The sequence below is a fragment of the Anopheles merus genome, chromosome X (assembly GCF_017562075.2).
Source record: "Anopheles merus strain MAF chromosome X, AmerM5.1, whole genome shotgun sequence".
Taxonomy (NCBI): domain Eukaryota; kingdom Metazoa; phylum Arthropoda; class Insecta; order Diptera; family Culicidae; genus Anopheles; species Anopheles merus.
Genome location: NC_054081.1, coordinates 19,771,108 through 19,843,196, shown reverse-complemented (window position 1 = coordinate 19,843,196; position 72,089 = coordinate 19,771,108). Strand labels below are relative to the sequence as shown.

Sequence of the window (72,089 nt, the reverse complement as noted above, 5' to 3'; positions counted from 1 at the left end):
CAACAAATACGCAAACTGGCGAATGAACGCGGCCACAGACACCATACTGCTGCCGAAAAACCAAGAGCTCCTCCTCCGAATCTCTCCTCACAAGTGCATTTTCCCTCCGCAGGCATGCCGTCTTCTGCTCCGTCCAGTTCCGCATTGCCTCAAAAAAACCACACCATGCAAGTGCCGCCGGGTTTCCAGTACAACCTGGCTCAACGCTTGATTGACGCACAGAAAGTGGCTTCTGAACCGATACCCACTGAAAACGAAAACTTACACGACACAACTACACTCTTGCAAATTTTTAAAGAAATGAGTTCAAAGCTCCGTGCCTGCAAAACAAAGGCCGATCAAATCGCCGTTCTAGGTGAACTTATCATCACCTATGGATAAGCTAAGAATTATAATATGGAACGCCCAATCGGTAAAAGCCAAAGCTATACCACTGAATGACTTTCTACACCAACAGAACATCGACATTGCACTTCTGGTGGAAACGTTCCTTAAACCAGATCTGAACCTTTTCATCGGAAACTTTATCATACATAGACTCGATCGGCCGGGGGAAACAAGAGGAGGTGGAGTAGCGATTGCAATCAGGAAATCGATTCAACATAGTTTACTCCCACATTTCAATACCAGCGTCATCGAGGCAATAGGTATTAAAATTGAAGGGCTAACTGGAAAATTGAATCTAATATCGGCCTACTGTCCTAAACAATGTTCGCCTTCCAGCGGTACGACCTCTTTGTTCAAAAAAGATCTCCTAACATTGCTTAATACCAATACCCGTACGATAATTGGAGCTGATCTGAACGCTCGAAACACACTTTGGGGTAATGTCAAAAACAACACAAATGGAGCAATACTTTCAGAATTATCACTAAAAAAAAGAAATATGTTGAGACGGCAACATCAGCGAACCGGAAATATCATTTTTAAACAGCAAGCGTCATTTCTAAGTAGATTAATTTCCTTCAAAGTTGATGAGATTCGCAACCGTAACTTTGGAAACCATTTAGAAAAGCTTAAACCATATTCTAATGCTTTCTGGAAAATAGCCAAAGTTTGTGCAAAAAAACCAAGACCGATTCCACCGCTTACCGTCAATGGTCAAACGCTGATAGAGGCTACAGGAAAAACCGACACACTTGCTAAACAATTCGTTAGTGCTCATGAAATTGGAAATAACATTAACAGTCACCGTGAAGTTTCTGTTGTTTCTACTGTTCGTAGTCTTGATGAACCAACGATAACTATCCCATCAGATACCAGAATAACGGTTAACGAGGTTAAAGCTACGCTGAGAACATTGTCAAATATGAAGGCACCAGGCTTTGATTCCATCTTCAACCTACTCCTCAAAAAGCTAAACACACGTGCTTTAGAACTATTGGCAAATTTATTCTCGAGGTGCATGGAGCTTGGCTATTTCCCAGAATGTTGGAAATGTGCCAAAGTCATTCCTATTCTAAAACCGGGGAAAGACCCGACAAAACCAGCGAGCTACAGACCCATCAGTTTGCTAGCGCTGATCGAGAAGCGTTTGAAGAATGGATTCTTGCCATGGAAAGTTCGATGAGGCGAACCCCACAAAAAGAAAATGGCTTGGCTAGAGGTCAAAACACTTCAACCCGAGGGCAACGAGTGACGTACTGTGATCGCTACGGAACGACGTCACTAGCGCAAGGGCCGTGTGACAAGCGCACCCCCTACGGTGTGATGCCCTATGATGAACGCACCATGTATCATGAACGCGCGACGTATGATGACCGTGCCACTTACAATGAACGCGTTACCGCTAACGAGCGCGCGGCATATGATGACCGTGCCACTTATAATGAACGCGTTACCACTAACGAGCGCGCGTTGTATGATGAACGTAAGGGTTATGGTACAGTATCGGACAGAATGATAGGACCCTAGTGTTTTCAACGCAGCATGCACCCGTTTGGACAGGTTTATGTGTGTGTGTGTGTGTGTGTGTGTGTGTGTGTGTGTGTGTGTGTGTGTTTGTGTGTTTGTGTGTGTTTGTGTGTGTGTGTGTGTGTGTGTGTGTGTGTGTGTGTGTGTGTGTGTGTGTGTGTGTGTGTGTGTGTGTGTGTGTGTGTGTGTGTGTGTGTGTGTGTGTGTGTGTGTGTGTGTGTGTGTGTGTGTGTGTGTGTGTGTGTGTGCGAGTGCGCGGGTTTTTGTCTGAAGAAACGTAGCTGGACTTGGTTTCATATTGCGTTGAAAACATTCTGATTATGTGTGTTATCATGTGAAACAGCGTGCGTTCACACTTGGATAAAAGCTAAAGTTTGCATCGATAGCAGCGAATGTTCTTCGGACGAGAACGCAGGTGTGCTGTTTCATGAATGTGATTGCGACAGCGGTGCGAAATGGAAACGCGCACAATAGCAATGAACTCGGCATTCCCTCACAGGTGTTTCGCCAGTGCACGCCATTGAAAGGCCTGCGTGCATCTCTGCGTTGAACGTTGTGTGCGCATGGGAAAATTTGTGTGTGCATTGAGCAAGCGCGCAGGTGTTCTTTTGAATGGGCGTTTTGTTTCATGAGCGCGGCAGTATTCTGTTCGGTTTTGAATGGGTAGATGCTTACTCGCTTACTCATAGATAGTTTTTATCCATACGCTTTTTTGCTGCTCGACAACGATGTGATGCATCGCGTATAAAAGCAGAACGCAAGCAGTGCACGGCATCAGTCGTGTCCAAGTTTTTAACCAGTGTGTTCTTGACGGTCTAAGCAAACAATTTTTATTACAATGGGTCGCGGTAAACATTGTACCGATTATCAGCGCCATATCATTAAGCGAATGGCGGCTGCTGGCATTAAGCGCAGAACGATCGAGTTCGTGATGGAACGATCGCGCACCTTTGTGGCAAACGCGCTTCGGACAACCGAAACGCGCAAGTCACCCGGACGTCCTCGGAAGACCACGGCGGAGGAAGACCGTAAGATCGTGAACATATCGAAGAAACATCCGTTTAGCTCGGCACCAGAGATCCGAGGCAGACTGAAATTGGCGGTGACGCCGAGAACAGTTCAGCGAAGATTGGTCAGTGCCGGGCTACTCGCGCGAGTGCCACGCAAAGTGCCCAATTTAACCTGCGCATAAAAACGCACGGGTGTTATTTGCAATTGAGCACATGTTCTTCGATGAGGAGGATTGGCGCAGGGTTTTGTGGTCAGACGAGTCGAAATTCAATCGACAGGGGTCGGACGGACGCAGGTTGGTTCGGCGCCCTGTTAATTGTGCTCTTGATCCAAAGTACTGCTTCAAAACTTTCAAGCATGGCGGTGGTAGTCTCATGGTATGGGGATGCTTCTCCTACTATGGGATGGGTCCGTTGGTTCGAATCCACGGTTATTTAAATCGGTTCGGGTATCGAGACATTCTTGATACTCATTTGCTATCACATGCTAGGAAAAACCTTCCTCGGTCTTGGATGTTTATGCAAGACAACGATTCTAAGCATACTTCCGGGACTGTCCAAACTTGGCTTGCTGACAACAATGTCAAAACAATGAAGTGGCCTGCCCTTAGCTCGGATCTCAATCCCATTGAGAACCTCTGGGCAATATTCAAGAAGAGGCTGGGTAAAAAATACCGGAAGATCTGGATCAACTCTTCGATCACATGCAAGAGGTGTGGAGCAAGATTCCACCTGAAACGATCCAGAATCGGATGATGTCGATGCGTCAACGCATGATAAATGTCATCGTGGGCGACGGCAATAAGATCAAGAACTGAGCTTATTGCTTTTTTGAATAGGGATCACTGCTCGCGAGGGCGGTGGTCCTGCTAATTACAACAAAAACCTAACCCAAAACACAAAAAAACTACTAACAAATCTATCCGAAACGACATACTTGTGAAACAAACACACACACACCAATACACATTCAAACATACACACACACATACACACACACACACACACACACACACACACACACACACACACACACACACACACACACACACACACACACAAACACAAACACTCACAAACCACACATAAACCTGTCTCAACGGGTGCATGCTGCGTTGAAAACACTAGGGTCCTATCATTCTGTCCGATACTGTACCAGCGATATTTTTGAACGAAGAGGAACAGTTGCGTACGAGCTGTCGAACAGATCGGACGTGTTTTTCGGTTGCTGCGCGCGTACGACAAACACCTACAATAGCAACTTCGAGATAGTATGTGTGTGTGCCATATGGCCTGGCGCAATGAAGAGAAGAGACAGAGGTAAAGAGAATGAGCAAAACCGATCGCGATCGAACAGCGAGAGTTCGAGAGATTCAAAACGCTCCAAAATAAATGTGGTAAACAGTGTGGAAGAAAGAGAGGCTCTTACCACTACTAGTATGGATACTGGTGAATTCTTCGAAGTTCATCGCAAAGGACAAAAGCGCGTCCAAAACGCTCAACCCATCGTCAACGATGGTGCCTCAACATCTGCTTCCCCGAAGCAAACTACACAAACCAATACAAGATTACCACCTATTGTGGTTAAATCTCTGTCTCTTGCCTCCCTACGCCCGGAGCTGCAAGCTAGAAAACTATACGCAGAATTTCAACTTAGTGGTATAGGAACCAAGATTTTCGCAAAAAATCTTGCTGATCATTTTACAATAATCAACATGCTCGAAAGCAAAAAAGCTGAGTTCTTCACGCATGATTTGAAAGAGAATCGACCCTTCAAAGCTGTCATTCGGGGTCTCCCACTGATGGAAATAGATGATATCATAGATGAACTTAAAATCAGCTATAAGCTAGAGGTAACGGAAGTTCATCGCATCAAGAGAAGAGATGAAACAAACCAAAATTACCATCAACAGCTCTATCTTGCCCACTTCAAACGAGGCTCGTGTTCAATGAACAAGCTCCAAGCTGTACGAACGATCCAATCGGTAATCATCAAGTGGGAATCCTACCGAGGCGGCCACAAAGGTCCCACCCAATGTCTGCGATGCCAAGGTTTCGGACATGGCACCCGTAACTGCCGCATCCTTCCACGTTGTGCGATATGCGCGGAACCCCATCTTACTGACACTTGTAACGTAAACAATCCTCAAAGTACAGTTGCAAAATGTGCCAACTGCGGAGCCAACCATCGAGCGCGCGATGTGGAATGCCCCCAGCGTGCCAAATATCAACAAATACGCAAACTGGCGAATGAACGCGGCCACAGACACCATACTGCTGCCGAAAAACCAAGAGCTCCTCCTCCGAATCTCTCCTCACAAGAGCATTTTCCCTCCGCAGGCATGCCGTCTTCTGCTCCGTCCAGTTCCGCATTGCCTCAAAAAAACCACACCATGCAAGTGCCGCCGGGTTTCCAGTACAACCTGGCTCAACGCTTGATTGACGCACAGAAAGTGGCTTCTGAACCGATACCCACTGAAAACGAAAACTTACACGACACAACTACACTCTTGCAAATTTTTAAAGAAATGAGTTCAAAGCTCCGTGCCTGCAAAACAAAGGCCGATCAAATCGCCGTTCTAGGTGAACTTATCATCACCTATGGATAAGCTAAGAATTATAATATGGAACGCCCAATCGGTAAAAGCCAAAGCTATACCACTGAATGACTTTCTACACCAACAGAACATCGACATTGCACTTCTGGTGGAAACGTTCCTTAAACCAGATCTGAACCTTTTCATCGGAAACTTTATCATACATAGACTCGATCGGCCGGGGGAAACAAGAGGAGCTGGAGTAGCGATTGCAATCAGGAAATCGATTCAACATAGTTTACTCCCACATTTCAATACCAGCGTCATCGAGGCAATAGGTATTAAAATTGAAGGGCTAACTGGAAAATTGAATCTAATATCGGCCTACTGTCCTAAACAATGTTCGCCTTCCAGCGGTACGACCTCTTTGTTCAAAAAAGATCTCCTAACATTGCTTAATACCAATACCCGTACGATAATTGGAGCTGATCTGAACGCTCGAAACACACTTTGGGGTAATGTCAAAAACAACACAAATGGAGCAATACTTTCAGAATTATCACTACTCGGGAGTTTTACATTTGAATACCCAGACAGCTACACCCATATCCCACACCGAGGAAACCCGAGTATAATTGATTTTTTCATAACTAATACCACTATCAGCAAACCGATAACAATTGATGACTTAAATTCGGATCACTTTCCGGTACTGACCGAAATCGATAGCAGCGCAGTTATTCATCCACCAACAAAGCGTTTCAACTATCATCAAGCTGACTGGGCTCGATTCGGTCAAGTTATTGACCTACACATCGCTAGCACGGAAGTACAAACAACCTCCGACATCGATGAGGCTATCGAAACTCTAGAAAGGGCCATAAAGACTGCTGAAAAAGAGTGTATACCTGAGGTTATAATCAGGAACAAGATAATCCAACTCGATACAGAGACTAAGCAACTCATCGGTAAGAGAAATATGTTGAGACGGCAACATCAGCGAACCGGAAATATCATTTTTAAACAGCAAGCGTCATTTCTAAGTAGATTAATTTCCTTCAAAGTTGATGAGATTCGCAACCGTAACTTTGGAAACCATTTAGAAAAGCTTAAACCATATTCTAATGCTTTCTGGAAAATAGCCAAAGTTTGTGCAAAAAAACCAAGACCGATTCCACCGCTTACCGTCAATGGTCAAACGCTGATAGAGGCTACAGGAAAAACCGACACACTTGCTAAACAATTCGTTAGTGCTCATGAAATTGGAAATAACATTAACAGTCACCGTGAAGTTTCTGTTGTTTCTACTGTTCGTAGTCTTGATGAACCAACGATAACTATCCCATCAGATACCAGAATAACGGTTAACGAGGTTAAAGCTACGCTGAGAACATTGTCAAATATGAAGGCACCAGGCTTTGATTCCATCTTCAACCTACTCCTCAAAAAGCTAAACACACGTGCTTTAGAACTATTGGCAAATTTATTCTCGAGGTGCATGGAGCTTGGCTATTTCCCAGAATGTTGGAAATGCGCCAAAGTCATTCCTATTCTAAAACCGGGGAAATACCCGACAAAACCAGCGAGCTACAGACCCATCAGTTTGCTAGCGGCTTTAGGCAAACTTTTTGAGAAACTCATTCATTGGCGATTGAGAGAGATAATTGATGAACTGCGTATCCTTCCTCCCGAACAGTTCGGTTTTCGACCGGGTCACTCGACTATACACCAACTAGTTAGATTGCGCAAAACTATCGAGCACAACAAACAACATGCAAGGTCCACAGCTGTCATTATGCTAGACTTTGAAAAAGCTTTTGACAACGTGTGGCATGATGGGCTGCTCTCAAAAATGATCAACAAGGGAATTCCAACCTACATCATTAAAGTAATTCGGAGTTATCTTTGCCAGAGATCCTTTCGAGTCTCGTTAGGAAAGCAGTTCTCTGGAAACACCATCATTCCGGCTGGAGTTTCACAAGGAAGTATTCTGGCCCCCACACTCTTCATGATATACCTATCAGACATACCATCTCTTCCTCATTATTGTGAACTATTTCTCTTCGCCGACGACACGGCCATAGCAGTTAAGGGAAGAATTGTAAACGAACTCAAAAACAGGGCCCAGAAATGTGTTGATATTATAACCAAATACATCCAGGAGTGGAAACTGAAACTTAATGAAGACAAAACACAAGCAATAATATTTCCCTATAGAATGAAAACAGCACTTCTTAGACCGACAGGTAACAATATTAAAATAGGCAACACTACCATCGAATGGTCTAACACAATTAAATATCTAGGAATAATATTCGATCAAAAACTACTCTTTGGAGATCATATAAACAACCTTATAACTAAATGTATAATATTTACAAAAAAATTATACCCACTCATTAATAGAAGATCTAAGCTTTCCCAGATTAACAAACTAGCGATCTATAAAAACATAATATTACCTGCCATAACATACGCAATTACTATTTGGAATGATTGCGCAAATTCCCATCGTAAGCGTCTACAAGCAAGTCTCAACAAATTTTAAGGATGGTACTCAACGAACCCTACGGCATTCGATCAATTGAATTATATAACAAAGGAAATACGCTAAGCCTAGATGAAATAGCTTATCACAATACGATACATATTCGAACCACTAGCCAAGCATCGCATTTTGATATGATTAGAAACTTCTTTGATTAACATGAATTCCCCTACATGAAAAATAGACTTGAATTAGATATTAGTTTTAAGATTTAGATTTAGAGTAGATTAGATAAAATTAGATTCATATAAAATGATACCATTACAAACACTCTCATATACAAAACTATACAACTGCCTAGGCATCAACTTAAACTGCGCTGAAAAACTAACACGTTGTATCTCGCATAAACCCTCACGAAATGCAAATGAAAAATGTGAAATAAAATTACAATGAACAGAACGAAGAGGAACGGGTGTACCCCGCGAATCAGGACCATCCTTGTACACTACACACACTGAACCGCACACATCATACGCAAACTACACACAGCACGCACCACAAAACACTTTTTTGAACCACCCACAAATAACTGCACGGCAGGGTTTCCCGCGGGATTTACCTACGTTCGCAGGATCAGTTGAAGAGTGGCCACGTTTTATCTCCACCTACACCCGTACCACCACTGCCTCCAATTATTCGGACGACGAAAATTTAGTGATGTTACAACACTGCCTGAAAGGTGCAGCACTAGACGCTGTCGGGCACCTGTTGCTGTTCCCGGGCGGGTTGAGTGAAGTAATCAGCACGTTGAAAGCCAGGTATGGAAGATCAGACTTGATTGTGGATCGAGCGGTAGAGAGTGTTAAACGGTTACCCGCCCCTAGAATGGAGAAATTGGACACGATTGTAGAATTCGGGTTCGCAGTGAAGCGTTTGATCGCGACGGTCCAAGTATCGGGACTGGTAGGCTACATGTACGACGTGGTGTTGCTTAAGGAGCTCACGAGGAAGCTGCCTCCAGTACTGTGTATTGAGTGGGCTCGATTGAGAAACGATCACACGAAGTGAACATCTTCTTGTTTGGACGATGGATTGGAGAATTGGCGGACGATCTCTGTGGGGTCATTGATATGCCCGACACTGATGTGGGCAAAGGCATTCATCAGGCTCGACCCAACCAACAGCAACCTCCACGTACGACAGCTGGGCCGAGCTATCGATCCGGAATGGGACGTCCAAGCCACGCGTACTGCAACACTAACATTGTGCAGGTAGACTCTTTGGTTGACCTTTCATCGTCGTTGTGTATCCTGTGCGGAGGTACATGTGATTCGCTGGCCAGTTGTAACATGTTCCATGAGGACGTCGGTAGCATCAAGGAGGGCGTTCGTGAATGAACGCAAATTATGCCGCAAGTGCCTCGACCATCACTACGGCAGATGCCCCGTCACGGCCTCATGTGGTGTTAATGGGTGCGATCTTCTACATCACGCGTTACTGCATCAATTCGAAGGCTCACTCGCAGGACCCGGGACGATGGCGCATGAAATGAGAGGTACACACGTTAACACACATTCAAGTACTAACGAAAGCGTTCTTTTAAAATACCTTCCAGTAGTCCTGCATGGTCCGAAAGCTAATGTCGAAACATATGCATTTTTTGACGACGGCTCCACATCCACCTTCATGGATCACGACCTGCTCGAAGAACTAGGTTTGAAAGGTACGCCACGTCCGTTGTGCATTCAGTGGACAGGAAATGTCACGCGGGAGGAGCACGATTCGGTACAGGTAGCCGTGCACATATCGGGGAAGCAGAAGAAAACAGCGCCCTACGAGCTGTCAACTGTACGCACAGTTCACAAACTGGCACTTCCTAGGCAGACCATGGACGCATCCCAACTCGCAGCCGATTTTGCACATCTGAGGGGCTTACCGCTGGAGTCTTATGTCGATGTAGCACCACGCATCTTGATCGGCGTTGATAATTGCATCCTGGGACAACCGCTGAAAAGTTTAGAAGGAAGAAATGACGAGCCAGTTGCGTCTAAGACCCGTTTGGGATGGGTCCTGGGAGGGCCGTGCTCGGTAGCGACCGCCACGCCAAAAACATCCCTACCGTTGTTCCATATATGTTCATGCGACGACTCTGATGAAACACTCAATGCTGCAGTAAAAGAACACTTCGCTTTGGAATCTATCGGCATCGATAAGACTGTGGACGTAAGGCAGTCCAAGGACAACGAACGTGCCCTTTTGCTATTGGAGCGCGAGACAAAATTCGATGGCCGGCGTTATGAAACTGGTCTCCTGTGGCGCTACACCGACATCAAGCTGCCATGCAACAAAGCTGCCGCGTTAAAAAGGTATGAGTGCCTGCAACAAAAAATGAAAAAAGATCCCATTTTAGCAGAAGCAGTTCGTGAAAAGATGGAGGACTACAAGAGGAAAGGCTATATAAGACGCTTAACCGAAGACGAATTGGACAAAAGATACGACAACGATTGGTACCTGCCCATCTTCCCTGCAACCAACCCGAATAAGCCTGGAAGGATACGGATGGTTTTCGACGCAGCAGCAAAGGTACGTGGAGTCTCACTAAACTCATTCCTTCTAGCTGGGCCAGACATGTTAGCCGGTCTGCTTGCTGTCCTGTGCAAGTTTAGAGAGTATCGTGTGGGGATAGTAGGAGATATCCGCGAAATGTTTCATCGCGTGGGCGTAAAAAAGGAAGACCATAGAAGCCATATGATATTTTGGGAAGGCGACGATAACGAGGCTAACCCAGTTGTTTACGTCGTTACCGTAATGACGTTCGGAGCATCTTGTTCGCCGAGCTCTGCACAATATGTGAAGAACCTAAACGCCTCGAACCGGTCTGAGAAGGAGTATCCCCGCGCAGTCGAGTGCATCAAGGGCGAACACTACGTTGACGACATGCTGGCCAGCGTAGAAACTGAAGAGGAGGCTAGCGATTTGGCAAAAACAGTCCGCTACATCCACGCCAGCGGAGGCTTTGAAATCCGTAACTGGGTTTCGAATTCGTCGATGGTTGTGGCATCGTTGCAAGAAACGTCGTGTACTGAGAACAACGTCAACATGGAATGCGGCTCCACAACAGAGAAGGTGTTAGGTATGTGGTGGGATACTGTATCCGATTCATTTACCTTTCGGCTATCTCCGAAGTATGATCGAGACCTATTAACGGAAGAAAAAAACGGCAACAAAACGAGAAATCCTTCGAACACAAATGAGCCTATTCGATCCGATGGGCCTGCTAGGTCAGTTTATCACGTATTTGAAGGTTCTCCTTCAAGAAATCTGGCGTAGCGCATACACCTGGGATCAGCAACTCGACGGGCGAATAGCCGAAAAATGGGCAACATGGTTACGAGTTCTTCCGGAAGTCGAAAAGGTATCAGTGCCAAGGTGCTATCGAAAACTATGCACAACACAGGCAAATGTACAGCTGCACGTATTTTGCGACGCGAGCGAAAGCGGGACGGCGGCGGTGGCGTATTTCCGTTCTGAAGAGGAGGGGACAGTAGAATGTATTATCGTGGGTTCTAAGACGCGTGTAGCATCACTAAAGTTCTTATCCATTCCTAGACTCGAGCTACAAGCAGCGGTTACAGGTGTTAGATTAGCTGATACCATACGTCAAAGCCATAGAATGGCAAGAAGTCGGACGACCTTCTGGACGGATTCACGAAATGTGCTTAGTTGGCTACACTCCGATCATCGACGGTATAGCCAGTTCGTGGCGTTTCGTGTAGGGGAACTCCTCAAAACCACAAATGTCAACCAGTGGAGGTGGACCCCGACCAAGCTCAATGTTGCAGACGACGGCACCAAGTGGACTAAGGTACCAGACTTATCGCGAACTAGTCGATGGTTCTCTGGCCCTGAGTTCCTTAAACATCCCGAGTCTGATTGGCCAGGAAAGGAAACACCGATGAGCGACACTACTGAAGAAATACGGAAGAGTATATGCGTCCACAAAGCTATCCAGCAGTTCATTCGGTTCGACCGCTTCTCTAAGTGGAAGAGAGTATTGCGGGCGACAGCATTTGTCGTACGGTTCACCAAGAAAACACGATCAACAACGGACAGCACGTTCAAAGGACCACTTACTCAGGAGGAGCTGGCGGAAGCAGAGGTGATCTTGTTGAAAACCATACAACGAGAGGCCTACTCAAGCGAGATCGAAAGTCTACAAAAACCGGCCCCGAGGGCGCATCCATGGAAAAAAGGGATAGATAAAGGTAGCTCACTTTATAAAGTATCACCGGTAGTCGACAGCCGCGGAATATTAAGGGTCGGAGGACGGCTATCTGAATGCATTGATATCAGCGAAGAAATACGTAACCCAATTATTATTCCCGGAAATCATCGGGGAACGTACTTGCTGATGCAGAATACCACGAAAGGTACATGCATGGCAATCACAGCACGGTGATTAACGAGATACGGTCGCGGTACTACATTCCGAAGTTATTAGGAGAATATCGCCGAGTAAGGAGAGCATGTCAGCACTGCAAAGTAAAAAACGCACGACCGGAACCGCCTTTGATGGGAAACGTGCCTTCTCAACGTGTAGCAGTAGGACAACCTTCTTTCTCATTCACAGGTGTTGATTATTTCGGACCATTCCTAGTCGCTGTGGGAAGGCGCGTTGAAAAGAGATGGGGCGCAATATTCACCTGCCTCACAACCAGAGCCATACACCTGGAGATGGCCCACTCTCTCAACACTGCGTCATGCATCATGGCTATCCGAAGGTTCATTGTGAGGCGCGGAACGCCTTTGGAGATAATCAGCGACCGGGGGACAAATTTCGTCGGAGCATCTCGAAAGCTGGGTGCGGCTTTGAAATCGGTCAACCAGGAGGAGCTAATGACAGCGTTTTGTGGACCGTACATGAAGTGGACTTTCAATCCGCCGGGAGCCCCACATTTTGGTGGGTGCTGGGAGCGGCTAGTTCGGTCTGTAAAATCGGTGCTGGAAAAATTCGACCTGCCACGACGACCAACGGACGAGGTATTAGCGTCAACCTTTACGGAAATTGAAACTATTATTAATTCCAGACCCCTCACGTACGTGCCGCTGGACAACGAGATGGCTGGACCGATCACTCCTAATCATCTACTGCTAGGGAGTTCGAACGGAAGCAAGCCCTCTAACGCCTTACATGAGGGACCAGCAGCGGTGAAGTCAGGATGGAAGGCGGTTCAACTTAATCCGGACATATTCTGGAAAAAATGGGTTGCGGAATACTTACCAACGCTTACACGAAGAACGAAGTGGTTCCAACCGGTCCGGCCCATCCAGGAAGGAGATATTGTTATTGTGGTTGACAACACGCTTCCGCGCAACTCGTGGCCCAAAGGACGCGTCAAGTCCGTCGTGTGCGCCAAGGACGGTCAGGTCAGACAGGCGACCGTGGAAACAAGCAGCGGAATTTATGTGAGACCTGTGCATAAAATAGCAGTATTAGATATAGAACGAAAGTAATTACTTACCTCGCAAGCAGACCGCATTACGCAACCACGTTATCAGAACGGAAGGTAAACAAGGCTGACAGTTAGGATATCGTGAGACGACAGCATAATTGATCTAGATCAATATAACAACGTCTCACTCGGGGGACAATGTTGGAACATTTATAAGGTTCCACGGCACTGTCAGCGTTATGAGGGACAAAAACATATAAATAGGTGAAAGGTGTCAACTTTCGGCTCTTTCTCTAACACGATTTCGACCAGTGTAGAATAAAACTAATTTTTTGGCACTCGTCCACCAGCCTAAAAAATTTGGTTATTAATTTCATGTTAGAATTTCTAACACCCATAACATCTCATAAACTTATTCTACACAATTGTACATATCAATCGAGACCCTTAAGAATCATTGAATCGAATGTATGCTCAGTCGTATTATGGTTCGATTAAATTCTGAATATTAGCATAATTTTGTGCACACTCGATTGCACATTCTGTATGGAAAAATAGATTTTCGTCAACTGTCTACAAACGAAAAAGGAATTAAAATAACTTGATACACACACTAGGAAACTTCGCAACAACTTGAGTTGCAACAGTTCCGTTCGGTGCCGTCCGAAGCCTATAGAGCCGTTTAGAGCCATTCGGAACCGTTGGAGTCATCGGTTGTCCCACCGAATTTGACAATCTCCATGCCCCCGACTGCCGAGTAAAGAATTCATTCGGCTCCGATTTTTTTCCGACCTTAGAATGTTACATCATTAATGTTTGATTGGAGCCACTTCTGTTTTTTGTCATAATCATGCCACCATAAATGTTAATAAAAGTGATTATAGCCAAGTTGGAATTATTTGAACCCCACATTCTGCAAGACGAATTAATGTATTCTCCAACCTCCCCAAAAATCGAAACCAAAATTATATGATTACGATTAAGCCTAAAGGATTTAGATCAAGGATAAGAACAATCGAAATGCCGAAGTCTTGCAATACAAAGCTTATTAATTTATAAGCTCACACAGTCTTCAATTCCTCAATTCGCGAATCATCTCCCTTCAAGTGTAATAAAAAAATATTTGCTGATCTGTCTGGGATCACACACCACGAATCTTCGTCAGATAAAATATAGATTAGATTATCCGGCGCTACAACCGCTTTGCGGTCTTGGCCTGCCTCAGGAGTGTCCGAAACCGCTCACGGTTTCGCGCCTTCGGCTGGCAGTCCGTTATCCCGGCCTTAATGGCGGACGCCTCCACGCCATCTTGCCACCTTAATTTGGGCCTACCACGCCTCCTCTGTCCTTGTGGACGGCCTAAAAAGACTTTACGGGTTGGGTCGTCCGTTTCCATGCGTATAACATGGCCTGCCCACCGGAGCCTGGCGAGCTTGATACGCTGGACGACAGTGAGGTCGCCGTACATCTCGTATAGCTCGTCATTATAGCGGCTCCTCCATTGTCCTTCCACACATACGGGCCAGGTATCCTTCTGAGCATCTTCCTCTCGAACGCAGCTAAGAGGGTTTCGTCAGATTTGGACAGTGTCCATGTCTCAGAGGCGTATGTGAGTACCGGAACTACCTATACTATATAGTCCCAGCTTTGTCCGTCGCGACAGGTTCTTTGAGGGGAACTGCTTTTTCAGGCTGTAGAATGACCGGTTGGCAGCCAGCATCCTTGGTGTAAGCTACTATGTCCAATTTAATAACTCAATTTTCGCCTTTGATTAGCAACTGTCCAATTCGGTACAGATTCTTTTGCTAGGCTTATAGAAGACGAGAAGACTGTTGTACTCATCGCCACACAAGAGAAATCCTTTAGCAAATAATTATTCGCAAAGTTTTAAGATGAAAACAAGGTTGCGAAGAATAGTGAGATACTGTTTACGTTTTTTATATCGATGGCTAAAACGAGAACAACCAGCAAAGGAAAACGACGATGAAGGGTCAAGGTGGTTGACTACGTCTGAGCTTCAATTAGAAGAGAAAGCCATTTGTAGTGTGGCGCCGCGCAATACATTTGCAGCCGAACTCAGCACATTGGCAAAGACGAATTGGGTCTTAGAAACATCACTGCTTAAATATTTATACCCATTCATCGGCACAGAAGGACTTATTAGAGTAGGCGGGCGACTGTGCAATGCAACATTAAGCAAGAGAGTTTCCGATAGTCATTCCAAGAAATCATCCTCCCGCTGATCTATTGCCTTATCACTATCATCATCAAATGTTGCATGCAGGACCGCAGGCTATACTGAACGAGATTCGTCAAACCTTTTGGATCCGGCGACGGACATATCTTCAGTGCACCACTTGTTCCAGATGCAACCCGAAGACAGTAGAGCAACCCCGCACAACAACATCGAGCAGTTTTTGAGCTCGCTTTTTAGCTCGCTTACCCTCGAAACCGATCGAGAAAGCGAGCCGAAATGTCCGAAGAACCGATCTAAGCTCTTGATCGATTGAAGCGTTTACGGTCGTTCGAGAGAGCGCGCTGTATGTGTATGGCTCTTTTTGACAAAAAAGGTCTGGTACGCGACCGTGATGGCGCAAAAATGATAATGGCCGAAAAATGTTTCACACCCACGTTTTATTTCTCCCCTCTTTTCCCTTTCACCTCACTTTATCATTATTGGTTTTTGCTCTCTAGCTACATTGAGCGAGTGGCTGACAAGTTTTCGATCGCTTTGCGCAGCGGGACCCGTTGCACCGCTCCCAGCGACTCGTGTGTCGGCATCAAAACCATGCGCTATCACCGGGGTTGACTACTGTGGGTCCACGAGAATGAATCGTATAAGCAAGTAAATCTTATACCGCTATTTTTATCTGTTTTAGCATCCGAGTCATCCACATCGAACTTGTATCGGACCTTGCAACAGAAGCATTTATCGGAGCTCTTCGGAGATTTATTGCGAGACGAGACAAAGTCGTTGAGAATCACTCCAACAACGGAACGAATTTTAAGGGAGCCGCCAACCAGCCAAAAATTGTACTATTGAAAACTAAAAAACATGCAAGTAGCGTTCATCATTGGTATCTAGAGAGACAGATAGCTTGGAAATTTATTCCACCTCGCGCCCCTAATTCTAGAGGATTATTGTTAGCTGCGGTTAAATGTACAAAATTTAATTGTATGAGAGTAGCAAGTGAAGCGACTCTTTTTGTTTCTTGTCACTTCCAATGACAGAATACCGCCGACGACACGGGCTTTGCGTGCTGTCCAAAGACGAACCTGGAACCCGCAGACGGTCAGCATAGTTACCTCATAGCGTGTGGTTCAACGCACACCTGAAGCCAGGCCGACTACCAATGACCGACGATGAACTAGCAGAGTGGCAACTATACACTGTCAGCATAGTTACCTCGTAGCGTGGGGTTCAACGCACACCTGAAACCAGGCCGACCACCAATGACCGAACTGGAAGAACGGCATCGACAGTGGAACGATCGGTCACGCGATGCTTCCCCGCCGAATGATCCGCCCGTGCTTCGAACCTCCACCAACCAAATCTGCTGACGACGATGTACACCACATGGCATAATTGAAATTGCCGTGAAATTGCCCCCCGAGCTGATTGACGCGGTATTGTCCAATGTCGATCTGCACTGGAGCTGCATCGGCTGCACTAACATTCTTAAAAATCCGCGCTGCCGTTCGGTAAAAGAAATAGGCGCCCAGGTCGGTATCCAAGCCTTCCTCACCTCAGCTGTAGCTGCTACCGGCAAGCTCGTTGAGCCTATTGTCGCCGAAGTTCGCAGTGGTTTTACCCTCCTTCAAACTGCGTTACTCCGGAATCCTGATCCTCGACCGGCTACTGGTAAAAAGCGGAGGCATGTTATCGAGGATTCGGCATCAAACAGGATGTAAACAGAATTGTAAACAATCGCGGTAACATCTTTTGTGCCGCGTCATCGCCAAACGCATACACTAATACCACGATTGCCGTCCAGCCGCCACCTACACTACCGCATGAACTAGTGGGAACCGATCCATTATCATCACCGCTACAAGATGCACCTCGTGAGCCATTCACAGATACGATCAATAACTTCTGTAAAGCGTCGTTTAGCCACCGAGGACGTTATAGCATATATTGCCTGCTGAGAAGAGGAGTTAGTGTGGACAGCATGAATTGGCTTTCATTCAAAGTGAGAGTCCCGGTCATCCTTCAGGACGCAGCACTCACACCATCCACCTGGCCCGTCGGTATCGGTGTACGTGAGTTTTTTTCCATCCCGTCAACATGACTACCAAACCTCATCTCCTAACCTCAGCCACCCAAAACCGCTTTACAACACGTACACCAGCAACTAGTACTGATTACCGCTACACCACACGCACACCAACAACGACTCACCGTTTAGCCGCACGCACGTCTATTCCACCTAGTCCTGAACCAACATTATCACAACAGTATCACCCCCCGGTGAATGATAACTTGGACGCACAAAACTCAACACTTGTTTCTGGACCGCCCCAAAACCAACGCGCTTCATCTCCGCACCTGAACCAGTCTACAATCGATCTTTTTTTTTCAACTAGACGAAGTTCTAGAGCGGCCGGTCTGGTGGTACAGTCGTCAACTCGTACGACGTAACAACATGCCCGTCATGTGTTCAAGTCCCGAAGAGACCGTTCCCCCATACGTAGGACTGACTATCCTGCTATGGTAACAATAAGTCACTGAAAGCCAAGTGTAGAGAATAGAATAAGAAATAATAAAAATATAGAAGATCGATGTATAGGCAAGTGTCTAAATGATAAGCAACCTAGGACGAGAGACGGAGCCAGAGAAAGGAAGCACAAAGTGCAGAGAAACGAGAGCGAGAGAGAAACGAATTGGAGCGATGACCACGAGAGACGAACGAAAATCGGAGAGAGCTTTGGGGACGACGGAGAGAGAGAACGACACAGCGATCAGTTTTTGGACGAATGTTGACGAGAGCGGTCATAAAGCACCAAGCATCTGAAACACGAGACAGCAGTAAAAAAAAGAGATAATAAAAAAAAGGAAAATGAAAAAAACGAATGTTGAAATTGGCGAAGACAGTTGCGGATATCACGACAATGGCGCAAACCACGCTCCCAGATCGTAAGTATAAAACGTTTTGTGGATTGAGAGCAGTGCATTGCGGGAATGGGCTGAAAGTGTTGATAAATGAAGTGAAGTACGTCATGTCGGTTGCAAAAGACATTCAGTAAATGTGCTTTATTGTGTATAAACGAGCGATACATGTTGAGGATGAACAGAAGCGATATTGAACACGGATCGGTGTTTCTAACCGAAGACAGAGGATTTGTAAAGAAAAATAGTAAATGTGCTTTATTGTGTATAAACGAGCGATACATGTTGAGGATGAACAGAAGCGATATTGAACACGGATCGGTGTTTCTAACCGAAGACAGAGGATTTGTAAAGAAAAATATGTACCGACAAGTGTGCATAGATTGTGTGGAGAACGGGCCTATTCACGCGGAAACAATGCCTTCCACAGTTGTATGACCGTTTCCCGGGAACTTGCATTCTTGTTCGAGCACGATACCAGAGGTGTGCGAGTGTGTGTTCATGTGTGTTTGTACGTGTATGACATCCACATATCACGCGAATTCTTAGAATTTTTGCCCGGTGGTATTGCGTTCTTATTGTTAACATAACACAAAAGATCGTTAGGGCGCCACGACTTTAAGTGTATGCGTACGTATTCTGGAGCAGGTGTGTCAAACACTTTTCATCAGTGTGTTACATTTATGTTTTAAATTTTTAACCCGCGAGCCGAAAAGAATAGTTCTTAAATTAAAAAAAAGAGTCAGTGTACTATTGTAAAAAAAAAGAAAGATAAATATCAATAATTATAATTATTTTCTTAGACTAAGCAAATCCACTGTTTAATAAAATCTAAGAATTTTCTACCGAACAGGAGGTTTGACATACCTGATCTAGAAGACACACATGCTCAAACAGGAGTGTATGTCCGCCAGAATTGTGTGTGTGCGCAGGCTTGTGCACAACGTCTAGAGAACCCGCGTTTTCACTCAGGATCAAAATGGCGTTTTCCTTTTTTTTTTACAAAGAAGCGAAATATTCCATAGGCTATGACTTCAAATGTATGCGTGGATTGCTTCGAAAGTCGGTGTTCACGCTAAAGTACGGTTGTAGCATATCTGCTATACAGAACATATTGTAATACACACTATCAGCCATAGACACATAGCAACACACTTTGAAAAGCCAAATCACACCATTGCACCACATCCATTATAAAACACTCAGCAAATCAGATCATACCATACACACCCGGAAGAGCTCAGGCCACACCGTTCATATAAAAACAATTGTGACACACTTAACAGAACCAACCGAAACGTACAACATAAACAGGAACAGTTTATGCATTATAACCCCAAGCAGGAACAGTATAAGCATTAACCCAAAACAGGAACTTAGTGACAAGAACCATCATTCTTGTCAACAAAAGACAAACGTAACTAGCTTAGTGAAAACAATAACTTTCCAACATACAACCCGGAACCAAATGTGAGAAACCCTTAACTTCATTTGAGTATAAATAAAACCAACTCCGATCATGGCAAGTCAGATTCGTTCGGACTGTCAAGATAGGACATTACGCTGCCCAAAAATCTTCGCCTTCCAACTTATTTCAAGAGTTTAGTTATGTCCCCCTTCCCAAGGTAAGGCTTCTAAACTCCAACGTTTCCAGTAAGGGAAACCTCCTAAAGGTTTCTATGATCGCCTGGACGATCAGTGTCGAAAAGTCCGCTCGAACGAAGTTTTAACCCACCTCGGCTCATGTCAGTAAAAACTGACCTACCGCGACGGTACTCGAAGTACAGTTGTACGATCATCGCATTACATGGCGACCGTAACTTTATCCAAGAACTCATTACATGGCGACCGTGACCTTAATCTGCAATCGACAGGCAGAATTGTAAGCAAATTATTTCAAGTAAAATGTGATACGTACAACGGTAACGTAAAGCTTAAGTGTCGTGTGACGAACCAAAAGTATTGTGACCATAACTGGCATTCGGCGGAAAGTGAAAAAAAAAGTGTCAAATGTGCAATTTTTTTAACGGAACATTCATCAACGCAGCTGGCGCAAGAAACCCATATGTAAACAAAAGCAATAACGATGAAAGAACAGCTACAAGCAAGTTTCGTACAGTGCAGAATGAAAAATAAAAACATTTAGTGCAGTGTAAGTGCGAAATGAATGTTTAATTGATGAACAAACATTAACCGTATACAGTGTTGTGAGAACCTACCCAAATGTGTAAAAACGTATTAACGCTTATGCGATTGGTTTACCTAGTAGAGTAACCTTGAAATGAGAAACTATAGAAAAAAAGCTAACTTTTAACAACAACCCAAGTTCAGCACAGTACAGTAAAGCAATCGATATGATTCTTGGAGCAAGTGATATGGGATAAAAAAGTGCAGTGCAAAACAAGCTGTGGTCAGCGTGATTGTATGGAACAACCGTTCCCAACGTGGAAGACCAAAAGACAAGGCGAGCCCACTGCCCAATATGGATTGGCACGCAAGAATGGACAAGTGTCCCAACTCCGACAGAACATCAAGCGTCGACTGATGACATCGCAGAACTTCACATCTAACATCGAGTATGTACCTAGCACCGATTTAACACCTTGCACCGGTAAAAATGCAGCGTAGCATCATCATCAGCAGCAGCAACATTAAATACATGTTATGTATTTAAAAAGGTACCGTAAATTCAAAATTTACTAATGAGGCTGCATAAATTTGCAAAAGCAGCAGAAAAAACAGTTTAAGAATATATTTTCCTTGCATGACAGATGTAAATAAGATATCAAATAAATACACATCAAACATAAGACGCAAAAATGACAAAATCAAATTTTAACGTAAATACGAATATAAGCCAAGCATTAGAGCTTGCGATGCATAAGATATGCCTAATAGCAAAGAAACACAAAAGAATCAAACTAACAATATCAATGATAACATATTTAAATGTCATTACTTGCTGACAATTCAAGAAGTATCAAACAAATCTATTTTCAATACTGATTTTATCTTACATAAGAATAACTACTAGATCACTAGATTGACAAGAAGGTTTAATAACTCAATTTAATTTACCTAGAATTAGAATTCCCACAAAAAATTGCAAACGATATGGCAATCAAACAAGGGATAGAAACTCTAAAACAAAAAATTTCAAATGAAGAAACCAAAATGATCTTGAAGATTGGTACTTTCTCAACGATAACAGATGCAACTCAAAAGGTATTGGAAAATGAATGCGAGGAAATAAATAAAATAGTTATCAATTTAACATACATGGCTATAGTCTAAACCATGAATACCCGCAACGAAACAACCAGCTTAATTACCAAAATTTTCCAAATTTGAATCAATCATTAACTACTCAAACAACACCCAACAACTATAGTTATAGAAAGAATAACAACTTCAGTTTCTACAAACGCCACCATCAGTTAAACAATTGTAGTAGTCAGAGTCAAGTTAACCAAGGATATAATAATCGCGAATACAATTATAACAATAATATTCAGAGCAGATCCAATAATATGCAATGTTATTACATCAGAACAGAACAGAACAGAAATTATGAACAGTTCAATAATAATAATCAATTACATAAGAATCATATTTAGCACCAAAATGATGAAGATTATAGAAATACTAGTCAAATAAATGACCAAGTTAAAAAGTATTATAGAAATAATAACAGCAAAGCAAACTATAATGACAGAAAATATAAAGATAAATTAAAAAGAAGACATACATTAAATAATGAAACAAATAATGATATGGGAAGGTCAAGAGACGACTCAAAAAGAATAATGACAGAGAACGATAAATTCACAAAAGAATATGAAAATGATACTAACAATGATTATAAACATAAAAACATGCAACATATACAAATGATTACAATAAGTAATGACAATGAGAAAAATAAGGTTGAAAAACAAGTAACAGATAGTTTAATACTGCTAGACAACATGGAAATGAGTGATGAAATTAATTGCAACGACAATCATGCAACTGAGCCAAAACATTTAAAGAAAATAAAACGTAACATCAAATCAAAGAAAAAGTATATAAATGAATTAAACAATGAATTATATTGCCACGATAATAAGGCTAGAAAAATGAATTATTCCATATTATGTGAAGAAAATGTAAAAGAACCAAGAAATAATGTTACTTACGACAAGATTCTAAAAGAGCTCAAAGAAAAATTTCATAATGTTATCTCCATGCAAAAAGTCATAAGATCTATAAAAGCAGAAAACTCTAGAAACGAACCCAACAAAGGAATCATAGGAAAATCAAAATATTTTAGGAGAATATTAAATATTCACAATTCTTTATCTCTAGATAATAGATCTATTTACATAAAATATTACCCACCTTAAGAGATAAGTAATGATTTAATTAGTAAACCAAAAAAAAAAACATAACAAATACTCAGTTTAATTAAATGAAAAGAATAACTTCAAACAATTTCATTATTTTCGTTATTCTCCTAAAGGGAGGAGGTGTAGCATATCTGCTATACAGAACATATTGTAATACACACTAACAGCCATAGACACATAGCAACACACTTTGAAAAGCCAAATCACACCATTGCACCACATCCATTATAAAACACTCAGCAAATCAGATCATACCATACACACCCGGAAGAGCTCAGGCCACACAGTTCATATAAAAACAATTGTGACACACTTAACAGAACCAACCGAAACGTACAACATAAACAGGAACAGTTTATGCATTATAACCCAAAGCAGGAACAGTATAAGCATTAAACCCAAACAGGAACTTAGTGACAAGAACCATCATTCTTGTCAACAAAAGACAAACGTAACTAGCTTAGTGAAAACAATAACTTTCCAACATACAACCCGGAACCAAATGTGAGAAACCCTTAACTTCATTTGAGTATAAATAAAACCAACTCCGATCATGGCAAGTCAGATTCGTTCGGACTGTCAAGATAGGACATTACGCTGCCCAAAAATCTACGCCTTCCAACTTATTTCAAGAGTTTAGTTATGTCCCCCTTCCCAAGGTAAGGCTTCTAAACTCCAACGTTTCCAGTAAGGGAAACCTCCTAAAGGTTTCTATGATCGCCTGGACGATCAAGTGTCGAAAAGTCCGCTCGAACGAAGTTTTAACCCACCTCGGCTCATGTCAGTAAAAACTGACCTACCGCGACGGTACTCGAAGTACAGTTGTACGATCATCGCATTACATGGCGACCGTAACTTTATCCAAGAACTCATTACACGGTGCTTAGCATGAAGCGTGATCTTCCAGATATGTTTTACGGTTCGGTACGAATGTGAAATTTTTTATCAATTTTAGTCAAACTAATTCAAATTGTAGTTGATAAATTGAGGCAGTTCTCTGGAATTATAGAACGTTGATATATATATATATATATATATATATATATATATATATATATATATATATATATATATATATATATATATATATAAAATACGCCTCTGGGATGGCTATGTGTAAAGGAGAAAAATCTCTAGGAGGGCTACTCAGAAAATGAATACCTCTGGGAGGGCTGCAAATATATAATAATAAAACAAAAGAATAAGGTACGCCTCTGGGAGGGCTACTTGTAGCATGAGGACACCTCCGGGAGGGCTACTCGAAAATGTACGCCTCTGGGAGGACTACAAAAAAAAAAATAATAATAATAACGAACACCTCTGAGAGGGCCGAGTGTAAAAAGAGGACGCCTCTGGGAGGGCTACTCGATAAATGTACGCCTCTGGGAGGGCTGCAAAAAAATGAAGAAATCAAATATATATGTAATAATGATACTAATAAAACAAAAGAATAAGGTACGCCTCTGTGAGGGCTACTTGTAACACGAGGACGCCTCCGGGAGGGCTACTCGAAAATGTACGCCTCTGGGAGGACTACAAAAAAAAAAAAAATAATAATAACGAACGCCTCTGAACGGGGCCGAGTGTAAAAAGAGGACGCCTCTGGGAGGGCTACTCGAAAAATGTACGCCTCTGGGAGGGCTACAAAAAAAATAATAATAATAACGAACGCCTCTGAGAGGGCCGAGTGTAAAAAAGAGGACGCCTCTGGGAGGGCTACTCGATAAATGTACGCCTCTGGGAGGGCTGCAAAAAAAAAAGAAAAAATTAGACAAATATATATCTTCTTCTTCTTCTTTGGCACAACAACCGCTGTCGGTCAAGGCCTGCCAGTACCCACTAATGAAGAGAGCTTGGCTTTCAGTGACTGATTGTTACCATAGCAGGATAGTCAGTCCTACGTATGGGGGCACGGTCTATTCGGGACTTGAACCCATGAAGGGCATGTTGTTACGTCGTACGAGTTGACGACTGTACCACCAGACCGGCCCCAAATATATATATATAATAAAAAAAACACAAGAGAATAAGGTACGCCTCTGGGAAGGCTACTTGTAACACGAGGACGCCTCCGGGAGGGCTACTCGAAAATGTACGCCTCTGGGAGGGCTACAAAAAAAAAATAATAATAATAATAATAACGAACGCCTCTGAGAGGGCCGAGTGTAAAAAGAGGACGCCTCTGGGAGGGCTACTCGATAAATGTACGCCTCTGGGAGGGCTGCAAAAAAAAATATGAAGAAATCAAATATATATATGTAATAATGATACTAATAAAACAAAAGAATAAGGTACGCCTCTGGGAGGGCTACTTGTAACATGAGGACGCCTCCGGGAGGGCTACTCGAAAATGTATGCCTCTGGGAGGGCTGCAACAAATATATATAATACAATGAACGAAAAAATTTTAATCTTATTTTTTTTAGGAAGCCCAATAAAGGAAACAAGTTGCGGAAGGCGCTAAAGTTGGAGAGAAAAAGAAATATGCTACTAGTCGCTAAACTCCAGAAGATGAAGTTTAAGAACAATCGACTGCAGAGAGCTATGCCGTTTGAGGAAAGCATTGACATGGAACCACGACACTCGACCGCAATTGACATATCGAGCAATGACAGCTCCACACTAGCTATTTCAATGAACTCACTTTCTGCGGTATCTATAAACATTCCGGAATGTAAACCGCTCGATATAAAGGACGAGATTGATCGCAAATCTTTTGAAAATTGGAAAGATTTATTAGAGGCATCCATGGAGCTCGCCGGCATCACAGACGAACACACTAAAAACAACGTCTTTAAGGTAAAGGCCGGACCATTACTACTGGAAACCTTGGGAGGAACACCAACCCTAGCATTCCCCGACGTAGCTATTGCACCATACTCAAACGCAATGAAACGGTTGAAAGATCTGTTTGGATCCCGGGAATATCGTCTAGTACAGCGTCAAAAGTTTAGATCCTTGACTCAAGGTGCAGATGAATCTGACTTAAAATACGTAAAGCGCGTGATAGCTTCAGCCAAGCTGTGCGATTTCGATGAAGAAAAGTTAACGGAGAACGTGACTGAAGTTCTTCAACTACATGCACTAAACTCTAAAGTCCGGGAAGCGGGTCGTAAGGTTATGCGCAAGGGAGGTACTTTAACGGCACTTGTGGATAAGATCAGAGGTTACGAGTTGGACAAAACGAACGAAGAAATCTTCAAGAAGACGCATCAACCGGAAGCGGAAGCCATAGTAGCGGCGGTTACACGCGGACGGGTAGAAACTGATTCCTCCGCACGGCACCCTTCAGGTCTACGTGGAAAAAGTATTGAATACCAAGGACGGCCAAATTGGAGAAATTTTAGAGATAACGGAAATAACTATGAACGGGTTAGTACAAGGGCGGTAAATAAGATTGTGCCTTGTTGGAGATGCACCAGCCGTTTACACGTGTCGTCTAAATGCCATGCTGTGGACAAGGTTTGTCGTAACTGCCATAAAACGGGCCATATCGAACGCGCTTGTCGAATAACGCCAATCCCTAACACACTTAAGCGTCGGGTCAGTCGAGAAGACGAGAGATCGGCAAAATCTGGCAAAATTGCCACGTTGGCAAAAGAGGAGGACGGAAAAGATGACACAAATATCGTAAGTGATTATTAAAGTTGAAACGGTGTCCGTATTTTTTTTCAATTTTTTAATGTTCTTTGAATTACTAATTGTTTGCATAAAATAAATTTGGTGAATAATCTACAAGAGTAACTATAATGACATTTCTGAATTGAGGTGTATTACATGGAAATTATGACATGGATCTGATAATTTTGATGATTATTTCAGGTTGTCGAACAGATGGCAGTAACTGTAAATGGTGGTCACCAAACGGAAATACTTAGTGAATACATCGTCGGTCGTATAGCAAATTCTACGTCGGTGGTTTTTCTGATCGATTCAGGAGCAGAGGTCAACACCGTTAACGAAAGTATCTTTGATAAGCTTTATAATGATGAAACTTCCAAGAAACACATATATTGTGTATCAGAAGGTACCGATAAACCGCTTCGCGCGTACGCCAGCCCGGGCGAGATAAACGTTGTAGGAACTTTCGTTACGGAGCTTTTTATTTCCGAGGAAAGGCCGTGTTTTTTCGAAAAATTTTATATTATCAAAGGCGGCAAGCCTTTACTTGGAAGGGATACAGCCCTTCGGTACAGTGTGTTGCAGTTAGGACTCAACGTCGTAGTCGATCGTGGGGACGATTACCAAGGTAGTGTTGTTAGATTTCCAGGCGAAATTTTAGCAGTAGCGACAAAGAAAGAATTCCCAAAATTCAATGTTCCCCCGGTAATTTTGTCGTATGACATTACCAAGCCACCATCTCGCAAAATATTAACGAACATTCCATTGCCATTTCGAGAGGAGACCGAACGTAGGCTACAGGATCTTTTAGATACAGGGATTATAGAGCTCGTTACGGATTCAATGGATAGGTCATTCTGCTCTTCTTTACTAGTCGTCCCAAAAGGTAAAGACGATATACGGCTAGTAGTGGATCTAAGGGGCCCTAATAAATGTATTATACGCACACCTTTTAGTATGCCAAATTTGGAGGAAATTCTGGCCGACCTTCATGGTGCCAAATATTTTTCTACTATCGATCTTACAAGTGCGTTCTTCCATGTAGAAATCGCAAAACAATCGCGGCATCTTACAAATTTTTTTGCCGGAAATGCTACTTACCGGTTCAAACGTCTACCATTTGGTTTGTGCAACGCCCCTGACATCTTTCAGGAAATATTACAAACAAAAATATTGTTGGGCTGTAGTGGACAAAAATGTTACTTGGATGATATTTTAATACACGGTAAAACGAAAGAAGAACATGATAAAAACCTGAAAGCAGTTCTGGATCGACTACAAAATCATAATGTACGTATTAACAACGACAAATGCGTCTTCGGAAAAAAACAAGTAAAGTTTGTAGGTTTTTTTTATGTCAGACAAGGGAATGCGTGTCGAAGACGAAAAACTAAAAGCAGTTAGGAACTTCCGTCGACCGAAGACTGTGCTCGAAGTCAAAAGTTTCTTAGGATTTATGAATTTTTCAGAGCGTTTCATTTACATGCGAGCAGACAAGACGAAACATTTACGCGAGCTAGCAAAGTCGGAATCATTTTACTGGACAGAATCAGAGGAGGATGAATTTGTTTACCTTAAGCACGAAGCGTTGAAGTCAATTTCTAGATTAGGATACTTTAGCTACAAAGATGAGACTGAGCTCTACGTAGACGCTTCTCCGGTAGGTTTAGGAGCGGCCCTGGTGCAATTCGATACTGATAGTAAGCCACGAATAATTGCATGCGCATCAAAAGCTTTAACTAGAACCGAACAAAAGTATCCTCAGACACAGAGAGAGGCATTGGCGATAGTTTGGGGAGTAGAGCGATTCTCATTCTATTTAACAAGCAAAACGTTTACCATTCGGTCGGACTCCGAGGCAAATGAATTTATCTTTGGCGAAAGTTGCAGGCAAAGTAAGCGAGCGGTTACGAGGGCAGAAGCTTGGGCGTTGAGACTGCAAGCTTACGACTTTACGGTGAAGCGTATTCCAAGCCACTTAAATATGGCAGATGCTTTATCGCGTTTGTTAGCTAAAACAGAGGAAGATGAACCATTCGACGAAGATGACGAAAAACATGTTCTGTATACTTTAGGGGGAGGTCTTATTAGCGTTTCTTGGAGGGACATCGAGGAGGCGTCAGAAAGGGACTTGGAACTTGACGCAGTAAGAATAGCAATTAGATCTGGAAGTTGGCCTGACAATATTCGAAGGTACGAAGCAGAAAGGAAATCCATTCGTTCTCTGGGATCACTGATCTTCAAGGACGATAAGGTAATACCACCAACTGAATTAAGATCAGAAATAATGCAAATTGCTCATAAAGGTCATATAGGTATCTCGGCTGTGAAACGCATTTTGAGAGAATATTTTTGGTGGCTTAACATGAGTATGGACGTTGAAAACTTTGTGAAGAAATGTACCACATGTTTAGCAATATCACGAAAAAAACCCACCGGTACCTCTTACGAATCGTACGTTGCCTGACGGCCCTTGGCAAGTCCTCCAAATCAATTTTTTATCAATTCCTGGTTGTGGAACAGGCGAGTTTTTGGTAGTTGTCGATACTTACTCAAGATATATAGCCGTAAATGAGATGAATAACATAGACGCTAAGAGTACCATTATGGCCTTAAACAGAATATTTACTATCTGGGGTTTACCTCTAACTATTCAGAGCGATAATGGACCACCGTTTCAAAGTAGTGAATTTACTCTTTACTGGGAAGAGAAAGGCGTAAAAGTTTACAAATCTATACCCCTTAATCCACAATCTAACGGAGCCGTCGAAAGACAAAATCAGGAATCATCAAAGCGCTTGCAGCAGCCAAACATGAAGGAGGCAGTTGGAAGGAAGCCCTAAACTCTTACGTACATGTACATAATAACATGAAACCACACGCCCGTCTAGGTATAACACCTTTCGAGTTATTAGTAGGATGGCGATATCGGGGATTCTTCCCGAGCCTTTGGGAATCCAAATTAGATAACCACGTGGATAGATGTAACGTACGTGAGCAGGATAAATTCTCTAAAATGATTAGCAAAAAATATGCAGACTCTCATCGAGGGGCAAAAGATTCTGACATTTCCGTGGGGGATACGGTTTTATTTCAATTTCCAAGAAAAATAAGACGGATGCTACATTTTCCTTAGAAGAATTTACAGTTTTGGCTAGACAGGGTGCGAAGGTGGTGCTACAGAACGATCGAGGCGTACAATACACCAGGAACGTGGCAGATTGTAAGAAGGCAATAAGACAACCATTACCTAAGACAAATCCAACGGTCATACTCTCGAAAAGAAATAACTCCGGAGAAGGGCAAGTACAGATATCGGATGATAGTCCAGAATTTGCTTCACAAAAAGACCACGAAGGGATATTAAGATGCCGAATAAGCTGAGGGATATGGTTTTGTATCAAATTGATCAATAGAGTAGGAGTAGAGGCGAATGTAGAGAATAGAATAAGAAATAATAAAAATATAGAAGATCGATGTATAGGCAAGTGTCAAAATGATAAGCAACCTAGGACGAGAGACGGAGCCAGAGAAAGGAAGCACAAAGTGCAGAGAAACGAGAGCGGCAGAGAAACGAGAGCGGGAGAGAAACGAATTGGAGCGATGACCACGAGAGACGAACGAAAATCGGAGAGAGCTTTGGGGACGACGGAGAGAGAGAACGACACAGCGATCAGTTTTTGGACGAATGTTGACGAGAGCGGTCATAAAGCACCAAGCATCTGAAACACGAGACAGCAGTAAAAAAAAGAGATAATAAAAAAAAGGAAAATGAAAAAAACGAATGTTGAAATTGGCGAAGACAGTTGCGGATATCACGACACCAAGCTCACTTCATTAGTGGGTACTGGCAGGCCTTGACCGACAGCGTTTGTTGTGTCAAAGAAGAAGAAGAAGACGAAGTTCCGCTCATTACATGCAACAAACACGCCAAGCCTCATCCTCTGACAACGCAGCTCGATTGACTTACCGTATAACCGCTTTATGGAACTGTCACAATGACAACGCTACCGCTGAGTATTTAAGCAGCTATTATCAAAACGTTAGAGGTTTGCGCACTAAAACAAAAGAATTTCACCTAGCTGTATCGGAGGCTGACGTCGATCTCATCGCCCTCACGGAAACTTGGCTTGTTGACAACATTCCATCTGCTCTTCTCTTCAACAACAACTTCTCTGTTTACCGCTGTGATCGCTCTCTCAACGGCTCTCGCTCTCGCGATGGTGGCGTTTTGCTAGCCGTTTCTAACGCATACGAGTTGAAAGAATTACCTTCCCGTGATCGGTCTCTCGAGTATATTTGTGTGCGCGTCACCTGCAATAACGCACATCTGTACGTCATGGTTGTATACATTCCACCGCAGCTTAGCTCCGAGATATCGACTCTTCGCTCTCTACATGATTGTATCATGATTGTATTGGCGATTTCAATCAGCCTAGCATAAGCTGGTCCACAGCTGATCCTTCGTACTCGCCAGCATACTCATCAATCATGCACTATGAACCAACTGCGCGCTCACTGGCCAACAACACCTCTGTCGAAGCACTAAAATTTAATGGATTAGTGCAACTAAATCACATCAATAACTCGCACGGACGCATGCTTGACCAGCTCTACGCTAAAAATGCCGCAGCTAAATTGTGTTCGCCTGTCTTCCCAAGTGTTGTTCCGCTTGTACCTCTTGACTCTTACCACCCGGCGTTTGACTTCAATATACGTATTAACTCGTCGACCCGACGCAACTCGACGACTCGACAAAACTCGACGACAACCGCATTTTATCGTTATAACTTTGCTAAAGCTGACTATGTGAAACTGAACGACATGATATCAATGTTTAACAATAGCTTTCATTGTTCCAATTTTGTTTCACTTAACGAAGCAGTATGTTCATTCTCGTCCTTCATGTTGCAAGCCTTTGTTGTATGCGTCCCAGTTCAGCGTCCTAAACCTAACCCCCCCTGGGCGGACCGCACACTCAAACGACTCAAACGTGTAAAAAGAGCTGCTTATAGTCACTACCAAACGCGCCGCTGCCAAAGATCTCGCTCGATCTACTTTGACACGCACTCTTTATACTGCAGCAATAACAGGTTTCGATATCGCAGATATTTGAGTAAAATCCAACGTAACCTCTGCAGGTGGCCTGTCTCGTTTTGGCGCTTCTACCACAGCAAAACAAAATCCACGCATACACCGAAATCAATTACGTACAAAGTAGCAACAAGTGCCAACACTTATGAAATGTGCAATCTCTTCGCGGATCGCTTCGCAGATTGCTTTTCACCGGCCATGAATGATACCGATACCATTGATGCTGCTCTCGTCAACACTCCGGCTGGCGCAATTAACATGAGCACTCCTTTCATCCACAGTGAGATCGTTTTATCTGCCCTAGCGCAACTAAACCCTTCCTTCGCTGCTGGACTCGACGGAATTCCTTCTACCGTGCTGAAACGCTGTCAAACGACAGTAGCACCTATCCTTGCAAAATTGTTCAATGCATCGCTAGCCAATGGCTTCTTTCCCAAAACATGGAGGAAATCTTGGATGGTTCCTATTTACAAAAAGGGCGACAGGACAGATGCCATCAACTACCGGGGTATTACATCTTTGTGTGCCATTGCCAAGGTGTTCGAACTTGATATACAAACATCTGCTACATGCATGCCGCAGCCAAGGTGATATACAAACATCTGCTACATGCATGCCGCAGCTACCTAAGCCCGTATCAACATGGATTCGTGCCAAAAAAGTCGACTACCACGAACCTGGTTGAATTTGTAACCTATTGCACTAGTCAAATTGATGCCGGAGCTCAAGTCGATGCAATTTATACAGATCTGAAAGCAGCATTCGACTCTCTTCTGCACGCAATTCTTCTCGCTAAACTCGATAAGCTAGGATTTCCCAGCTCGCTCGTACAGTGGCTTAAGTCTTACCTAATTAATCGCACATACATCGTGAAAATTGATAAGCATATGTCCAAAGAAATAGTCAGCAGCTCGGGTGTGCCACAAGGAAGCAATATTGGCCCGCTTCTCTTCATATTGTTTATCAACGATGTTACCGTCGCTTTACCTCCCGACAGTATCAGTCTGTTTGCCGACGACGCAAAAATGTTTGCGCCTATTCACAACACAGGATATTGTACATTCCTGCAAGACTGCATCGAAATTTTCTGTTCGTGATGCAAGTGTAATGGACTGACTATCTGCATCGAGAAATGCTACTGTGTGTCTTTTAGTCGATGCAGGAGCCCAGTGGCTGGGACCTACTTCATGGACGGCACTGCAGTTAATCGACAGAATCATGCCAAAGACCTGGGCGTTCTGCTTGACTCTAGTTTGAACTTTAAACAGCATATCGATGACGTTGTAGCCAGAGGAAATCAATTACTTGGCGTGGTTATCCGAACAATTAATGAATTCCGCAACCACTTGTGCATTAAAGCTGTCTTCAACTGTATCGTTCGTTCGGTTCTGGAATATTCGTGCGTAGTCTGGAGCTCAACTACTGCTTCTTCAATTGCTCGACTTGAGGCGATTCAACGTAAGCTAACGCGATATGCCCTACGGCTACTTCCCTGGCAGGATCGCAATAATTATTATTATTATTATTTATTTGATCTTCAACGGGCCGTACGGCCTAATTAAGATGTAACAGTTCAATTTAAAAAAAAATAAATAGCAAAAATAAGATTTGCATCGCAATTCACTGCGGCCACGGCAAAAGCCGGAGACGTTCCTTGAAGCACTGAGTTGAGATGTCGAAGTCGAAGCAATCCGAGACAGTGTTGAAGACAGCCGACATGCGGAACATAGGGTCAGACCGACCAGCACTGGAACGGGGTTGAGCGAGCCGTAGAGTTTCTCTAGACCTAAGTGTTCGGGATGGTGCATAGATATCGACTCGATGCAACAAAGGCGATGAGTCGATAGAGCCATTTAGCAATCCAGCGATGAAAGAGCACTGTGCATTGCGTCTTCTAACCGAAAGAGGTTCAAGGCCTAGAAGACGGCACCGCGCAGCATACGGAGGAAGATTATTGCGATCCTGCCAGGGAAGTAGGCGTAGGGCATATCTCGTGAGCTTACGTTGAATCGCCTCAAGTCAAGCAATTGAAGAAGCGGTAGGTGGGCTCCAGACTACGCACGAATATTCCAGAACCGAACGAACGATGCAGTTGTACACAGCTTTGATGCACATGGGGTTGCGGAATTCATTAGTTGTCCGGATAACCACGCCAAGTAATTGATTTCCTCTGGCTACAACGTCATCGATATGCTGTTTAAAGTTCAAACTAGAGTCAAGCAGAACGCCCAGGTCTTTGGCATGATTCTGTCGATTAACTGCAGTGCCGTCCATGAAGTAGGTCCCAGTCACTGGGCTCCTGCATCGACTAAAAGACACACAGTAGCATTTCTCGATGCAGATAGTCAGTCCATTACGCTTGCACCACGAACAGAAAATTTCGATGCAGTCTTGCAGGAATGTACAATCACCTGTGTTGTTAATAGGCGCAAAAATTTTTGCGTCATCGGCAAACAGACTGATACTGTCGGGAGGTAAAGCGAGGGTAACATCGTTGATAAACAATATGAAGAGAAGCGGGCCAATATTGCTTCCTTGTGGCACACCCGAGCTGCTGACTATTTCTTTGGACATGTGGTTATCAATTTTCACGATCTATGTGCGATTAATTAGGTAAGACTTAAGCCACTGTACGAGCGAGCTGGGAACTCCTAGCTTGTCGAGTTTAGCGAGAAGAATTGTGTGCGGAAGAGAGTCGAATGCTGCTTTCAGATCTGTATAAATTGCATCGACTTGAGCTCCGGCATCAATTTGACTAGTGCAATAGGTTACAAATTCAACCAGGTTCGTGGTAGTCGACTTTTTTGGCACGAATCCATGTTGATACGGGCTTAGGTAGCTGCGGCATGCATGTAGCAGATGTTTGTATATCACAAGTTCGAACACCTTGGCAATGGCACACAAAGATGTAATACCCCGGTAGTTGATGGCATCTGTCCTGTCGCCCTTTTTGTAAATAGGAACCATCCAAGATTTCCTCCATGTTTTGGGAAAGAAGCCATTGGCTAGCGATGCATTGAACAATTTTGCAAGGATAGGTGCTACTGTCGTTTGACAGCGTTTCAGCACGGTAGAAGGAATTCCGTCGGGTCCAGGAGCGAAGGAAGGCTTTAGTTGCGCTAGGGCAGATAAAACGATCTCACTGTCGATGAGAGGAGTGCTCATGTTAATTGCGCCAGCCGGAGTGTTGACGAGAGCAGCATCAATGGTATCGGTATCATTCATGGCCGGTGAAAAGCAATCTGCGAAGCGATCCGCGAAGAGATTGCACATTTCATTAGTGTTGGCACTTGTTGCTCCTTTGTACGTAATGGATTTCGGTGTATGCGTGGATTTTGTTTTGCTGTGGTAGAAGCGCCTAAACGAGTCAGGCCACCTGCAGAGGTTACGTTGGATTTTACTCAAATATCTGCGATATCGAAACCTATTATAACTGCAGTATAAAGAGTGCGTGTCAAAGTAGATCGAGCGAGATCTTTGGCAGCGGCGCGTTTGGTAGTGACGATAAGCAGCTCTTTTTACACGTTTGAGTCGTTTGAGTGTGCGGTCCGCCCAGGGGGGGTTAGGTTTAGGACGCTGAACTGGGACGCATACAACAAAGGCTTGCAGCATGAAGGACGAGAATGAACATACTGCTTCGTCAAGTGAAATAAAATTGGAACAATGAAAGCTATTGTTAAACATTGATATCATGTCGTTCAGTTTCACATAGTCAGCTTTAGCAAAGTTATAACGATAAAATGCGGTTGTCGTCGAGTTTTGTCGAGTCGTCGAATTGCGTCGGGTCGACGAGTTAATACGTATATTGAAGTCAAACGCCGGGTGATAGGAGTCAAGAGGTACAAGCGGAACAACACTTGGAAAGACAGGCGAACACAATTTAGCTGCAGCATTGTTAGCGTAGAGCAGGTCAAGCATGCGTCCGTGCGAATTATTGATGTGATTAAGTTGCACTAATCCGTTAAATTTAAATCCATCCACAAAGGTGTTGTTGGCCAGTGAGCGCGCAGTTGGTTCATAGTGCGTGATTGATGAATATGCTGGCGAGGACGAAGGATCAGCTGTGGACCAGCTTATGCTAGGCTGATTGAAATCGCCAATAACAAACAGCAGATCCGAAGGCTTCAGTGTGAGAGTGAAGCCGCTGATACAATCATGTAGAGAGCGAAGTGTCGATATCTCGGAGCTAAGCTGCGGTGGAATGTATACTACCATGACGTACAGATGTGCGTTATTGCAGGTGACGCGCACACAAATATACTCGAGAGAACGATCACGGGAAGGTAATTCTATCGACTCGTATGCGTTAGAAACGGCTAGCAAAACACCACCATCGCGAGAGCTAGAGCCGCTGAGAGAGCGATCACAGCGGTAAACAGAGAAGTTGTTGTTGAAGAGAAGAGCAGATGGAATGTTGTCAACAAGCCAAGTTTCCGTGAGGACGATAAGGTCGAAGTCAGCCTCCGATACAGCTAGGTGAAATTCTTTTGTTTTAGTACGCAAACCTCTAACGTTTTGATAATAGCAGCTTAAATACTCAGCGGTAGCGTTGTCATTGTGGTGGTTGGATAAAGCGGGTATACGGTAAGTCAATTGAGCTGCGTTGTCAGAGCATGAGGCTTGGCGTGTTTGATGCGTGCAATGAGCGGAACTTCGTCTAGTTGAGAAAAAAGCGATCGATTGTAGACTGGTGCAGGTGCGGAGATGAAGCGCGGTGGTTTGGGGCGGTCCAGAAACAAGTGTTGAGTTGGGTGCTTCCAAGGTATCATTCACCGGGGGGTGACACTGTTGTGATGATGTTGTTTCAGGACCAGGTGGAGTAGACGTGCGTGCGGCTAAACGGTGAGTCGTTGTTGGTGTGCGTGTGGTGTAGCGGTGATCAGTACTAGTAGCTGGTGTGCGTGTTGTAAAGCGGTTTCGGGTGGCTATAGGAGATGAGGTTTGGTGGTCGTGTTGACGGGATGGAAAAAACTCACGTACACCGATACCGACTGGCCAAGTGGATGGTGTGAGTGCCGCATCTCGAAGGATAGCCGGGACTCTCACTTTGAATGAAAGCCAATTCATGCTGTCCACACTAACCCCTCTTCTCAGCAGGCAATACGCTATAACGTCATCGGTGGCTAAGCGACGCTTTACAGAAGCGACCACTTGTTCCACAGTGACGGCTGTTGATAAGCGGGATAGGCGGATCCAGATCCTATCTGTGAATGGCTCACGAGGTGCAGCTTGAAGCGGTGATGATAACGGATCGGTTCCCACCAGTTCATGAGGTTGTGTAGGTGCCGGCTGGACGGCAATCGTGGTATTGGTGTATGCGTTTGGCGATGACGCGGCACAAAGGATGTTACCGCGATTGTTTACAATTCTGTTTACACCAGGAGATGCCGAATCCTCGATTACGCGCCTCCGCTTTCTACCCGTAGCCGGTCGAGGATCAGGATTCCGAATGTGAGGCGTGGATGCAGTTTGAAGGAGGGTAAAACCACTGCGAACTTCGGCGACAATAGGCTCAACGAGCTTGCCGATAGCTGCTACAGCTGAGGTGAGGGCGGCTTGGAAACCGACCTGGGCGCCTATTTCTTTTACCGAACGGCAGCGCGGATTTTTAAGGATGTTAGTACAGCCAATGCAGCTCCAGTGCAGGTCGACATTGGACAATACTGCGTCAATCAGCTCGGGGGGCAATTTGCAACAGCCGCGGTGGAACATAGCGTCACAATATGCACAACTGATGATGCAGCCGGTGGCCTCTAGCGGTTCAGCACACGAGAAGCAAATAGCCGCCATCGCGAAATCACGCGTAATCACAGCACAACACTGCTAAGCCGAGCAGGAAAAAACAGCAGGAAACCACAGTTGCGGTGCAACTAAACAATTCGCCAACACGCAACGATGATGTGAAGCAGTTAAATAGTCCGTAGAATAGGCAACAATGCGATGCGACGCAGAAAACACAAGAAAATTACTGAAAAATCACGGAGCGCGACGAAAGTGCAGCCGAACAGTTAAACGTCAAACGTTTTAAAAAAATAATCTGCGAGAATAATCCATGAGAATGGATCGCAATCAACTACGTCTAAATCGTTTTCAGCTACGTTTGGATCGTTTTCAGCTACATTTGGATAGCGATCCAAACGTAGCTGAAAACGATTCAGACGTAGTTGATTGCGATCCATTCTCATGGATTGCGATCCATAGCACTTGGATAAAGATTCAGAGGAAAGTGAGAACAGGTGTATCTTAATTAGGCCAAACGACCCGTTGGAGATTAAACAATAAATAATAATAACCCGAACCAGAACCTACCACACCCCCTCGTCCGTGTCACAAATAATTAGCACAGAATAAAAGCGCGATCGAGCGCGATACTTAACTTTCCGAGTTCTGGTTTGAGGAAGCATGTACTCTATTAGCAGAAATATAAGCAATTTTGAATAGTAGGCCAATTACCGCAATATCAACTGATCCCGAATCACTAGAAGCACTCACACCAGGTCACTTTCTAATAGGAAATCAACCTAGGATTCTCGATGAGGTAGATCAAACGGAAATAATACAAAACAGATAAAGTCGTTGGCAGCTAATCACAACAATGAGCCAACAGTTTTGGAAACGATGTCATAGAGATTATTTGCAAGGACTTAAGTTAAAGAAGTGAAAACAAGCAAAACCGATTGAGATAAGCGAGGGGATGCTAGTACTTCTATTTGAAGATAATTGTCCACCTACACGATGGCCACTTGCTAGAATTGTGGAAGTACATACGGAAAAGGATGAAATAGTACGCGTGGTAACGGTATAATCACAAAGAGGAATATTTAAGAGACCTGTGTGCAAAACGGGGGCGGACCCGTGATAAAGTCGTCAACTCGAACGACTTAATAACAGGCTCGTCATGGGTTCAAGCCCAGAATGGACCATTCATAGCAAGGATTGATTATTCGGCTACGTGGTAATGAATTGAGTCTCGAAAGCCTGTATAGACCGGCATGTCCGCGTAGGACGTTACGCCAAATAGAAGAAGAAGTCTGCAAAATCTGCATTTTACCTCAACAACAGATGAGCCTGAACAAGTAGAGGGTCAATCGAGGTGTGACAGCCGTTCTGTATAGACGTGTTTCGAGATCACTGAGAGCCTTCAAAACAAAACAAAAATACACAGCCAAAAAAAAAATGATTGTGCGCGTGAACACCGTTAAGGTGTAGAGAAACACAAGTTTGTTGAGAACATCCTGAAGCTAGATGTAAATGTGGTGATTATGCTTCAGATATGTAAACTCGAACCAACCGTGTACGTGAAAGTAATCAGCCAACAAGTAGTCGAACGTGCAGTGCTAGAAGCAGCGAACACTACCAGCTTTAAACGGTTTTGAAGGCATTCAGAAGGCATTTAAGGCCTTAGTCGCCTTAAGACCGGGAGACATTGCCCGTACTCGCTAGTGTAATTTCGATTTTTACTAGCGCATCTGGCGGCGGCTGGTGGTAGCTTTTTTTTGGTCATCTACGGAATGGTCGTGCCGGATCTCAAATTTAAGTTGTTTTTTTCACCGTATTTTGATGCGAAAATGGTTGAAATACTTGCACAACATATTCATCACGTTGTAAAACACAAGGAAAAATAACATATTTTCTGAAGTGGCTACAAATTGTTTGGCAAAATGCTTCCGACACGCCGCTGCCAGATGCGCTAATGAAAATCGAAATTACACTACGGAGTACGATCAATGTAGCCCGGCCTTTAGAAGGCAAATAAAGATTTCAACCAAAACTTTCACGACTGTAGCTGGTTCTCTTCGAAATCTTTCAATATTTTGATTCAACCAGAACAGATAGCTTGCCGCCATCTTAGCTTGTTTATATACTGGTTTTGCACTGTTTTGTGGGGTTACAGGGGTTACAAGTACTTTTTATTATCACCACTTAAGATAACAGGATGGGTGTGTGTGTGTCGAACCGATCGCTTCGGCGTCGAGCAAAAGAGAGAGCTTCGTTACCACATTGCCACTACTTATAAAGCCTAACTGAGTGCCTCTCGCGGGCACTCCCTAACTTCGGGTTTGCTATAAACTAAAGCATGCGTTACACTACGCTAACCTTAGCATGCAGATCCCATAACACGCCCAATTTTTTTTTTTTTTTTTTTTTTTTTTAGTTATGCCATTTCTTGAGCCTATTCTTGTGTATTACTTCGCTTTTATTATGATCTTCGAGCCTAACGTTTTCTCCTTCATCTTTGATTACGGTGTACGGACCAGTGTATGGAGGTTCTAATTTTTTTTTGTTTTCTTCCCTGATTAGTACTTGATTGCCTGGTTGGAACATTTTCGTTTTTGTTTTTTCATCGTAGTGGATTTTGCTTTTTTGCTTATTTTTTATCAACCTTTCCCTGACTTCTGCATGGGCTATTCTCAATTTTATTTGTAATACATTCGCATAGTCGTCTAGATTGTATCGCACTTTCTTTGCGCTCTCATTTATTATGCTGGTTGGTACATTAGCCTGTCTTCCATGCATTAGGTAAAATGGTGTATATCCTGTAGCGGTATGCACGGTATTATTATAAGCAAACTCGTAAAAGTTTACCCATTGGAACCAATCTAGTGCTTTCTCTTCGCTATATATCCGTAAGAAATTTCCTAGCTGTTTATGTGAATTTTCCAGCGCTCCAACTGTTTCGTGATGGTAAGCGGTTGATTGTAATTTCTGAATTTGCAATACCTTACATATTTCGCTAAATAATCCTGATAAAAATTCAGTTCCCCTGTCAGTACAAATGGTTCTTGACACTCCATACTTTAGGATGACTTTTTCTACGAAAGTTCGTGCTACTGTATCTGTTCGTTTATTTGTGATTGGCGTGGCTGTTATGAATTTAGTTAGATCGCATTGCGTAGTTAAGATATATTCAAATCCGTTAGAATTTACTAGGGGACCAACAAGGTCTATAAAAATCTTCTCCATTGCTTCATTGGCCGTATCTGTTATTTTGAGAGGAATTTTAAATGGTTTATTTGATTTATAAAGCTGACAGTGCTTACATTTTGCTATCATATCTCTAACGTCTTTATCGATTCCGGGCCAAGTGTATTTTTGCTTAATTGTATCAATCGTTCTTTGAATTCCTGCGTGCCCTGCGGTTGGTAGTGTATGATAATCATTCATAACAATCAATCTCTTTGCTTTTTCTCGTTCTCTAAGTACTTTTACGTCTTCGTTTAGTATGATTATTTTTGGCATCCCCTTCTCATTGAGGGTTTTTAAGTTTTCCATGAATTTGGTTGTATGTTCATCACGTTTTCTTATTACCAAATATATCTTACTTTTCAACGATTTGATGTAAGATTTTATCCTTACTATCATTCCTCGTAAGCGAACGATAGTGGTGGATTGTGGTAATATTATTTTGTGGTTAGAAACAATAAGATCTTTAGTATTAGGATTTAACTGAAGCTCAACATGGGTTACTTTAGATATTGCTGACTCATTAATGTCTTCGCAAGTATCGTTGCTTTCAGTTTTGGATCTCGTAGATATTAGCACTTCATCTCGCACACTCATGGCTCTCAATTCAGAAATTGGCAATCGGGATAAGGCGTCCGCTATTACATTTTCTGCTCCTTTTTTGTAACAGACGGTGAAGTTGTATTCTTCTAACGCTAAACGAAATTTAGTTAGGCGGCTTGAAGGATCGTTCATGGTAAATAGATACGTTAAAGGTTTATGATCTGTGAAGATGTTAAAATGTCTTCCAAATAATAGGGACGGTAATGTTTAATTGACCATACTATTGCTAATAGTTCTTTTTCAATTGTTGCATAATTTAATTCGGCTTTGTTTAATGCTCTACTAGCAAATGATATTGGTTTTCCATTTTGATTACTAAGGACTGCTCCTATGGCACTGTTGGAGGCATCAGTGTGCAAATTGAAAGTATTTGTTGAACTAAAATCTGGAAAATCTAAAATCGGTGGTTTAACAAATGATTCTTTCAATTTTTCAAACGCAAATTGACAATCAGGAGTCCATTCAAAGGGAACACCTTTTCTTGTCAAACGATTTAGTGGCATGCATATTGCAGCAAAGTTTTTAATATGTTTTCTGTAATAGTTTGCAAAAGCTACAAATCTCTTAGTTTCATCAGCAGATGTTGGGGCTTTCCAATTTTGGATGCATTCCAATTTGCTCGGATCTGGTTTTATACCTTCCGCGGAAATATAGTGACCTAGGTAGATTAACTCTTCTTTAAGGAAGTGGCATTTTTCCGGATTCAGCTTTAGGTTTACCTTTCTTAATCTTTCAAATATATTCATTAAATGTTTGTTATGTTCCTCTATTGTTTTTCCAAATACTATAATGTCATCTAGATATATCAGACATTGTTCTGTATTTAATCCTGACATAGCTACCGTCATCATCCTTGAAAACGTAGATGGGCTTATTTTTAATCCCATCGGTAGCTTAGTCATTTGGTATTGACCGGTAGGGGTTGTAAAAGCTGTAATAGGCCTGTCTTTTTTTCGTAATGGACATTGATAGTATCCCTGGATAAGTCTAAATGCGAAAAATATTTGCATCCAGACAACGTATCAATGACTTCATCGATGTTAGGTAGAGGAAATTTGTCGTTTTGCAATACCGTATTTACCTTTCGGTAGTCTATTACGAGTCTCCATTTCTTAGTATCATCAGCACTCTTTTTAGGGACCAATAAGATTGGACTATTCCACTCCGATTGTGTTTCTTCTATAGTTTTATTTTTCAACATTTTGTTAATTTGATTTTCTACTTCTGCCTTTTGGGAGTAGGGTAGTCTATAAGGTTTGGAATATATTGGCATAGTATTGTTGTTAACTTTCAAGGAAGCTTCGTAAATTGAAGTAGTGCTTAATTGATCGTTTTGTAGACAGAATACATCATTATATTTGATGCAAATTTTCCCAATAATAGATCTATCAGGTTCCGATAAATGAGTTAGTTTGAGTTCTTTTAATAGTTGATTTGCGTGATTACTATCGTGACGAGGAGTATTGAGTTCTAATATTTTATAATCTGTAGCAGGTTTTATGATTGGAAGTATCTTTGCTAAAGTTACAGTTTTGTTTTGGAAATTTGCTATCCGAATTGGAAGTTTACCATTTTTAGGATGGGCTATAGAATTTGCTACATACACATTTGGTTGAAGCACTGGGTTAATACAACACAAGTATTGGTTTCTGCTGTTTCAAAAAATGTAACAATCTCTGTTCTAGGCGGAATTATTAGGTTTACTGCATTATTATTGGTAGTACAAATTAAATCCATATTTCCAAAGTTTAAGATAGCCTTATGTTTTTTAAGAAAATCAGCTCCTATTAATCCTACGATATGAGAAGGCAATGTATCCACAACATGAAACACTATATGAAAACTATTTGAATCCGTAGAAATGATGGTGTTAATACATCCTAGGGATTTTGCTGGACCGTTAATTCCATACATTTTTAACACAATTGTTTTATCGATAATTGCATTTTTAGGCAAGTAATTAAGATTTAATACACAACAGGTGGCTCCTGTATCAAGGACAAGATCATGATATTCACCAAATAAATAAAATTTTGCTTTAACACTGCTATTGAAATGTAACTTAGCGAAATAAATAATTATTTCCTCATGTTCAATATCAGATGCTGGGATGTTACCGTTAACTGATTCTAATGGATTACTAGATGCCAATTGCACTCGAGTTGTTGTATTATTTCGTCTATTGGAATTATTGTTAGATGGTAACTGACTAAAGTGATTGTTGGAGTAAGGTCTACCTCTATACGTTCCTCTGTTGTTATTATTGGTAAATCTTGATTGATTTTCACTTGAGGAATTGTTACCAAAACGTTGTGAATTGGATCCACGGTAAGGTTGATTAAAATGATCTAGGATAATACGAGTGATGAGGGCGTCTGCTATATCGACGCATGTTCTGCGGATATGAACACCAAAGTGTCATTTCTCTATCCTCTCCAGCTGATTTAACTGGTTCGCACTCCAAAGCATCAGATATGGCTTTATTTAGAGTAGAGGGGTTGCGAGCTTGAAGGAAGAATTTGTATTGGCTTTGTTTAAACCTTGTATGAATGCACGAATCACTATAGGGTTTACTATATTATGCGCGGCAAATTCAGTTTCAAATGTTCCAGTAGACACGTGAGCAGCAGCAAGTTTAGCAGCCATTTTCTCCAATTATAGTCCAAATTCAGAAATCGATTTAGCACCTTGTCTTAGAGACAGGATTTCTTTTTCCACGGCTAATGGTGTTAGTTGCACACTAAAACGTGTTCGTAGAAGAACGAAAGCTTGTTTTAGCGTCTCTGCTGTATCGATAACTCCATGGGCAATACCAACTAAAGTAGTTCTCACAAACTTGAGGATTTCCTTTTCATCTACTTCTTGTGCGTAATCTTGCAACAATTCGATACTTTCAATGTATGCATTTAGTAATGTGGGTGTACCATCAAACGATTTAATCAACTTCAGAGCCAATTGAATATCAAGTTTGGGAGCCATGTTGTGCCTTACAATATTACCAACTGCAGTAATGATGCGCCGAGGTGTACGAGTAGCGCGAGTTGTTCTTTTCATGAAGGTTTAGGACGAGATCCTTTTGTTAAATGGTTAAGGTTATTCAAATTGTTTTAAATTCAGGAATATGCCAATATTGTTAAAAAGGAAAACGATCAAAAGCAAGAAACCGGACTGAAACCAATGACGAACGATCACCCCACAAGCTTGTAGGACTTTATAGCATTCGTCGAACTTTCAACACAATCAAACACTTTGATAGCATAATTTACGTAGAATGGATTTAGTAATAAATGCACTTTCAGGTTGAGCTATAGGACGGATTTGAATGTATTGAATAACTATTTAAAATCAACAACGCGATAACTAATTATGAGAAAATATAGGGATCATAGTTTTAGCTTTTTTTTTTTTCACTTAGCACTGGTTTAACACTTTTTACTCGATTTGTTAGCGGTTTGAGTTTACGCAGTTTAAAATAAATATAATAAATATAAACGCAATTTGACGCAATTGAACAAAAAAAAAATAATTTAAATTATCTAGCTAGCTCTCTTTAAAAAAAATATGTGGCAGTTTTGTGGTTACGTACCTTGCTCTCGAAGGGTTAAGTGTGTGCAGCTTAGTATGATGTCTTCAGACCGCATGGTTTTGAGCAGCGCGATGGCGGGATATAGATGTCTTCAGATCTCGTGGTTTTGCTCAGCGCGATGGCGGGATATAGGTGTCTTCAGACCGCGTGGTTTTGCTCGGCGCGATGGCGGGATATAGATGTCTTCAGATAGACACTGCGATGGCGGCTTGGATTGTCTTCACGTGACGGCTTACGGTGTCTTTTTGCGGCGTTTTTTTTTTTGTTTTGTAACTGCAGCTTTCCTCTCGGTCAGTTTTTCGGCCTGTCGTCTCACGATGCGTGCGATAGAACGGTCACACGTCGTCTCACGATGCGTGTGGTAGAACGGTGCACGAGTCGGCTCACGATGCGTGCGATGGAACGGTGCACGCGTCGGCTCACGCTGCGTGCGATGAACGGTGTACGAGTCGGCTCACGATGTGTGCGATGGACGGTACGTTTGTGTAGCGCGTTCTGCAGTTAGGTGGCGTGTGCGCGTGGTTGTATGCGTGCGCATGGACTTCGATCGGGATGAGCGTCGCTCTGAGGGTTATTCGTCTCTCTTCGTCCTCGTTTTTGTTGGCTGTTGCGTCGATCCTCTTTTGTTAACACTGTCCAATACTTTGCGGCACTTACACTTTCACTTCACCACGTTGCACTGATTATTGTGTTATACGTAAACGGCTACCGGCACACGGTACTTTATTAACCATCCAAGCGAACAGCTCCTGGCAGGATCGCCATGTTTTGTGGGGTTACAGGGGTTACAAGTACTTTTTATTATCACCACTTAAGATAACAGGATGGGTGTGTGTGTGTCGAACCGATCGCTTCGGCGTCGAGCAAAAGAGAGAGCTTCGTTACCACATTGCCACTACTTATAAAGCCTAACTGAGTGCCTCTCGCGGGCACTCCCTAACTTCGGGTTTGCTATAAACTAAAGCATGCGTTACACTACGCTAACCTTAGCATGCAGATCCCATAACAGCACCATCACTATTGTAACTGCCAAATAGAGTACAGGCAGTCCCCGAGATACACGATTAATGGGGACCGAAAACGACCGAAAAATACCGCGTATCTCGAATTTCCGCGTAAGTCGAATCTCGTGAGCCTGTGATTCCAGCCAAAATATCACTAATTTTCGTGCAATTTTGCAAGTAGGGAGTGGTTTTCGCCACCATATTAATTATTTGATATGTTTCTACTGAACTGAACAATTTTAAACCTTTATAAATAGTATTTTACATTCGTTCAATACGGAAATTATTTGGTATTTCACAATAGATGTATCAAATCAGTACAATTTGCTCAAAGAACTGTCAAATTTGGAAAACCGCGTATCTCCGAATCCGCGTATAAGAGGTACCGTGTATCTCGGGGACCGCCTGTAGTGACAACGCTTTTGGTTCCAAACCGAGAAAGCGTGTGTTCAAATCCTGATTATTATTATCTTTTTTTTGTGTTTATTTCTTTTTAAATTAATATTTTCTTGCTATAATTAGAACAAACCAAATTTATGTGAAGCAAAATTAAAATAATACCTTTTTAAAAAACATAATAATGACTATGTTCACCCTTCATTATCAGGATGGGAAATATATATCTCATTTCTCCTTTTATTAGAGTTAACGAAATAAGTTTGATATATTAACACCCTTTAACGGGTTGGAACGGGACGGAAGGCGTTATGGCGTTCTGAGAATTTTATCATGCCTTCCTTTTCTCTCCAACGGCAAATTTGTCGAGCAGCTTGTCGAGCTGTCCGTCCCTGGCTCCCTCATTCCCCTCGCCTGAGCGCGCTGCCGAAGGTTTGGATGTGTTGGTGCGTCAGACGGCCAATCGCTGTCAGCCGTCGTCCGTGCTTTTTCCCTCCATAGCGCCATCTCTTTCTCGCGTGTGGTCAATGCTCGCGAGTTGTTGTGGCGCCTAAAAATGCCGTTAACAAACATTGCGGCGATGAAGTTACATTTCACACAATCAAACCAAAAAAGCGCAATGAGTTTAATCGATGCAATGTAAAAAATGGCTACGGAATCACTAGCGCACGATGGAGGGTTTGCTGTGCAACGCGCAGAACCCTAATTCGCTCTAACACGTTCAGCCCGGCGCTGATTTCATCAACATTCCGTTCCGCCGGCATCTAGAACGTAAGCTGATTGTGAAATCGGCATACTGGAAAGTCCACTGGCAGTCCCTGGGGCCTGCCATCGAACTGAACGTGCTAAGCATTAAGCATAACACTAAGCTTTTGCTTTCGTCTGTTGTGGATTACATAGATATGCTAAGCATCCTGCGCATGGTTGTGAGTGTGCGTGTGTATGCAAAACTGTCGTCAAATGTAATTTCTTCCGGAATGTTATGATCCATCGGTCAAAGAAAGGAAGGTGTTCATGAAAGGCGGAAAGACGAATTGAGGGCCCTGAGGAGGGGGTACTGACACACAGCTGTTGGAAGATTGAACAGTATACTTAAATTGCCAGCGGATGGGGGGGGGGGGGGTGGTAGCCATGGGACCCCTACGATCATCGGTCACAAGCCCTAAAATTGTTGTCGCCATGGGGGGAGGGGAGGTGCAAATGGTTCTCCAGCCACGGGGCACCAACGACCATCTTTCGGGGACCCTTGTCGCTAATAATCTGTCCACTTGTAGACATACGGCATACTACAGACTAGAGATCTTCGGCGACCGCCTAGTCCGCCTACCGTTAGGTCCACCACTGGTTCATGACGGTGTTTTTTCTATCGTGGAGGTGCATCCTTCCCCTGCCTGCAGCGTATGCATCGGGAAGCAGACAATGTGGTAGGAGACAGTGTGGCAGTATGCAAGTTACCCGCTGATCTTTCCTCAATTTGTGCAGCTGACCACTTTGTTGCATAGACTAAAGTCTCGTCCCTCCAGCCTAAAAGTAATCTACCAGTAATTCCAAAATCTATCAAATGGATAGACTCTGCTATTATGATGTTTTTTTATGATATCAAAGTTATTTAAATCAAGTAAAGGTGTTCTTTGCTTGATATGGCCCGCGTACACGCTACCGCGAAAGTGCTTATCGGTTCTTTTTGGCGCGTTAATGCCTTTGAATATTGTTGTTTTTCCCTCTTCGTTGAACTCTCCTTTACATGTGCATTTCAAGCATGCAAATTTTCAATTGAAATATGCTACACCTAAAATATAGAGCATTATTAGTCTAAAATAATTATGTAAAAAAACATACATATACAACACTTACCTTTGATGAATGACCTTGCTGGCGAATCGGTTATAATAGTTCTCACTATTCTGTCATACTTTTTGTTGTTTAATATGCCTCGATTCATTAAATCATTTAGTTCTTCAACTAACTGCGTTAGATAGTCATTTAAATTGTCTGGTTTCGACGTTCCGTGGAATATCCCGACAATAAAAGGGGAAATATGGGGCATTTCATTAATATTCGCCAGAATGGGCCAAAACTGCGAACTACTGCTTTGTGTAACGGAATCCCATCTACAAAAATGTTCAATGACAGTTTGGAACCATGAACTTTCGTAAAGCTAAAATTAAACATTGATAATATGAATTAACAAAAAAACATTTAGGAATGCTAGAGCTTCAATAGGTGTAAACAAATTAAAATTCTTACCGTAGGTGAGTGGTCATGCTCTCCTCAACTCCTCTGTACCAAAACTTTCCATCCTTCACGTTAGTTATTTCTGGGCGATATTTGCAGGTGTTTAGGAAAGTTCTCGCATCTTTAGGTAACCCGTATGCTGTCTTCAGATTAAAAATCTTTAACAGAATTGACGTATGTGGATGGTTTGTATGTGGACAAGGCCCAAAATTTAAGGCAATCACTCATGCTCATATTTTCAAAGTCGGGTTCTTCGCCCGTTTCATCCCCTGATTCTCCCTCGATTGCATCCTCCTCATACGCATTTACTTCCTCATATACCATGTTTATGGCTCGGTTGTCCGTTCTATCTTGATCATCATTATTCGAAGTAACGTGTAGGATGTCTTCAGCTATTACGAATAAAATTGTTGTTGATTAAGGTTATTTTAAAGTTTATGATATAAAAGCACACTCTAATGGTTACCCACTTACATGTTTTGCTTGCAACTGGATCAGAACTGTCGGATTCCTCTAATTTTTCTTCTTTGCTGCAGTAGCCTGTGCTCTATAAAGCATTCCAGTTTTTCTTATTCGTTTCGAGTATTCCATTTTTGGACTCAAGTTAATTCACAAAATAAAAAAATGTTCAGAAAACAAATGTATGCTTGGTTTTGTTTGGCTCCAAAAATGTAAACAAAATCTTGTGGGATGATTCTGATTGAAACCATTTCATGACAGGAAGAGCTACAGAACGTTAACCTTTAATTTTCTTGAAATTTTCAAGCAAATCAAGTAAATTTTCGATGCGATGAAAAAATTCGGAAGTAAATGCTAATCGCCTTGTAAGGCATTTAAAACATTAAATGCCTTCGAAATGACTTTGAAGTCATTCAATGCTAGCAGGGTTGCAATTATATGGAAGGTTGCCACAAGTTTTATTGTTAACTACTATTGTACCCTTCCCGCAAATTCCTTCTAATCACCTTGTAATCGCCGGCGAATTGAAGGCGATCAGCAGTGCATTTAGCAGTAATTAAATGCCTTTGAAATATGTCAATGGAAAATTTCGCTTTAAATTTGAAATTTGAAATTGCAACTGTCAAAATAAAACCTTTCAAGCGTCTTCAGCACTACACTGTTGTAGTGTTCCCAGCTATGAGCATGAGATTCGATAGCACGATTTATGTGTTATGTCTCTTGCGTTAAGCTCTGAGCTCCCGCTGCGCAAATTCGAGCAGTTTCCAGCGCAGGAAATGTACCAAAATCTGCGCTGGCCAGCGCAGATTTTGGCTGGTCTCCCGCGCTGGACTTCAGCGATTCCTGCGCTGGGTTGAGCAAGTTTAGCGCCATCTGTTGGTGAAATGGACGAACTATTTATGGCGGTGGAGCAAACAAACGGTCAAAAAATTTAAAAATATTGGCGCCCATTTTTTCGTCCGCTTCTTCCCTCCCTCACCCTGCCTTGCCTAACTTGCGCTTCTGCCCGTGCCTTCCGCCGCCAGCTGATTGGCTGTTGCGGTGTATGCGTTGATACTCATATGTGCATTGCGGTTGTGTATGTTATTGGTGGGTGTTAGCATTTATTAATTTGTGAGTGACCTTGAGACGCCGTGGGAGAAGCTGGTTGGGTTGGTTTGGGATTAAAGTGTTATCGGTGTATTGATGGTTTATTTTATTTCGTGCCGCTGCTGATGAGATCATTCGATGCCCCTGCCAATTGAGGGTGAAGAAGCCTATTTAAAACAAGCGTAGGAGAACGTCTAACACTAATCTATTTTTTTTTATTTGAACATGTTTGATGCTTCAACGACCTTCTAAGTATCATGTAGCACAATGTATAGTGGCTATAATTTTTTTTTAATGTGCCGAAATCTGTCTCGAGTTTTCGGGTCTCGATACACACACGCACACACACAGCGCGAGGAAAGTGACCGTTCACTCTATCATGTCGCGATTCCCCACCCCGCCCGGCGCTAGAGATGTGGATGCGCTACAAGAAAGCTGAACCAGCCTTTCTTCCGATAAGGTAGCCGTACTCGCTCGTGCGTGTGCGTGGGTTCGTAGGTGCGTTCTCGCGTGCGCGCGTTCGTAGGTGCTTTATCGCGTGCGCGCGTTCATAGGTGCGTTATCGCGTGCGCGCTTTCGTGGGTGCGTGCTCGGGTGCGCGCTTACGTGCATATGTGTGTGCGCGCATACGTTCATGTGTGTGTGTGTGTGTGTGTGTGTGTGTGTGTGTGTGTGTGTGTGTGTGTGTGTGTGTGTGTGTGTGTGTGTGGTGTGTGTGTGTGTGTGTGTGTGTGTGTGTGTGTGTGTGTTTTTTTTTTGTTTTACAAGGAGGGGGAATCTTCGAAAGACTCCCGTTGTCGCACGGGTGTTGACATGGGATTCTTACCCAGTAAACCCCCTCCTTGGGCCATATACCCTTCCCATGGGTTCACCTTTCGGTATGCTTCTTGGGGAAGGGCTTATGCATTAGCATTTCATCCTCGCTACTGCACGATGAGCCAAAGTTCGCGAGACAGATTCGACAGTTATCACGCGAACACAAAACGGTCATGACGACGACGCGAAACACCAGGCACTAAACGACACTTTTTCCGCCGCGCACTCACGTGTTCACTAACACATACACTCACGACGAATTTAAATATCGCCGAGCTGCTGGTCTTGCTTCCATTTTTGGTGCAGCTTGGTCAGAATCAGACGCATTGTTGTTGCCGCTGCCTCCCATGAGTCGGTGTGCTGCAGCATGGCTTGTACCAGGTTAGAACGGCCCACCTCTACTCTGCAACTCTCGTTCAACTGCAGGCGTTCCTCGGCGAATCGGGGGCAGTGGAACATGACGTGGTCCACCGTCTCATCCTCATCCTTGCACACAGGGCACCGAGATGAAGAGGCGCGATTGAACCTGTGCAGATAGCTTCTAAAACAGCCGTGGCCGGAAAGAACCTGGGTGACAAAGTAGTCCACATCACCATGTTTCCTGTCTAGCCATGCTGCAACGTCGGGGATCAGCAAGTAGGTCCATCTTCCGTTCAACGAGTTACTCCACTCGTTCTGCCATTGCCGCATCGATGCTTGCCTTGAGGCTTTCTTAGCAGTCTCGGTGAAAGATTCCCCCGCACGCGATTTCCGGAAGTTCTTCGAGTCCTCCTCGAGGGTGATGCGAAGAGGCATCATGCTCGCAATAACGCATACCGCTTCGTACGAAATGGTACGGTACGCGCTAGCAACACGCATGGCCAACTTCCTGTGCACCTTATTCACGGTGTTCTGGTGCTGCTTCTCCTGTAGTATATGCGCCCAAACCGGCGCTCCGTACCTCAACACCGAGATGGCGCAGTTAGCATGAAGGCGCCTAATGCTGCTACTCGGTCCGCCAATGTTTGGAGTGAATGCCGCTAGTGCATTTATTGCTTTCATGGCCTTCTTGCAGGCTTCCTCGAGGTGGCTCTTAAATTTCAGTCGGTCATCAATGACTACCCCAAGATACTTCAGCGATCTGGTAGACTCGACTTGTACAGTTCCTGCCATTATCGATGCTTTTTGGGGCACCTTGTGACTGCTGATGACGATGAACTCAGTCTTCGCATGCGCAATCTCTAGCTTTGCATCCCGCATCCACCGGTCAATCCGACCGACTGCGTCGGTGGCAAGCATCTCTACCTCCTCAATAGACACGGCTGAGACAGTAATAGCGATGTCGTCTGCAAAACCAGTGATTTCGACACCAGGAGGGAGGGCGAGGGTCAGTACTCCATCATACATGACGTTCCACAGGGTGGGACCAAGCACTGATCCCTGGGGTACGCCTGCGGTGATGGTTTTTGTTTTCACTCCTTCCGCCGTATCATACTGCAACACGCGACCGTCAAGATAATTCCTCAACAGCCTGCACAAGTGCGGGGGAATCTTCATGCGCTCTACCGCTGCCGCGATTGCCTCCCAACTAGCACTGTTGAAGGCATTCTTCACGTCGATGGTGATGAGCGCACAGTATCGGGCTCCACATCGCTTCCGTTGAAACGCCGCATTACCTTTTTCCAGCACCGCCAGTATCGCGTCCACTGTAGATCGTTTTTTCCGGAAGCCAAATTGACGGTCAGACAGACCGTGTGGTCCCTCAGTGTATTTGTAAGGCGGTCCAAAATCACCATCTCTTGCACTTTGGCCAGGTTATCCACAAGCCCCAAGGGCCTCAAAGCTGAAGGGTGGCCAGGCGGCTTACCTGGCTTTGGTATCAAGACTAATTTCTGTCTTTCCACATAGACGGAAACTGGCCGGTAGTCAGGGTGTTCATTAGCACGTTTCTGAACACATCAGGGTATGCCAACATAGCAGCCTTGATCGCCATATTGGGGATGCCATCTATCCCAGGAGCTTTGCCACATTTTAATCGATTAGCCAGGTTAATAATCTCCTGTCTCGTTACAGGCACAGGGTCAGTCTCTGGCGTGTTGATCGTAGGACTGAGGTTCGGTGGTGCATGTGTTGGAAACAGGATTTCAATAATGCTCTTCAGCTTTACAGGACACTGTTCTACAGGTTCCGAAGACTTTACCTTGTTCATGAGTGTATTGAAGGCAAGTCCCCAGGGCTTCCGAGCGATTTCGTCGCATAGCTTGAGGAAGTGTTGCCTTTTACTGGCTTTAATCGCTCTTTTAAGATCTGACCTAGCCGCAATGTATACGATCCTGAGTTGCTGTTTGACTTCAGGGCATCTTTCTCGCTGCATTTTGCGCCGTGCTGCTACGCATTCAGCCCGTTGTCTTTTAATCGACGCGTTCCACCAGTACACAGGTGGTCGTCGTCCGTTAGGAGGTTTTCTTCTTGGCATAGCGCCATCACAGGCTTGGTAAGGGCTATCATGATTTGGGAGGCGCTGACGGCTTCGCCGAAATCTCCGAAAGCTAAGAGCTCCTTAAAGAAATCCTCATTGAAGGATTCGGTTTTCCAGCCTCTACCACCAACTCGGGACCCATGCGCTGATGATGATGGTAGCCTATGCCCTTGGATGATGGCGTATCTGACAACATTATGGTCGCTGAGTGTGAGTGCATCAGTAACTCGCCAGTTTAATCTCTCCGAGAAGGTGGGACTGCAGAGCGTAATATCAACGATTGATGTCCTCTCGTTTCTGTTGAACGTGGGGGTTGTGCCGGTATTTCCCAGCGTTACTCCCAGCCGGGCGAAGCTTTCGAGAACAGCATCACCTCTGCTATTAGTTCGCTTGCTCCCCCATTCAACAGCCCAGGCATTGAAATCACCGGCAATTACAAGTGTTCTATGCCCATCCAGCTCTGCTATGAGGTTGTCTAACATAACATGGAACCTCTCTAGCTCCCAACTTGGGGGAGCATAACAGCTGCAGAAAAACACTCCATTTACTTCAGCTATGCAGAAACCCTCGAAGGTGTTTGATACTACCCGTTGTATTGGGTACCTGCCTGTCACCCATATTGCAGCGTTCCCAGTCTTATCTGCCACCCAGCTACTAGAGTCTGTTGGAGCGCTGTATGGCTCAGAGACTATGGCAATATCTCCTATCTCTTCCACCATCACCTGGCTCAGTAGTGCCTGTGCCTCTTCACAATGGTTTAGGTTTATCTGGACTACTTCCATGGTGCTGTTTTCTTAGCCGCCGGACAGAGTGCTCCGCTAGAGTGATGCACGTTGGATCCATCTGGACAAAGCACACATCGTGGTGGCTGACGACACGTAGCAGCGAAGTGCCCTTTTTCCCCGCAGCGCAGGCAGCAGTCCCTTCTGTCTGGCCCACAGCAGTCCTGAGAAATGTGGTCGGTTTGCCAGCAGCGGTAACATCTTCTGCTCGGTATATTTATACGCACCGGGCAGACTGACCAACCGATTTGCACTTTTCCTGCTCCTGTAACCACCGACACTAGCTTTACCGGGAGTTTCACTAGAGCGGTCTGCATACCAGAGAAGGAAGGCTTCATCGTTACCTCGACTTTATAGCCTTCGAGGCCAGTTATCTGGTTTCTCAAATCCCTCTCTACGTCAGCTGCTTCCGTTTCTTCGTCGATGAAACGAATTTCTACTGTCTCCATTTGTCCCAAAGACTTTACGTTGCCAGCTTCACCAATGGCTTGTTGGATCTTTCCGGAAAAGCTTTCGCACTCCGTTTGATCACTTTTCTTAAGCTCAAATAGCGATCCTCCATTTTTAGTGCTTCTTATTCGAGCAACTTGTTTGCCGAACGACTGAAGCTCAGGGTCAGCTTTAAGCTTGCGGAGGATGTCTTTGTGCGTTGATACTTCAGTGGTCTCAACTAGGATTGCCTCCGTTTTTGGACGTCACGGTACGGGTTTAACTGGGCCGTTGTGTTCACTCGCTCTTGTTTGCTTACCCTCCGCCATGGCTCCCATCTTCTTCTTGCGTTGGGCTTTTTTGCTGACAACCGTGCTCCATAGCTCACCGTTCTCTGAGTTTTTTTCCCCTTCGCTATACTCTGCATCTGGACGGTTACAAGAGGGAGCATCGTTTTTTGCTCGTTTAGCGTCCTCTGCTTCCTCTGGCGTTCTCACTTTCCTACTTCTCTTCCCATTCATAGGTGTTTCTGGAGGTTCCGATTGGACCTCGCGAAGCGCCTTTTCAGCCCTCTCCGCTCGCAACTTCATAGTCAACATCTCCCGTTCGATACACGATAACGCCGAGAGGATGCTCACTGACATCTTTTTGATGGGAGCATGTACATTGTTCCGATCCTTCGTGTACGTATGCAGCTCCCTTGCTACCACCAGGGCTTCTTGCAGTTTGCTGGCACTAACCTCGAAACCCACTTCCTTGATAGGATGGGAAGTTTCCTGGCACTCCATGCTGGCTGAAGTCGGCTCTTCCGGCGTAACTTCAACGACATCCACCGCCGGTGATACAGAACCCTGCACATTATCATCCGGGGGCGATCTTGGCGTCTTGTTGCTACGTCCAAAAAAGGCGCCTATGTCCTTAAGGGCAGACCCTAGCGGACGAGGATGAAGCGATTCGTTTCCGTTCATTCCGTTAGGCGAATCCAGACACGCAGCGCATTTAGTTCTTTGAGTGTATGCGCACCCTAAGACGTTAACCGCGCACGGTACGTGTATACGCACCCTAATGCTTCTTCCGCACTCACGCACTACGTCCCAAGCGAGTCAACACGCTCGAAAGTAGCAAGGAAAGTAGAAATGAAGTAGCCTTCTACTTCCCGTTCTACTTTTGTTGCTTAAAATCAGAAGAATGTAGAACATCTGGGTTCCAGGAAAGAGCAAAAAAATGAGTTCTCTCGTGTACACCCCACACACACGCACGCGACGACTCACTCTCACGCGTACTCTTGTTCTACGCCCCTCCTCCTTCTCACTCGCCCCACAGATCTATTTTTAGAACATCATTCACTTCCATCGACGGCGGTCGATGTGACGATGTGTGTCGTCGCGTGTGTGTTGTCGATTTGGTCAGAAAAACTTTTTTCTTCAGACCAAATATCTCTGACTTGGAGCGTCGGCGTTCCGATTGAACCATCGCGACTTTGATCAGTGCGCGCGGTTAAAACGACCTTTTGTATTATGTTGTATGTAGCGTGCGCGCCAAAATTGTAAGAGTGCGCGGAGAGTGAATGTGGTTTTTTGGGGGTGGGGGAATGAGATACAGAGACAAATTTCGCTACACATTAACACATACATTCTCACTGCACGGGTTGAACTGCGAATACTCAGTTCTGAGAGAATATAGTCGAGCGCTCGCGCATGAGTGCAAGCAAGCGCGGAATAGAGGATAGAGGGAGACAAACGATTATTTTGCTCCAAGCTTTCTACTTTTGTCCCGTTGGGGTTAACACAAAGGCACTCACGCACTCGAAGATCGTAAAACACTCACTACGCACACAGTATACCGGTGGTGTTTGGACACAACAACGCAACAAACGCAACGATAAGTCACTGGAACTCACAGAACTCACGTTCGAGTCACTCACGCACTGGGTGCCACTTTGCTTCACCAGCACAATTACACTACTCGCTAAACTCAAGTGTGCGTAAAGGCACCCGCAATACCGAACTATACTTCACGCGCACTATCAATATTTGAGAGGTACAGTGTGTATCCTAAATGCACGAGATACTTTCCACGGCAACACCACTACAAACAACCGCACTTTCTTCGAAAACGACCTTGTTCTATAGTGGCGGCTTCACCCGCGTTCCACAAGACTAGCACGTTCCGCGCTTCTGCCCCTCAGAAGAAAAAGGCCCGCGGACAGAACCCGCTATACGCACGGAAACCACAGGCAGAACCAAACTCCTTGTCAAGGAAAAGCACCAGTGAATCGCACCAAAAACACTACAAAAAACAGTCTCGATCAGAAGCGACAGCAAAATCACGTCCTTCATGACTCAAAGCCAATCAGCCCCAATGTTCAAAAACAAAGCCAATGTGTGTGTGTGTGTGTGTGTGTGTGTGTGTGTGTGTGTGTGTGTGTGTGTGTGTGTGTGTGTGTTGTGTGTTTGTGTGTGTGTGTGTGTGTGTGTGTGGTGTGTGTGTGTGTGTGTGTGTGTGTGTGTGTGTGTGTGTGTGTGTGTGTGTGTGTGTGTGTGTGTGTGTGTGTGTGAGTATGTGTGTGAGTTTGAGGGCGCGTGTTATTGTGTTCGGGTGTGTGCGTGTGTTTGGAAACCCCTAAACTATTTGATTCTGATGCGTACATTTTCATCCGCTGCGTCTACAAAATACCACGCATTCTCGATCTCGCTACCTGAGAGACAACACAACCATTGGCATTGGCATCTTTGCGATCGGCTCTGCTGTTGGGGGTATTAAAAAGACACACTGTAGCATCTAAGCAAACGTGCGTGCGATATGTTGCACATTTATTTCTAAATCAGCTAGCAGACGCAAGTGGAAACAACATTCTGAATTGAATCCACACAAAAGAGGATTTTGGATTTGTTTATTACGGTGCGCGTATGGTGCTGCACCTGTCCGTCCAGAATCTGATGGCTTGTTGGTTTGGAGTAGTTATCATGACGCCGATTGACAGACAATGCCTTGGAGTGGGTTCGGATCGGTAGGTTCATGTTTTGGTCGAGTGCATTCCGTGCATTTGTCGCGCCACAGCGGTAGACCCGGCAGCACCAAAGTCAAAACAAAAACCTTCCCCGAGTGTGGACTGCTATGCTAAGTTCTTCTTATTATTATTATTATTATTGGCGTAATAGCCAACGCGATCATGCCGGCCTTTTCAGGTCTTGAGTAGCACGTAGCCGGATAGTCAGCCCTTGCTACGGCGGACGGTTCATACGCGGTTAGAACCCACGACGGGCATGCAGATGTGAGGAATGACGGCGGTCCCGCGGCGCCGGGCGGGGTGGGGAATCGCGACATGATAGAGTGAACGGTCACTTTCCTCGCGCTGTGTGTGTGCGTGTGTGTATCGAGACCCGAAAACTCGAGACAGATTTCGGCACATTAAAAAAATTATAGCCACTATACATTGTGCTACATGATGCTTAGAAGGTCGTTGAAGCATCAAACATGTTCAAATAAAAAAATATTAGATTAGTGTAAGACGTTCTCCTACGCTTGTTTTAAATAGGCTTCTTCACCCTCAATTGGCAGGGGCATCGAATGGTCTCATCAGCAGCGGCACGAAATAAAATAAACCATCAATACACCGATAACACTTTAAATCCCAAACCAACCCAACCAGCTTCTCCCACGGCGTCTCAAGGTCACTCACAAATTAATAAATGCTAACACCCACCAATAACAATACACAACCGCAATGCACATATGAGTATCAACGCATACACCGCAACAGCCAATCAGCTGGCGGCGGAAGGCACGGGCAGAAGCGCAAGTTAGGCAAGGCAGGGTGAGGGAGGGAGAAGAAGCGGACGAAAAAATGGGCGCCAATATTTTTAAATTTTTTGACCGTTTGTTTGCTCCACCGCCATAAATAGTTCGTCCATTTCACCAACAGATGGCGCTAAACTTGCTCAACCCAGCGCAGGAATCGCTGAAGTCCAGCGCGGGAGACCAGCCAAAATCTGCGCTGGCCAGCGCAGATTTTGGTACATTTCCTGCGCTGGAAACTGCTCGAATTTGCGCAGCGGGAGCTCAGAGCTTAACGCAAGAGACATAACACATAAATCGTGCTATCGAATCTCATGCTCATAGCTGGGAACACTACAACAGTGTAGTGCTGAAGACGCTTGTAAGGTTTTATTTTGACAGTTGCAATTTCAAATTTCAAATTTAAAGCGAAATTTTCCATTGACATATTTCAAAGGCATTTAATTACTGCTAAATGCACTGCTGATCGCCTTCAATTCGCCGGCGATTACAAGGTGATTAGAAGGAATTTAACGGAAATTTGCGGGAAGGGTACAATAGTAGTTAACAATAAAACTTGTGGCAACCTTGCATATAATTGCAACCCTGCTAGCATTGAATGACTTCAAAGTCATTTCGAAGGCATTTAATGCTTTAAATGCCTTACAAGGCGATTAGCATTTACTTTCCGAATTTTTTCATCGCATCGAAAATTTACTTGATTTGCTTGAAAATTTCAAGAAAATTAAAGGTTAACGTTCTGTAGCTCTTCCTGTCATGAAATGGTTTCAATCAGAATCATCCCACAAGATTTTGTTTACATTTTTGGAGCCAAACAAAACCAAGCATACATTTGTTTTCTGAACATTTTTTTATTTTGTGAATTAACTTGAGTCCAAAAATGGAATACTCGAAACGAATAAGAAAAACTGGAATGCTTTATAGAGCACAGGCTACTGCAGCAAAGAAGAAAAAATTAGAGGAATCCGACAGTTCTGATCCAGTTGCAAGCAAAACATGTAAGTGGGTAACCATTAGAGTGTGCTTTTATATCATAAACTTTAAAATAACCTTAATCAACAACAATTTTATTCGTAATAGCTGAAGACATCCTACACGTTACTTCGAATAATGATGATCAAGATAGAACGGACAACCGAGCCATAAACATGGTATATGAGGAAGTAAATGCGTATGAGGAGGATGCAATCGAGGGAGAATCAGGGGATGAAACGGGCGAAGAACCCGACTTTGAAAATATGAGCATGAGTGATTGCCTTAAATTTTGGGCCTTGTCCACATACAAACCATCCACATACGTCAATTCTGTTAAAGATTTTTAATCTGAAGACAGCATACGGGTTACCTAAAGATGCGAGAACTTTCCTAAACACCTGCAAATATCGCCCAGAAATAACTAACGTGAAGGATGGAAAGTTTTGGTACAGAGGAGTTGAGGAGAGCATGACCACTCACCTACGGTAAGAATTTTAATTTTGTTTACACCTATTGAAGCTCTAGCATTCCTAAATGTTTTTTTGTTAATTCATATTATCAATGTTTAATTTTAGCTTTACGAAAGTTCATGGTTCCAAACTGTCATTGAACATTTTTGTAGATGGGATTCCGTTACACAAAAGCAGTAGTTCGCAGTTTTGGCCCATTCTGGCGAATATTAATGAAATGCCCCATATTTCCCCTTTTATTGTCGGGATATTCCACGGAACGTCGAAACCAGACAATTTAAATGACTATCTAACGCAGTTAGTTGAAGAACTAAATGATTTAATGAATCGAGGCATATTAAACAACAAAAAGTATGACAGAATAGTGAGAACTATTATAACCGATTCGCCAGCAAGGTCATTCATCAAAGGTAAGTGTTGTATATGTATGTTTTTTTTACATAATTATTTTAGACTAATAATGCTCTATATTTTAGGTGTAGCATATTTCAATTGAAAATTTGCATGCTTGAAATGCACATGTAAAGGAGAGTTCAACGAAGAGGGAAAAACAACAATATTCAAAGGCATTAACGCGCCAAAAAGAACCGATAAGCACTTTCGCGGTAGCGTGTACGCGGGCCATATCAAGCAAAGAACACCTTTACTTGATTTAAATAACTTTGATATCATAAAAAAACATCATAATAGCAGAGTCTATCCATTTGATAGATTTTGGAATTACTGGTAGATTACTTTTAGGCTGGAGGGACGGGACTTTAGTCTATGCAACAAAGTGGTCAGCAGCACAAATTGAGGAAATTTCGCTGTTGTTAAAAAATGTTAAACTTCCCTGTGAGCTCAACGCGGTTTAGAGAATTTAAAGAATTGGAAGGCATTAGAGTATAGCCACTTTCTGCACTATATAAGTATGGCTATATTACCCAATTGGTTGCCAGAAGCTTATTTTGAACACTTCAAATTTTTTTTGTGCAGTACTGCTGCTCTCTTCAAGATATTTTGAATCAAATTGGGCTCTAGCCGGAGAAATGCTGAATCAGTTTGTTTTAGACTTTGGATCTCTGTATGGAGAGAGATATATGACAAGTAATGTACATAATTTGCAACACGTTTATGATGATGTTTATTTTTTAGGACCATTGCCCTCTTTATCGGCTTATCCATTTGAAAACGAGCTACAAATTATAAAAAATATGCTTAGATTAGGATACGAAGAGCTAATAAAGGTTATTGAAAGGCTCTCACAATTGGAAAGCTATCACATTAACACTCGTGCTAGAACATGTAACGTAAGCAAACCTATGCTAGAAGTTAAACCAAATGGAAATTTGGCTCTCCGTATGGATAATTTTATTCTTCGGAATGATGAGGTTAATTCGTTTTTCTTAACTAAATCTAATTGCATCGTTCAATTTTGTAACGCAATTCAGGATCAATAAGGTATTCATGTATTTGGAAGAAAATTTGCAAAACAAGTTGATCATTGCAAATCACCCTTTCCATCAAGAGTGCTACATATTTATCAAGCCTCAATGAACGATAGAATATCTGATGCAGTGAAATTTGACCTTGATAGCATCAAATGTAAATTAGTTAGCATAAAACTGGGAATTAATCAACCTTTTTTATTCATCCCTTTAATCCATACCCTTAAGAAATAATATTTATCAACACATATTTACAATGTCATTAGCAGATATAAGTAAATTCTATGTGATTTTTTACTATTCAACACACTTTTCATTTCAATCAATTCCGAATTCAATTAGACACAATGTTATCAAGTGTTTAACAAATGTTATCATTTTCATCTATGAAGTATTTTTTTTTTTTGTCTTTTTATGCGACGGTGGTTTTCTTATGCCCTGAATATTAAGGGATCTTTGTTTAGCATGTTTCAATTTTTTCATAAAAAACTGTGCCACACCCTCATCTGAAACTACTACGTTCACACACAAGCACACATCCTACTCTTTGAAAAAGTTTTTGAACATTTTTGTAAGCTATTATTGGAATTTTGGCACAACTCTTGCCTACTCCAGTCCACCTGCATGTAGTTAAGAACTCTTTATCAAAAATTAAATCGAGCGTACTCAACATTCTACTTTCAGGATCGATGTCACTGACCAATGAAATTGAATTTGTTACGACTTCCTCAAAATATTCTTCATTAACTAGTTTAAGGTTGAAGCAGTCTAAGTCTTCTTCAGTGCTTATTTTTTGGAATGCTCTGTTCGCTGGTGTAGTTTGGTGCTTGTTATGGCTATTCAAAATTACATCCAGCTGGCGTTTAATAACTCCTAATCTTTTAAATATTTTCTGTTGCCCTTCCAACAACTGCTGTAGAGCCCATTTTTCCTCTTCTCTAAACGTTTTGCAACGTTGACAATTTTCTTCTATTCCTTCTTGGTGCATCAACCACTCCTCTTCAGTATGTGTAACATCACCAAGCATGTCTAAAAATTCTGATTATTTGCATTAATTTGATTCTATTACACTATCTTCAATAGTTTTATTTATGTTTTCTAATGCTTTTTGGGAAAACATGTCTTTATAAGATGTAACATTTTTTTTTTGCTTAACGGCAGCCGCTCTCTGTCATTATTTTAGTAGCATCAGCGTAATTCTGAATGTTATTTCGCTTTATAATACACTGCTGCCTGGACCATCCTTTAGAAGGAACACTTCCAGCATCACATAATAATGTTGAAATGTCGCGTATGCTTTGATTTGGCCAAAGTAAGTAAGTCTTTCCTGAACAGGTTCCCTGCACCCACGAACTTGGAATTGCACTCAACTCTCCATGGCCTTTTGGACCATGGGTTTCAACGATACAAAACGCCATTGCTGTGGCACCACCTAAAAATAAACACATTAATGAAGCACCTTCAAAGTAGGTTACTTGTTTCGGATTTTGCGTTGCACCATCGCAAGACACAAATATAGCAATGTAATACTTACGGTCATAGATCAGGAAAAGTCCTAGGTTCAGTTCTCTTAGCCGCCGTTCGTCCGATGAAATAAAATAGAATCTATTGTACAGCTTCAACCCATGAGCAAATCCAAACACATTAACCCATGGCATGTACTTGACAAGACCACACAAATTCGCAGGCGAGAACTGAGAACAATGAACAGCCACACACCCACCACTCAATACATCTCGAAACACGTTGCATTCGGAGAATTCCTCGCGGTAGAAGAAAGACCCGGCTAGAGATAATGAAAAAACAGAGCAATGGATAAAGCTGCATCTCCTCCTCTTTCGTTCGTTTTGTTTTTGCAAACTTTCGTTAACATTTCAACGAACCTTCCCGTCAAACATTCCCGCCATGCAATTGACAGCGATTTGCGAGGGCGCGCGAGGGCTCGCACGCCATACAAGTTCACTGCCCCAGAGCCCTCGCATTAAAGAGCTTGCGAGCCTAGGCAGTTTTTTCACAGTTCAGGCAGTTCAGGTGATACTACTCGCAACCCTCGCAATGTTTCACGGGTTGCGAGGGTTGCGAGTAGTATCACCTGCTCAAAATCTTAAGGTATTGTAAATAATAGTTATATTTTATTCATTTTTTGCAGTGTTATTCGTCTTAAAGATTACTGTTTCTATTTTTGTGGATTTTTGTAAAATCCCGTCAAACATTGCGAGGGTTGCAAGTGGTATCATCTGCTCGAAATCTTAAGGTATTTTAAGAAAGATTTAATATTTATTCACAAATTATTTTTTGCTGTGTTGTTCGTCGAAAGGATCACCTTTCGATGTTTTTTGGATTTTTGCAAAATAAAATCTCAAAATTTAGGCGTTTACGCCTAAGCTATAACTTGCAATGTTATACCTGCTCTTGGGGTGCTATAATTATAACTGCTAAAACTAGGGGTGAAAAAACTACCAAGGCTCGCAAGCTCTTTAATGCGAGGGCTCTCGGGCGGTGAACTTGTATGGCGTGTGAGCCCTCGCGCGCTCTCGCAAATCGCTGTCAATTGCATGGCGGGATAATATGTCTGAATTTAGGTATTAGGTGTGCTACAATTTGCACTGTTATACCTGACTCATCGTGCTATAATTATAACTGCTAAAATTAGGGGTAAAAAAACTGCCTAGGCTCGCAAGCTCTTTAATGCGAGGGCTCTGGGGCAGTGAACTTGTATGGCGTGCGAGCCCTCGCGCGCCCTCGCAAATCGCTGTCAATTGCATGGCGGGTTGAGAATGACAGATTACACTGCCTTACTTTTTGCACCGGGGTATTTGAAATTCAAATGAAATGTTTCATAAAATTTCATGAAAAATTCGGAACAAAATATTTCAAAGAAATATTTCAAAGGCATTTTATTACTGCTAAATGCACTGCTAATCGCCTTCAATACGCCGCGATTACAAGGCGATTAGAAGGCATTTAACGGAAATTTGCGGGTAGGGAACACAATGTAAAGTGCCGAAAGCTATTAACCTTTTGAGCTTTTAACCTTTGTAGGGTTCCGTACACACCTTTACGCTTCCGTGCCTATTGCAAAACTAATACGCGTTCCTCTATTAACACTAATACTACAAACTTATACTACCTACGCTAAGTAAGGATCATTACACTACTACCACGAAATCTTCAAGTTGAATTTGTACAGAATAAAATTAAGTTAGTCTTATCTCGCAACCTATCTCGATCACATCTCTTTCCCCGTTAATTTTCTACAAATCGAAAGAACGCGCTAAAGTGGTGACCCCGACGTGATCCACCATCATTTAATCCGTAATTTGCTAATTCGTTACCACATCGAACCGTGCATCGCAAATTAAGTGTAAATTCGGTTGATTACGTTTTCGCGCAATGATGAATAGTGAAGATAAAAAAACCGACGCCGCCGCCGAAGGCACGAGTAGGGATGCAGCACAATCGCTCGTAGGAGAAATAATAGCACCGAGACTAATCCGCCCAGCATGACCGACACAAACATCGAAACCTATTTCATGTCGCTGGAATTTTGGTTTGCGGCATCGGGGATCAGCTCAGCATACGATGTGCGCCGATATAATATCGTGATGGCTCAGGTGCCACCCAATAAGCTGACGGAACTACGCTCGATCATCGATGGCACTCCGGCATACGATAAGTACAAATACATCAAAAGAGAGTTGATAGCGCATTTTGCCGATAGCCAGCAGCGCCGTCTTCAACGTGTCCTCTCGGACATGCCGCTAGGAGACATGAAACCTAGTCTTTTATTTAACGAGATGAAGCGAGTAGCGGGCGATGCATTGAGTGAGGAAGTGCTGCTCGATTTGTGGCCAGCTCGATTGCCGCCACATGCTCAAGTAGCGGTGATCGCTTCTCGAGGAGATGCTGCGGATAAAACGACCATCGCCGACGCCATCGTTGATTCTACGACTACGGGACTACGAAAAATCTTCGGTTTTGCCCAACCGAAGAAATGAACGCGGACGATCGCTTTCCCGTCGTTCTCGTCGTAGTGATTGGAACGATAACCGTAGCTTAAGGGAGCCTTCTACCGGACCGTGTTGGTATCATCGCTCGTTCGGCAACGATGCTCGGAGGTGTCGAAAACCGTGTACGACCGGTGCACGATTTGCATCTAACCAGCAATGAAGACACTCTGCTGATGCTATGGGGGAACCCGGTGAACATCCTCCACAGTCACAATCTTTCGCTTAAAAATTACGGACTCAACTAAAAGCTGCATGCAGTTTTTAATCGACACGGGTGCCGATGTGTCCGTAGTGCCGCGAGGATTGCATTCAGTGAAGCCAACCTCTCTACAACTGTTCGCCGCAAATGGGACACCAATTAAAGTTTATGGAGAAGTTCTGCTAAAGGTCAATCTCGGCCTCCGACGAGAATTTTTGTGGAGTTTCCTGATCGCCGACGTCACATCAGGAATAATTGATACCGATTTTTTACGAAACTTCGATTTATTAATCGATATAAAAAGAAATCGCCTCATCGACATCACCACCCATCTCGAGTCTAACGGATCGGTTGCCAAATCCAGTAAGTACTCCATTAAAACGTTTAATTCAGTGTCACCATACGCAGATTTACTGACTCAGTTCCCGACGATCACCCGCCTCGCACCCCCGGGGACGATCAGCCAATCGACGATTTGTCATCGAATCGAAACTACAGGACAACCGGTGTACGCTCGACCAAGACGCCTGCCCTCCGACAAACTAGAAGCAGCTCGATCTGAATTCGAACACCTGATGAAACTCGGCATATGCCGACCCTCAAGCAGTAACTGGGCCAGCCCTCTTCATATGGTAAAAAAGGCGAATGGGTCCTGGCGACCATGCGGGGACTACCGCGCTTTAAACGCCCAGACGGTTCCAGATCGATACCCTCTGCCCTACCTTCAGGACTTCACGACCATTTTGCAAGGTAAAACTATATTTCCAAAGTTGACTTGCAGAAGGCGTTTCACCAGGTTCCCATCCACCCTGACGACGTACCTAAAACGGCCATCACGACACCTTTTGGTCTTTTTGAGTTCTCCTTTATGACGTTTGGATTAAGGAACGCAGCTCAAACCTTCCAACGCCTGATTCAAGAGGTCGTTCGGGGGCTTGATTTCATCTTTCCGTAAATCGATGATCTGTTCATCGCTTCGTCATCGCCTGATGAACATCGGGAGCATTTACGCATGCTGTTTGAGAGGCTGAAGCAACACAACTTGGCAATAAACGTAGTCAAATGCGAATTTGGGCGTGACACACTCGATTTTTTGGGACATTCTGTCTCCGCTGAGGGGATCCGTCCGCTTTTGGAGCGCGTCGAGGCCATTAAGAATTTCAAATAGCCCAGTACAGTTGAGGATTTGAAAAGTTTCTTGGCAAGATCAAATTTTATCGGCGGTTCATCCCAAACGCGATCCAGGGGCAGATTCCTCTGCTGACGATGATTCCCGGTAATAAGCGAAACGATCGTACGCCGCTGACCTGGACCGATGAGACGATGGCCGCATTTAACCGTTGCAAGCAACAGCTAGCCGAAGCAGTTTTGCTAGCTCACCCCGCCAAATCAGCCGAACTATCTCTCTGGGTCGACGCTTCAGATATCGCTGCAGGCGCGGTAATGCACCAAATTGTAGATGGAAACGCACAACCGCTAGGATTGGAAGGCTCAACAGCACGAATGATCGCGAGCTTACAGCGATTTTCCTGGCTGTGCGGCATTTCAAGTTCATGCTAGAAGGACGGAATTGCCACATCTACACGGATTACAAGCCGATCATCTTCGCCTTTCATCAAAAGCTCGACAAAGCTTCCGATCGCCAAGCTCGTCAATTGGACTTCATCGGACAGATAACGACGGACTGCTGCATCGCTGCCATCCAAACTGTGCCTACGCTTGATTAAGACGCCCTTGCTGATGACCAACAAATCGACGAGGAAATCCAGGACATTCAGCAAGGTAAATTAAAATTGTCATTGAATCTAAAGTCTTTTTCGATTCCAGGCAGTAAGAAACAGCTGTTTTGTGATTGCTCAGGCGATCGCATTCGACCCTTCGTTACGAGACGTTTTCGTAACACAGCGCTGCAGGCAACACATCATCTTTCTCACCCTGTGTTGTGGGCAGCCGTGCCGACCCCTGGACTTGCCGTGGCAGTTGCGCTGCCACCGGTCAACGTCCAGAAGGACGACAGTGTGTCACGCACACTGTCGCACACAATAAGCAGCGCAAGGCTTAGTGTGTGCCGAGCGCCACACGACCAGAGTGTGTTTGCGAGCCGATCGAGCAGGAGCTCTCGGCAGGGGCGCTCGGTGCGGCTGGTGCGCGGCCACCGTACAGTATACGTTTTATTGTGATTGTTAATTGTGTTGTATTATTTATTTTGTATGAGTGTAAATAAAATAATAAGTGCAAAGAGCAGTTCACAACAGTGGCGACGAGGATGGGATCCTCATGCGTAAGGGGGATCCCGACAAGAACCCGCGGACGCCATCGCGATCGGGCCCATCTCGTTTTTGCTGCATCATCGCAGCGGCCATCGCGTTGGCACCGGTCCCCGTGCTTGCGGGACACCGCGAACGGTTTGGGTCGCCACCGCCGCCAACATCGAGGCCCCGGCTGCCGTCCCATCATTGGCGACCACATGGGCAGCCGAGCACACACTCTCGGCGACAAGGAAGGTCGTCGGGCTGCAGCCCCAGCAACGCCAGCAGCACCACAGGCGAGGCAGCTTTCCGTCTTGCTGCTGGAACATCGGATGGGCGTCACATCCACCCATGCTGCAGCCCCAGCTTAATCGGGCGAGGACGCATTCCGGCCAGCTGCAGCAGCAGCAGTGCAAGGATCCATCGGCGACGAGCAATACCGCCCCGGCTCGAGCTCAGCACATCATCGGCGAGGCAGCAATTCCGCCGCGGCTCGAGCCCTCCCTCTCACCACGGTGACGTACCATTCCGCCTCAGCAGCACAACAGGATCGGCAACGCACAAGTTGCATCGGCTGCAACACAGCAGCACACATCGGCGCGAACGCTTTCGCCCTGGCTGTAGTTGAACAGGCGTCGCCAATTGCGCCTCGGCTACAGCCACAGTGTCCAGAGGGGACGAGGTAGCATGCCGTCCCGGCTGCAGTCGAACGGGCGTCACCAAATTGCGCTGCGACTGCTGCCACACCATAAAAGAAGGGCGATGAGCCAACGCATCGTAGGAGGGCGAGGAACAATGCCGCCCGAGTATTTTCATCTCTGCCGCCCGTCATCAGAAAAAAATACATCGCTGCTGCCCTGGGGCGAGGATCATCATCATCATCGTCATCATCATCGCGGCATCATCATCATCGCGGCACCTTCATCATCGCGGCACCTTCATCATCGCGGCATCATCATCATAGTTATCATCATCGTCATCATCATCGCCGTCACACCATCGCCGCCGTCCCAGGGAGCGGCACAGCAGCAGCATCACCGCCGCGTCATCGCCATCGCGGTGTGGCCCGAGAGCAGCAGCAAGCGCTGCTCAGCGCACCAACATCGGGGTCCCCACATCTTGGCAGCATCGGCCGGAAGGGTTCACCACGCCGGTATTCCCTTAGTGGAATACCCCCGCGTCGGTTCGAGCCCTTCGGTATTAAAAGGGGGAGATGTTGTGGGCAGCCGTGCCGACCCCTGGACTTGTCGTGGCAGTTGCGCTGCCACCGGTCAACGTCCAGGAGGACGACAGTGTGTCACGCACACTGTCGCACACAATAAGCAGCGCAAGGCTTAGTGTGTGCCGAGCGCCACACGACCAGAGTGTGTTTGCGAGCCGATCGAGCAGGAGCTCTCGGCAGGGGCGCTCGGTGCGGCTGGTGCGCGGCCACCGTACTATTATATTTTAAAGTGTATTGTTTGTTTCGTTTATGTTTTATTTATTATTTACGTTGTATAAGTGTCTAAATACATACAAAAGTGCAGAACATAACACCCTGGCACTTGTGCAACGGCCACAATGATGACGGAGCGATTTGTTTGGCCAAACATTCGCAAGGAAAGCATCGCTTTTGCTAGGAGCTGCTTACAGTGCCAACGATCGAAAGTTACTCGCCACACGCAATCGCCTGTGTCTCGGTACTCTGCACCGGACAGTCGATTTTCGCACATCAACATAGACATCGTGGGGCCTTTTCCTCCTAGTAGAGGAAACCGTTATTGCCTGACAATCATCGACAGATTAACTCGGTGGCCGGAAGCATTCCCCATTCCAGACATGACCGCGACAACAATCGTCGACGCTCTTGTTTCCGGGTGGATATCCAGATTTGGCGTTCCTGCATTCATTACGTCCGATCAAGGGCGCCAGTTCGAGTCATCGCTGTTTTCCGAACTAGCTCGGTTGCTCGGATCTAGCCATTTCCGGACTGCTGCGTACCATCCCCAATCGAATGATATCGTCAAACGATGGCATAGGACTCTTAAATCAGCAATCCTCTGTCACGATGCCGACCACTGGAGCGAGCATTTACCGATCATATTGCTCGGTTTGCGGACAGTGTACAAGGAGGACATTAAAGCTTCACCTGCTGAGTTGGTATACGGAACGACCCTACGAATACCATCGGAGTTTTTTGTTGACGTATCGCAGAGCCCGAATGAAGCTGAATTTGTCACAAAACTGCGAAGGGCTATGCGCGACCTTCGCCCCCAGGAAACCGCGCGACATGTAAATAGAAATGTATTCATACATCAAGACCTGCAAACGAGCAGGAACGTATTTGTGCGTAACGATTCAATTCGACCATCGTTATCACTTCCTTACGAAGGACCGTTCGAAGTGTTGAACCGAACCGAAAAGTTTTTTAAGCTGAACATCCTTAGGCGTACAACTAACTTTTCGATAGATCGTCTAAAACCCGCTTACGCGCTGGAAGAACAGCAAACGCCAATTATTACGAAACACGCTGCCACAACTCCTACTATTACTCCTTCGACTAGAGTCACGCGTTCGGGTCGACAAGTTATAATCTCTTCTCGTTATCATTAACTTGTCTAGGAGGGGAATACTGTGGCAACCTTGCATATAATTGCAACGCACTGTAAAGTGCCGAAAGCTTTTAACCTTTTGAGCTTTTAACCTTTGTAGGGTTCCGTACACACCTTTACGCTTCCGTGCCTATTGCAAAACTAATACGCGTTCCTCTATTAACACTAATACTACAAACTTATACTACCTACGCTAAGTAAAGATCATTACACTACTACCACGAAATCTTCAAGGTGAATTTGTATAGAATAAAATTAAGTTAGTCTTATCTCGCAACCTATCTCGATCACATCTCTTTCCCCGTTTATTTTCTACAAATCGAAAGAACGCGCTAAAAACTTATAAAATCCCGGTGAGTATGGCAAATGGTGCAGTGGATGTTAAGATATATAACGCACCGGAGGAGGCAGGAGGAGAAGATATTAAAACACTCCTGACACAATACGGAGAAGATAAAAGTGTCAAATCGTCCACATGGGGAGCAAATTATAAGTATGTGACCAAGACTAGCGACTACATTGACAGAATAATTATAAATAACCCAATACCATCCACAGCCTTTCTAGCAGGCGAACATAAAATTCTCATTACCTACCACACCCAATCCAATTTATGCAGATTATGACAGTGCAAACTGCTCCCAAGCGTGTCATGTGCACAAAATAGGTTAACCTATACTGAGACAATGAAAGCAGCATCCACCACAGCCAATACCACCAACACCACTGACAAAACCAATACAGTCCTAAATAAGCAGAGCACCTCGAAACCACTTACATTGCCATAATCAGGACAAAACTGAACACAAAACCAAAACTATAATAACAGATGATTTAAACTGCCATCATACCACATGGGGAAACACATACAACGACAGTGAAGGCATGTTCCTAGTGGATGAATTAGAAGAGACAAATCTGTACATGCTCCACGAGAGGGAGGTTACTTTCATTCCCACAGACACAAAAAGACAGAAAACAGCAATTGATCTTACCATGGTATCGGAAGATATCATGAGCAAGAGCAAACGCAAAGTATTAGACCATCACATGCGTGCCACTAACCATAGAACAATCATAACCGAAATTCAACTACAAAATATATAAATGGCAAAGAACATATATTAACAAAAAACAACTGATGATCGACATAAATCAGCTCATACCAGAAAGAAATGGAAATTTAAGCTCAGTCATAAAGGCGATTCAAATCAAAATACGGAAAAACAGTCTATAACAACGAAAACAACCAAAAATAGGGTGAAATCGAGAGACCGAAAAAGCATGGCACGATAAAAACCGACCACGCAAAACATTTACAAATAATCGAACAGTCGAAAACATGATAAACTTCAGTGCAACGGCAACGTTCAGATACAAAAAAGGGTACACAAAAGAACAAAACAAGTGAGTACACAAACATAGAGAAGCTGCTAGATAAATTCGATACAAACACCACAAGTAAATAAATGTGGGATTTTCTTGGGAATCTAGAAGGAAAGACCACACTTCCACTAGAGCAAAATATCATTTACCAAAACAAATAAGCAGCGAAAGAGTTTCTAGATATAAACTTAAAAATAAAATAAAACAAGCAGCAAAAAAATCTATCGATGGGTAGTACCAACTAATATAATCGACTTAAGTGATCGGCATGAAATACTATGGTAAAAAAGAATACAGCACCCGGTAACGGCAAAATATCTTATGAGATTCTAAAAAAATTGAACAATGAAGTGGCCGAAAAATTCATAAATGAAATAAACAATATGTGAAAAGTCGGAAAGCTAAAAAAACGTCACAAGAAAATAAAAATAATAGCAATTCCAAAGCCAAAGCAAGAACACAACGACCCCAGAAACTACAGAGGAATAGCATTGATACCAACATTAACAAAAATAGCAAATTCTGAGGTACTATACTATAATATT

At 43.7% G+C, this 72,089-nt stretch overlaps 1 protein-coding gene across 2 annotated transcripts; it reads left to right on the top strand.

Moving 5' to 3' along the window:
- Positions 1–18,287: 18,287 nt before the first annotated feature.
- On the top strand, positions 18,288–28,917 carry LOC121598210. 2 transcript variants are annotated; one of them, XM_041924752.1, is made up of 3 exons: positions 18,288–18,542; positions 25,330–26,533; positions 26,726–28,917. In XM_041924752.1, the coding sequence occupies exons 1-3, from the start codon at positions 18,466–18,468 to the stop codon at positions 27,926–27,928; spliced, it is 2,484 nt and encodes an 827-aa protein (XP_041780686.1). In that variant the 5' UTR covers positions 18,288–18,465; the 3' UTR covers positions 27,929–28,917. The 2 variants fall into 2 exon arrangements, with proteins under 2 accessions (XP_041780686.1, XP_041780696.1); XM_041924762.1 differs by having other exon boundaries at positions 25,330–26,793.
- Positions 28,918–72,089: the final 43,172 nt, after the last annotated feature.

Coding starts and splice junctions, on each gene's coding strand:
- LOC121598210 (XM_041924752.1), top strand. CDS start 18,466: ATGAAAAAAACGAATGTTGAAATTGGCGAAGACAGTTGCGGATATCAC. Junction 18,543..25,329: donor GCAAACCACGCTCCCAGATC/GTAAGTATAAAA, acceptor TATTTTTTTTAG/GAAGCCCAATAAAGGAAACA. Junction 26,534..26,725: donor GAAAAGATGACACAAATATC/GTAAGTGATTAT, acceptor TGATTATTTCAG/GTTGTCGAACAGATGGCAGT.